General features: G+C 42.7%; 2 protein-coding genes and 1 pseudogene across 2 annotated transcripts; 2 read left to right on the top strand and 1 right to left on the bottom strand.

Annotated features, from left to right (window-relative positions):
• Positions 1-39,896: 39,896 nt before the first annotated feature.
• On the top strand, positions 39,897-40,604 carry LOC122125675 (vomeronasal type-1 receptor 51-like). The gene has a single exon (XM_042700214.1). The coding sequence runs from the start codon at positions 39,897-39,899 to the stop codon at positions 40,602-40,604; it is 708 nt and encodes a 235-aa protein (XP_042556148.1).
• Positions 40,605-44,413: 3,809 nt separating this feature from the next.
• On the bottom strand, positions 44,414-47,221 carry LOC122125674 (annotated as a pseudogene).
• A 9,042-nt stretch (positions 47,222-56,263) lies between these two features.
• LOC122125673 (vomeronasal type-1 receptor 90-like) lies at positions 56,264-57,199 on the top strand. The gene has a single exon (XM_042700212.1). The coding sequence runs from the start codon at positions 56,264-56,266 to the stop codon at positions 57,197-57,199; it is 936 nt and encodes a 311-aa protein (XP_042556146.1).
• The last annotated feature ends 14,890 nt before the right edge of the window (positions 57,200-72,089 follow it).

Raw genomic sequence — 72,089 nt, 5'->3', positions numbered from 1 at the left:
CTGGGAATGTCACTTAGTGGTGGAGTGCTTGCCTAGCATGCATAAAACCCTGGGTTCAATTCCTCAGCACCACATAAATAAAGAAAGTGGGAAGTGGTGCTGTGGCTCAAGTGGTAGAGTGCTAGCATTGAGCAAAAAAAGCTTAGGGACAGTGCTCAGGCCCTGAGTACAAGCCCCAGGACTGGCAAGTAAAGAACTCTTGCATAAAATCAACAAACTAAAAGGTGACATTTGAAAAAAATCAATGAACTTAACAGACCACTACCGAAATCAGTGAAGACGAGTTTCAAATTAACAAAATTAGAAATGCTAGTAGAAACATTGCAAAAAAAAAAACCCAAAATCCAAAAGATTATGAGGGAGTACTTTCAAAACTTATATTCAAATAAGATGCAAAATCAAGTAGAAATGTATACAAATTGCTAAAGCTGAATCAGAAAATTATAAACCAGTCAAACAGGCCCATAATATGCAATGAGACTGAAGAAATAATGGGCAGTTTTCCAAAGAGGAAAATCCCAGGAATGAGGGGATTCATGGGTGAAATCTGCAAGACTTTTCAAGATTAATACTGGTACTCATCAAACTTCTTAGTGAAATAGAGGGAGAAAATCAAGTCCATATTCATAGCATCAGAGAGTGGAGATCATTGAGTTCCCTCACCTTCCTTCCTTATGCAGACTTCTTTCAATTTTCCCCATTTAGATCAGTGTGAACTATATATTTATTATACTTAATCTTTGTGAAGTTTAGGCATGTCCCACTGTCTTCCTAATCCCTTCAGAGCTCTTTAAATGAAGTCTTGCTGGGCTGGGAAAGTGGCTAAGTGGTAGAGTGCTTGCCTCACATGCATGAGGCCCTGGTGTTTGATTCCTCAGCACTACATAAGGAGAAAAAAACTGGAAGTGACACAATGGCTCAAATCATAGGGCACTAAACTTGAGCTGAAGAGCTGAGGGACAGCGCCTCAGCCTAGGGTTCAGTCCCATGATGACAAAAGAAAAATGAAGTCTTGTTGAATTTTGCTAAAGGTTTTTTGTGCATTTATTGACATGAATTGATATGATCATGTTCCTTCTGTTCTTTTTCAAGTGTTTTTGAGGGGTGTAGTTAATGTTAAGTTTTGATTTCAGATCTTATCTCTTTATGTGAAGTATTGTTGATTTGTACATATTTGTTTTATTTATTTAGTTTTATTTTTTTAATCTTTAAGTAGATGTACAGAGGAGTTGCCTTTCCACTTAGCAGTATAAGAATACGGTGACACTTGATCAATGTCATCTTTCTTCCCCTTGTTTTGTAACATACTTGTGGAGGTTGTCCCCTTTGTAGTTTGAGAAGCATTGCTGTTTGTTCCTTCTGAAAGCTGGACAGTCTTCAGTTATGAATGTGTCTGACTTGTTTTTTGTTTTGGGAAAGACTATTTTATTATTTTTAAAATTTTGCCTGTCCTAGGGCTTGAACTGAGGGCTTGGGCACTGTCCCTGAGCCTCTGTATGCCTAAGGCTCAAGCTGTACTACTTAAGCCACAGTGCCACTTGCAGCTTTTTCTGTGTATGTGGTACTGAGGAATGGAACCCAGGGCTTCATGTATGCCAGGCAAGCACTCTACTACTAAGCAACATTCCCAGCATGTTTATTTAATTTTTTAAGTGACTGTAATTTAAAATAATTATTACAACAATGCTCAACAACAAATTTACATTACCTGACTCATGTAACTGTAACCCCTGAGTACAACAACTTTACAATAAAAAAAAATTAAAGAAATTATTATATAGGTCATGTGCAAAAGCTCAGGCACACAAACTTGGTCTTCCTTTCCAGTCCCAGGACCAACACCATGACAAAGAAAACTCAAACAAAAACCCTCAAAACCTTAATGAAGTGGCTCCTCCAACAATTTCATAACAGAGAGGAGACTCTTGAGAACTCAGGTGATGAAAACAGAATTTCCCTAATATCAAAACATGGTAAGAACATTGTCAGTGTCAAGTAATATAGAAAATAGTAAGGAAATGTAAAGATCACACATGATAATCAAATGGATTTCACTGCAAAGATGCAAATTGCCTAAACACACACAAACAGTAAATTTTAAGGACTAAACTATAATCAAGGATTAATACATACTATCAGGAGGGCCAACTGTGTATAGCGACCGTGAACAGGAAGGATAACAGGGGGAGTAGACTTCAAACTATATTGGGTGGCCGGGGGCAGGATAGGAGACTTGTGGAGCATCAGAGGATGACTGAAAGCATCAGATACTGAGTTCCAGTCCTGGTCTCTGACCAAAAAATAGAATAGAATAAAATACCCAATGTCCATTGGGCCCCAGCCTGATCAGCACCCCTTTTCCTCATAACACTTCTCCAGAAAATCCAGTGGTGATGGACGACGGGACCTGCAGGGACTCACTCTCTCACGGCCCTATCTTGGATGGTTTCCTTTGTTGTCTAAATCAGAACACTGATCTCCATTTTGCTTTTGCCACAGTGTTTGTCACAGAATAGAGTCATGGAGATCACAAGATGGAAGAATATGTGTCATCGTGTAAACGCATCTCTGCAATAACTGCATCCTGATTGTCATTGGTTGCCTCCTGCTTTGTTACTGGCTACAATTTTCTTTGTCATTGGCTGCAAGATCCACTTTTTTTTTGCTTGACCTGGGGCTTGAACTCAGGGCTAGGGCATTGTTCCTGGGATTCTTTTGCTCAAGGCTAGCACTCTACCACTTGAGCCATAGCACTATTTCTGGTTTTTCCTGTGATTAGTAGATGTAAGGGTCTCACTAAATTTTCTTCCCAGGGTGCTTAAGAACCGAGGTGGCTTCTGACTAGCTAGGATTATGGGCATGAGCCACCTGTGCCTGGCTTATGCTGTGTCCTTTGGCCACATGTTGTTTCCTCGGTGGCTAGATGCTGCTCTGTCATTGGAGAACCAGCATTCTTAGAGTGATTTAATAAAATTCCATATAACAAACAGCACTGTTATTAGGAAGGGAAAGCAAGGTAGAAATAGACTGTCTAGCTGCTGTCTTTATTAAAAACTGAAATTATTTTTAATTTTAATAGTGTACAGGAAATGTATTTCTTTTATCCCACCAATAATCTTTTTTTTGTGGGGGGCGGCAGTTCTGTGTATTGGACTCAGGGCCTGGACACTGTTCCTAAGCTCTTCAGCTCACAGCAAGCACTCTACCACTTGAGCCACAGTGCCACTGATGATTTTCTGAGTGTTTTATTGGAGGTGAGTCTCATGGAGTTTCCTGCCTGGGCTGGCTTTGAACTTTGATCCCTAGATCTCAGTCTCTACAATAGGAAGGATTACAGGCATGTGGCACCAACCCCTGGCTTGTTCCTGAGCTTCTTTGGCTTAAGGCTAGCACTGTACCACTTTAGCCACTACACCACTTCTGGCTTTTTCTATGTATGTGGTTCTGAGGAAATGAGCCTGGCTTACCTGATCAAGAAATGGAGCACCATGAATATTCCTGCCTGTGGGACTCACAGTGTTGTCTAGAGCTTTCTCACCTTCCTGACTGTGCAGCACTCTTGCTTTGATTCTCAGCAACACACACATACACACACACACACACACACATACTCTCTCTCTCTCTCTCACACACACACACACATACATGTGCACACACAATTACATGCTGAAACACATTAATACAGTCTTGTACACATTCTCACAATAAAACTCACACACTCTCACCCACTCACACACAGACACACACACACACACACACACACACACACACACAATGACAGCCACGGCAGGTGACACCGTGTTCAGGCTCCTCCTTGTGTCTAAGGTGTGTCTGGGCGTCCTGGGGAACTGTATCCTCTTCCTGCTCCATGTGCAAGCCCCGGCTCCGGAAGCCCATCGCCTTGGTTTTCATGCACCCGACCATTGATCAACGTCTTGACCATCACGCTCCAGTCCATGCCCTACATCATCACCAGCACCTGGCTTATTTTCTGTAGGTTTGACAGTTTTCCCCCTGTATCATTCTCACTCATTAGTATTCTTGTACTTTCTCTCACATCACATAGAATCCTTTGTTCCTTAATAAACTTGCACTGAATTAAATTAGTATCCCATTTTTCCTGACCAAGTCTGTAAGAACATTTTCAACCCATTCTCCTGAACAATCTATATGGGTAGCATGCTGATAGAATACAAACCTTCACCTCCATGGTAGGGATTTTCTTTGCTGTGTAAAAGTAATAGAAGTTGGTGATGTTGTTGAAGCAATAGAAACACATGAAACAGCTGATCAACAGCAAGATGGTGTGGGTGGCCTTGCTCTTGGGTGCTGGCTGGGTGGCAAGACTAAAACTATGTAGGTGCTGAGCTATCTGGTGGTGTTGGTAGAGAAACCTCACCTTTTAGAGGCTGGTGATGATCATGAGGATTACAAACACAAGATCTTGAAATAATAAGATAGAGATATAATACCCTGATCTATTGTCTTCAAGCTGTGGAGTATAACAATATACATTGGAAAACCCACAACCAACAAGAGTAAAATTGATTTTGGCTTTCATAACTTTAATTACTGGGACACAGATGAGCATATTGCCAACCCAAAAGAACAAGAAAGAAGGGAAAATCCACATTGAAGACTTAAATTTAAGCCACACGCACTGGGAAAAAATCTCCATGAGAAAGGGCAAAAGGTTACACAATCTTGCTGCAAGGCTTCGTTCTTGGGTGGTCACCAGCTGGTCTCCTGATCTTGTTTTTTGGATGACGAGTTATGATGATAGGCACTTGTTTTCGGCTTTACCTCTATTTTCAAGAAATACAATTGTTTTTGATATTTATCACCTATTAACCATTAACCAGGGCATATGGGCAAGGTGTTGAACAGAAAGGCATGAACTCTAGTACTTTATAGTTACTTTCATTTAGTTTTGTACTTTATACGTTTCAATCTTTTCTAAGCAATTGTGCTTCTTTGCCATTCTTTAGAGGGTCCCCAACTTGTGGCCCAAAATCATGATATTCAGTATACTTAGTTAAATCTGGCCATATATCAAATTTAAGCTCATAGTGTCTTTTTTGTAACCCTTTCCCATAATCGTTTACTCTTTTCCATAGAGGTCTTAACTGTCTCATAAGATCTTTTTTATTCTTTCTTTGATAGTAAGCACCAAGGAGGCCTAGATCTAGCAAGTCTCTCAGTAAGTGGAAGAGTGTAATTGGAAGTTCTTTTTCCTAAGTAGTTTACCCAACGGTTGCCATCCTTATTATACATGCCTGTAAAAGGCTATGGATCTGGGGGAAGTCTTTGGGGTCCTCTAGATAATGGAGGATCCCACCATTTTCCTCTGATAAGCCATTGCCACCTTCCATCTACCAACTTTTTTAGGAATCTTATTTAACTTTTGGTGTAAATTTCCCTCTACATCTTTCTTATCTACAGGATATGTATATGAGTCTATTGTATATGCTTTAGGATTAAAGGGAAGTCTCCAATAGCCATACACTCTTTCTGCTCTAGTCATGTCTACAGCTTCTTGTAAATCTCTTACAAACAATTCCTTCTGCTGAAGTGACGTCATGAACCCCCCAATACTTTTATATTTACTTATGACTTGTCTACTAGCGTCCATAAGAGGGGCTTTTAGGGTAGCTCTTAACTCTGGTGAGTTAGTCATATTGTCAGGACACTTTTCGGATGTTGGAGTCGTCAACACTTCCAAGAAAGAGCCCTGAATAAGGGAACGTTGAGCATGAGTAAGTAGAACAAGCAGCAGGAGCACTAAAAGATTAATAGGCACTCCTATACAGCGAAGAAAAGAAAAACAGGAACAGAAACACATCTTTCCCAGGGGCTTGCCAGCCTTTCCAGGAGGTAGGCCTCTTTGAAGCACCATTCTCTGAGGTAGACTTCGGTGAAGTCCCATTCTCAGAGATAGGCCTCTTTGAAGCCCCATTCTCTGAGGTAGACTTAGGTGAAGTCCCATTCTCAGAGATAGGCTTCTTTGAAGCCCCATTCTCAGGTCTGAAAACAGGTGTTCCATGCTAAGCATACTCCACCAGAGTAGGCGTGGCAGAGTTCCCTCTCTTTTGTGAAATTGTTAGAGGAGCATTTTCATTAAGGATTTGTTTTTAGTTGTTGTTGCTTTTGTTTCTTTGGTTTTGTGCTGGTTCTGGGGCTTGAACTCAGGACATGGACGCTTTTCCTGAACTGTTCTTGCCATGGCTGGAACCACAGCTCCTATCTGGGATTTTTGCTGGTTAATTGGAGATGAGAGTCTCACAGTCTTTCCTGCCCAGGCTGGCTTTCAACATCACAAAGGCTCTGTGTGATCATCTATAGTTCACCCTGTACTAAATGAGGAAAACTGAAAACATCTGTATAAGGGAGAATGGAGGCCATGTAGGCTCTCCATCTCTGATGCTATTTACTTAGTGCCTGGACCTTTAACCAAAGCAATGTCAAAGAAACCAAAAGGACCGAAATAGACTAAAAAGAGAAATTAATCCTATTTGCAGATGCTATGATCCTGTACATAAACCATGAAAAACTCCAGTTGAATGACGCTTTTGTGCTACATGAACTCTAATGGCAAAGCAGCAGGAAACAAGCTAAATATATATTATTGGAAGCTTTTCTATGCACAAAGAACAAACACTGAGTAGCAGTAATGATAACAATGTCACTGAAACTTCTTTCCAAGCTGATATCATAATCATCAGCCCCGTGCCAATGGCTCACACTAGACATCCTAGCTATTCAGGTTTCTGAGATCTAAGAATCAAGATTCAAAGGCAGCCTATGCAGGCTTATATCCAATAAGACACCAAAAAGCCAGAATTGGAACTGTTGCTCAAGGGGTAGGGGACCAGCTTTGAGCACAAATTCTCAGAGAGAGCACACACACACACACACACACACACACACACACACACACACACACACGGGTTTCATACAAATGCATGTTAATTACATCTCTCTCTCTAAGTCTCTCTCTCTCTCTCTCTCTCTTTTTCTCTCTGTCTCTCTCTCTCTTGTAAGTCATGGGTCTTGAACTCTGAGCCTGGGTACTCTCCCTCAGCTCTTCAGCTCAAGGCGAGCACTCTACCACTTGAGCCACAGCACCACTCCCAGTTTTCTCGTGTTTTATTGGAGATAAGAGTCTCAAGGATTTTCCTGCCTGGGCTGGCTTTGCATCACGATCCTCAGATCTCAGCCTCCTGAGTAGCTAGGATGACAGGCATGAGCCACTGGCTCCCTGCAATCTCATTTCTCCTTAAAGACAGCGTATTCCAGTGATAAGTTAACACTTAACACAGTTCTAGTTCATTTTCTATCTTTCTTTCTTTTTGGGAGGCAGCAGAGGGTTCAGGTCATGGGGTCTAAACTCTGGGCTGGGGAGCTGTCCCTCAGCTGTTCAGCTCAAGGCTAGTGCTCTACCAGTAGAGCCACAGCGCCACTTTTGGCTTTTATCTTTTTGCTTATGTGGTGCTCAGGAATTGAACCCAAACCCTCATGCACACAAGGCCAGCACTCTACCACTTAGCCACCTTCCCAGCCCCCATTTTATATCTTTTTGTGTTGGTCGCCATTTTATACAAAGAAGAACGCATTGTGATCACGACATCCCAACTTTGGATGATCAATCAGTGAGCCAAGACGGAGACAACATGGAGCTCAGTGCCAAGCCATGAATGCTGGGGGCTCAGTACTTCCCAGTGGAGGGCACAGTACTCTCTGAACTCTGCCCTCCAGTGCTCAGGTTATTTCCTACCAGTGGTGTGAGAAGTAACTTTGAATGAGCTCTTAGCATCTCCATTTGACTTTTTTGACTGTGCTGGGACTGGGAGCACAGACAGACCTGCATCAGGAGACATGCTGTGCATGTGGGACAGGGCACCTGACTGCTCTGTTCCATCACGATGACAAGAAATAAACAGGGTCAGAGTGACAGCAGCAGAGGACAAGGTGAGAAAACACTGTGGGGAACCCCCCATTTTCTTCTGGCTGATATGGGCACGCATGATCAAGCCAGGCTTCCAAAGATACTCTGTGTGTCTGCAGTCCAGACAGCCAGAGGAAGGATTCTTCAACTCTGAACCTTGGTTCAGAGCCAGGGGTGGGGTGAAGGCCCAACACTGCCCATCCCAGGATGAGCTGTGGTTTGCAGATTCACTTCTCTCCCTATTCCTTTTTGGTACCAGTCCTAGGGCTTGAAGACAAGCCTTTGGTGCTCAGATGTTTTTAGCTGATTTGCCCAAGATTAGTTCTCTACCACTTGAGCCACAGCTCCAATTGTGGTTTTTTTTTAAACTTATTTAGTTTTTGTAACGGTAAGCATCTCCTGGACTTTTCCTGCTCTCGCTAGCTTTGATCCCCAATCCTCCATCTCAGATTCCTGAGTACTAGGATTGCAGGTGTGCATCACTGGCCCGTCTTCATTTCTCTCACTTGTGCTTGTGGTTGAATACACATCTTTCTTGTTTCTCTCAATGTTACCCTTTTCCTTCAGGTATTTGCTTGCTTTTTATTCTTTCGGGTGTGCACACCTCAGCCGCTGTGGCACAATACTGCTCAGTTCCCTCCAGACGAGTCCTGCACAACTGCCAACTCACCCGTGGTAAGTTCCATCTTCTAGGCATATTAGGAGTACTTTCAAATGTATTTACAAGGGGAATAAAAAAAATCATGGTGTGTGTGAGTGTGTGTGTGTGTGTGTGTGTGTGTGTGTGTGTGTGTGTGTGTGTGTGTGTGATTATGTGCCAGTCCTGGGGCTAGGACACTGTCACTAAATACTTTTGGTCAAGCCTAACACTGTACCATGTGAGCTCTAGCTCTGCTTCCAGCTTTTGGTGATTCTGTGGAGACACAAATCTCACAAACTCTCCTTGCTTGAGCTGGCTTAGAACTGGGATCCTCAGATATCCTTAGATATCAGCCACCTGAATAACAGGTGAGCCACAAAAATCTTCTTTCCACAAAGGCTTGCATTTTCTCTATTGCTATCTCTAAAATTCCCATCTTAAATTAGCTTGCCAGCTACTACTTTAATGGTTAACATTTCCCCTTCTTATTGGACACTGAGTGGTGGGTGTGTGAAACGTGGGCTTGTTCACAAGGAGCTGACTTGTTCTGCTCTCCTTGTTTTCATCCAGGACCCATTCTGTAATGTTGGGGCTCCTTTCTGACATTGTTCTCTTGAAGTTTGTTTCTGAATCATCTCTTTGATTTCTGTGGCAGAAATTTCATAGTGCATCTTCATAGTAGCAAGTTTTCACAGCAGAATTTTATCTTTCGATGTGTGTAGATATCGTTTTTCTGGGGCAGTTTTAATTCCATTTGTAAAGCACAATAATTGTGTTGGGAAATGTTGTTCAGCTGAAACAATTCTGCACCCTTGCAGCTTCTCAGAGCAGTGGATTGGCTTCATCAGTGTCTGAGAGAGAATAAATGGAATTTTATTCTCTCTGGGTGAAAGATGGCATTTAAGAAAGACTAGGTGTCCAGTTTCTCAGGGCACATTGTTCAAGAGTATGAACTTCCTTGATCAGGTTTATTATATCATTAAAATCTTTCCTTTTCTTCCCCTGTTATTTCTGCTAATTACTAAAGTCTTTGTGTAAAATAATGCACTGCAATGGTTGATCCTAGTAAGGTGAGTCCTAAAATTGCCCAGTGGGTCATGGAATGAGAATCAGAGCAGAGAGCCTTATGGGAAATATGCAGCCCAAGTCAGTTCTTTGTGAGTGAGCTGCGTTTAATATTCTCACTTCACACTGCTCTTCTGTCCAATAAGAAGGGAAAATATAAAATAACAAACTTCACTAGAATGTTCTAGAGGTCATGCTAAATAACATGAAAAGTTTAAAGATAGCAGAAGAGAAAAGGCAAGCACTTGTTAAAAGATGATTTTGGTGTGTGTGGTTTACGCCTGTAGTCCTAACTACTCAGGAAACTGAGATCTGAGGATACCAGTTCAAAGCCACCATAGGCAAGAAAGTCCATAAGACACTGATCTCCAATTATGCACCAAAAAGCCAGACAGGGCGCTGTGGCTCAAATCATAGAGTACTGGTCTTGAGTAAAAATTTTCAGGGACCATGCTCAGACCAACAATCAAGCCCCACAAGCAACACACATAGAAAAAGACAATCTGGAAAGATCCTGTTTACATAGGAAAGATAACACATGTTACCAATATGATAAATATTTTTGAACCATAGCCAATATCACAATTCCTCAGAATTCTAATTCATAAAAGTTAAACTCTCTCTGGAAGGCACAATGGATGCTGAGGAGAGCAACACACAGAGTTGTTATGCTCAACAATTTGGCTGTTGCTTCTGGCCGGGAAACGGTGGGAATACTTTGGTGTAGCAGAAATGAGGGCCAGAGTGAAACTTTGTTCTGCAGGAGATTGTTCAGGAGAATGGGTTGAAAATGTTCTTACAAACTTGGTCAGGAAAAATGGGATACTAATTTAATTCAGTGCAAGGTTATTCAGGAACAAAGGATTCTATGTCATGTGAGAGAAAACACAAGAACAGTAATGAGTGAGAATGATACAGGGGGAAAACTCTCAAAGGTATAGAAAATAAGCCAGGCACTGGTGGCTCACACCTGTAATCCCAGCTACTCAGGAGGCTGAGATCTGAGGGTCATGGTTCAAGGCCAACGTAGACAGAAAATTCCAGGAGACTCTTATCTGCAAGAAACAACTACAAAACCGGAAGTGGTGCTATGGCTCAAGGGTAGATTGCTTGCCTTGAGCTGAAGAGCTCAGGGTCAGCACACAGACTCTGAGTTCAAGCCCCACGACTAACCAAAAAAAATGTACAGAAAATATTGGTTAGATATTTACCTTCTAGTATGTCTATACACCAAGAAAAATGTCGTATTGTGCTGGGTACCGGTGGCTCACGCTTGTAATATTAGCTATTCAGCAGGCTGAGATCTAAGGATTGAGGTTCAAAGCCAACCCGAGCAGGAAAGTCCATGAGACTTTCATCTCCAATGAACCACAGAAAACCAGAAGTGGTTCTGTGGCTCAAATGCTATAGTGTTGGCCTTGAGCTAATGAATGGAGACAGGGCCCAGGCCCAGAGTTCATCCCATGACCAACCAAAAAAACAAAAGTCATGTTGTAGCCATCCCCACAGGGATTTTACATGGACGTGCTATTTGTGCAACAGGTGTTCAAAAAATGAAGATTTTACAAATAGTGAAGCCAAACAGATACACAGGCTCCCGGTGCTCCTTGTACCATCCACTGCTGACCATGATGGAGCCCCAGGGACCTCGGGAAGAGACAGCCAGTGATCTTCCTTCCTAACACCCCAGCCCAGTGTGGTGCCCTTAAATTCCCTCCTGATTCTAACATCTGTCTCCCCAGGTCTTTCCAGGCCCTATACCCCAGATTCAAAGGTCACAGCACATTCATGTCTGAAATACTGAGGTCAGAACATTTCCAATCCCCCCAGAAGTGGCAAATGGAACATTTTTCCCAGACTCCACTTAAAACAATATTATGGGCCAGCCCCTGGTGGCTCACGCCTGTAATCCCAACTCCTCAGGAGGAAAAGAGCTGAGGATCCAGGTTCAAAGTCAGACCAGAAAGGGAAGTCCTTGATACTCTGATCTCCAGTGATCCACCAACAAGCCAGAAATGGAGCTGTGGTTCAACTGGGATAGCACCAGCTTTGAGTAAAAAAGCTCAGGGACAGTACCCGGGCCCTGAGTTCCAATTTCATAAGCAGTATGACCCACCCCCCCCAAAAGAATTTTTTTTTTAAATCCTTGCTTAACACCTGTGTTTTGGCTTTCATTCTAAGCCTGGCTTACCTGAAAAATAAATGGAGCACCATGAAGATTCCCGGGATTCACAGTATTTTCTAGAGCTTTCTCACCTTCCTGACTGGGCAGCACTCTTGCATGGATTCTCAGCAACACACACATACTCTCTCTGTCTCTCTCTCTGTCTCTCTCTCTCTCTCTCTCTCTCTCTCCCTCTCTCTCTCTCTCTCTCACACACACACACACACAAACAAACACACACACAATGACAGCCACCACAGGTGACATTGTGTTCAGGCTCCTCTTTATGTCTAAGTTGTGTCCAGGCTTCCTGGGGAACTGTGTCCTCTTCCTGCTGTACACATACAGCTCCATGTGCAAACCCTGGCTCCGGAAGCCCATTGCCATAGTTTTCATGCACCTGACCCTGGTCAATGGCTTGACCATCATTTTTGAGTCCATGCCCTTCCTCGTCTCCTCGTATGGAGTCCTGTGTTTCTGGGATGATGCCATGTGTAAGGCAGTGCTGTTCCTGTTCAGGGTCATGCGGGGACTGTCCACCGGCACTACTACCTTGCTGAGTGCCTTCTAGCCCCTCACCATCAGCCGCAGCCCTGGCCAGTGGGCTTGGCTGAAAAGCCGATCCTCCGCCTTCATCCTCCCCTTGCTGCTCTCCTTCTGGATCTTGAATCTCATCATGTATTTTAACATCATCACAAATGTGGAATCCAATTGCAATTCCACCATCATGAACCTCGGATTTTCTCATCCCTACTGTCAAATGAAGTTTGGAAAGAACAACCAAACACCCATTATCAGCTCCATTGTCCTGCGAGATGCTCCATGCCTGGTCCTCATGGTGACCCCCAGCCTCTACATGGTGATGCTCCTCTACCGACACTGCCGCAGAGCCCAGCACCTCTACAGTCCCAGCCTTGCCTCCTAGCGGGCACCCAAGAACACAGCCACTCACACTATCCTGCTGCTGGTCAGCTGCTTCGTGTTCTTCCATTGCTCCAACAACATTGTGATTGTGTATTCCTTGTACATGCTGGAGAAATTGAACAAATCCAAGGGTATGATTGTGATGTTGTCCTTCAGCTACTCCACCCTCTGCCCTTTCTTGCTCATGAAGAATAACAGACTGGTTTCACCATGGATCACTCACTCATGTTATACCAAGAATGATCCATTGTAAGAGGAAGTGAAGACCAGACAATGTTGGTTATCCAACTCTGCTTGCCTCATCCTTGCTGTTTGTAGGATGATAGAAACACTACAGAGGCCAGGAGCACTGTCTCCAGCTTGTCATTCTAATATTCAGGATGCTAACATCTGAGGATACAGGTTCAAAGCTAGCCCAGGTAGGAACGTCCATGAGACTAGAATATCTACTTGACCACCAAAGGACCTAGAGTGGAGCTGTAGGGATTGAGCACTTGACAAGTTACTCAAATTCAGATATGCTGCAATTTTAAAACATTGAGGTTTTGAAGTCTTATTGAATGTGCCTTTCTTTGTGTGTGTGTGTGTGTGTGTGTGTGTGTGTGTGTGTGTGTATTTCCATCAAAGTTTTTTTGGGGGTTTTGTTGCTTAAAATATAATTGTTGGGATAAAGAATGTATTTTCTGGTCTGGGAAGGTGGCTCAGTAGTACAGTGCTTGCCTTGTATGCATGAGGCCCTGAGTTCAATTCCTCAGTACCACATAAGCAGAAAAAGCCTGAAGTGGTTCTGTGGCTCAAGTGGTGCGGTGCTCACCTTGAGCAAAAGAGCTGAGGGACAATGCCCAGACCCAGATTTCAAGCCCCACGACCGAAAAAAAATTATTGTCTGTATATTATTAAAATCAACAACTGGTTCCTATTTTTATGAAGACAGTGGTTAGACATTTCCTTTTACCCTTACCTTCGATTTCTACTAACAGTGCTGTTTGTTAAAAGAAATTTTATTAAATCTTCCTATGAATACTTGTCAGCCAATGAAGAAGCAGGATCTAGTCAATGACAAGTCAGTAGACAGCCAATGAGGGAGCAGGATACAGCCAATTACAAAGCAGGATGCAGGCAATGAAAAAGGGTACAGCCAAGGACAAAGCAAAATAGAGGCCATGACACCCATGTTTAGATCCTACAGCCTCCATGACTCTGCACTGTGACACGCAGCATGGCACTGGGACACAATGGAGAACATCAGTGTTCAGGATTCAGGCAACAAATTGGATAGCACTGTGGAGAGACTATGGCTTTGGGTATACAGCTGTAACCATGGGACTTTCTGGAGAGTGTCCTAAGAGATGGGGCCTACTGCTCTACTTTAGAGGCCATTGCACATTGGTTAGTTCTTTTTCCCTTTTTTGCTCAGAGACCAGGACTCCAACTTGGTATGTGACACGCTTGCTCATTGGAAAGCCTAGAATCCCACCACTGGACATTGGGCCTAATTGGAAGTGTATTTCCATTGCTATTTCCTCTTTATAAGGCTCTATACTGGCTGAGAAATGGCTTAGTAGTAGAGTGCTTGCCTAGCATGCATGAAGCCCTGGGTTTGATTCCTCAATACCACATACACAGAAAAAGCCAGAAGTGGGACTGTGGCTCAAGTGGTAGAGCACTAGCCTTAAAAAGCCAGAAGTGGCACTGTGGCTCAAGTGGTAGAGCACTAGCCTTGAGCAAAAGAAGCTCAGGGACAGTACCCAGGCCCTGAGTTCAAGCCCCAGCTTAAGCTTGGTCTTTGTAAATCCTGTGCAGATCACAGTGTGGTGGTGGGATGTCCCATTCTGGTTTTGTCTGTTTGGGGATCTAAAGGCTTCTTTATCTGAGTGGACCTATCATTTGGATGTTCAGGAATTTCTCTGCTATGATTCTGCTATGAATCTGATATATTTCCTATTCTTTTAGCTTCCTTTTCTAGGCCCACCTCAGTACCAATTAGCCTTAAATTAGGCCTTTGGATTGTGTCTTGTATCCCTTGTAGGATTTATCTTGTTCCCTGGATTTGATTTGAATGTTTGGTGGTTCCTGCTCTCTTAATCTATACTATCTTCAAGTTCTGAGATTGTGCTTCTGCATCATCTAGTCTAAGGTCAAGACTTTCTGCTTTGTTTTTTTATTTCCCTTCCTTCTAATCAATCAGTTTTGATGGCTTCCATTTCTTTGATGAAGCTTTGTTTTAGATCTTGTTCAGACTTTGTTACCTCCTTGATATGGTTTTCAGTGTTCTCCTCAAATCCTTTAGCTGAATGGCTATACTTTCATTGGACTTCCATTCATTCGTTGGAAGTATGTTTTTTTGGGGGGGTTGTTTTTTCGCTGGTCTTGGGGTCTGAAGTCTAGGCTGTTTTTTTTTTAGGGGGGTTGTTTTTTTTCTGGTCTTGGGGTCTGAACTCTAGGCTGGACAAGGTCCCTAAGCTCTTCAGCTCAAGGCTAGCGCTCTACCACTTGAGCCACAGCACCACGTCCAGCTTTTTTCTTTTTGTTTATGTGGTGTTGAGGAATCGAACTCAGGGCTTCATGCATGCTATGCAAGTACCCTACCATTGAGCCACCCTCCCAGCCCCTTTAGTTGGAATTAATACAGCTTTTTGTTTGTGGATTCCATGAATACCTCTATTAAACTTTGATTAGCTTCATCATGCTCAAGTATAGCCTCATGCAGGCTTTCAGTCTTTTCATTCAGCATGTTTACAAGTAGTGTTTGTAGAGCTTGAGAACTATCCTCTAGGTTTTTCATTGATTGCTCTGTTGCCTATTTATTTTGAGTAGGAGTTGAGGTTTCTTGACTTGCCACTTTTCTTGTGTTTCTATGGCTAGCTCTGCCCATTTAAAATGAGAGCAAATCCAGTACCATACCAGGAAACATTTTTAAGACAACAACCAACCCAGAACCTATAGCTGCACAGACTTTAAGGGTTAACAATTTTAGGCAGGTATTTTAACTCTATATTTCCTTTTTGGGATATGACAGCAATTCCAGTACCACCACAGAACACACTTTTAAGACAAAAACCAGCCCCAATCCCTGTATTTGGACAGGTTTTAAAGGTTCAAATCAGGACATAGGTATTCTCCTATTGACCTCTCCTTTTCTTTGTTAAGGGAGGTGTATTGTTCTTCCAGAGTGGGGAATATAGATATAGATATAGATATAGATGTAGATATAAATATATAGATATATAGTTGAAATCAGTGAATAAATCTGTCATGAGCTTTAAAGCAGTCTGAACCAAAAGGATGACACAATAGTCCACTTTGACACTGTCAAACAACAATCAAGTAGGAATCAGTGGACTAAAGCAAAGGAATAAGTAGTGAAGGACCAGAAATAAAGGAAAATGAGTTGAGGTGAATTAGAAGATTGAGAGATATAATGAAAAATTTAGGAGGAGAAAATAAGAGTAGAAGGATTTAGTGAGGAAAGGAACAGACAGAAGAAAGCCAAGACCTAATTTCAAAGAAGCAAAACAATAAGGAAAAACAAAGGACAAAATAAAGATATTTTAAATTGTATATATATTTTCTTTCTCTGTCCTTTCCCAGCTCTCTGAGTTCTTTTTCCAGCTCTCTCTCTTTCCCTGATCTCTTTCCCAGCTCGCTCTCTTTCCCAGCTCTCTCTGTTTCCCACCTCTTTACAGCTCTTTCCCACCTCTTTTCCCAGCTCTCTCTCTTAGGTCTTTCCCAGGTGTTTCTCATCAGTGAGGAATGCCAACCTGGCCTGGGCCCAGCAGGTCTACTGAATATACCTACCACTTATGTGGAGCGCTGCGGGAGCCGCGACCAAAGACGGCGCGGCCGTAAGGTGCGGCCGCAAAAATGGCGCGGTCTCATGGCGCAGCTGCAACCAAAGATGGCGCTGGCTCCCACCTTCCGTCTTCCAGGTGACGAGTGCTCTCTGTAAGAAAAACAACTCCTTATATGGCTATGACTTGGCTCCTAGTTTGCTTCCGTGTTTGCAGCCCTATCGGTATATGCCACGTGGCGCTTCGGGATTGGCCATCCAGGAGGCTTATAACCGGAGCACGGGGGCGGGGAGGGAGGAAGCGGGGGAAGCGGAGAGAAGCGGGCAGAAGCAAGTGGGAGAGAAGCTTGTAGACAAGGTTCCTGAATAAACCGCATTGAGAAGAATCCCGGGTCGCGTCTTCCTTGCTGGTCGAGGTGGTCGTGACAGCTGGTGGCCCGTACGGGGATTTCAGAACTCTCTGCGGTCAGGGTGGTGCACCGGTAAGTTCCCAGGAAAAGGGGGAATCCGAGACAAGAGCGGGGGTAAGTTCCCAGGTGAAGTGGGAATCCGCGATTAAAGCGGGCATAATACGGGGCTCGTCTCGGTAGATAAAAGAGAGAGCGGAAACCCGGGAAGAAATAAAATACAGGCCTAAAATGAAAGTAACAAAAAATAACTAAGATGGGCGCCACGACGTCACATCCAATTTTTCTGGCCCTGGAAGAGCTACTACACTCGAAAGGACTAAAGTTAAGGAAGAGTACTTTACAGACGTTCCTTGATGAATGCAACATTGTAGCTCCTTGGTTCATAGTGTCCAGGAGCCTTACAATAGCCTAATGGGACAAATTAGGGAGGGATTTGGACTTTGCCTATGAACAGGGCACATTAAAGGCAGGAGTCCGCCCCATTTGGAGATTGATTAGTGGCTGCCTGGAGGATCAGAGCTGCTGTGAAGTTATAGGAAATGGACAGTCAGCACTGGAGCAGTTACAGGAGGAGAAGTCAGAGAAGGCGATCAGTGAAAAGGGAGACAGTGAACAGGGCAAAAGGGGGCGACTATACCCAGATCTGCCCGAGCTAAAATCAGAAAGAGGGAGTTCCAGTGAGTTAGAGGAGGAAGAAGTGAGAGCACTTGTTCAACAGATGAAAAGGAGCCGTATAAAAAGGGGAGAACATAAGCTAAGTCAACTTGCGCTTAATGAGGACGTAGAAAGAACTTCCGGTCAGGCCCCTTTAGCTCCTCCTCCATATCAACATGGAGCCAATGGACACACGTTTTGTCCGGATACTTGGCGAACTGCTCGAGCAGAACTCGCCTTCCCAGTTTTTCAAGACGGTAATCAACAGAGATTTCATGAGCCTCTAGAATTTAAAGTAGTTAAGTCCCTGGCTGAGTCTGTTCGGACGTATGGGATTACAGCCTCTTTTACTGTAGCTCAAGTGGAAGCTATAAAAAGATACTGCATGACCCCCTCTGATTGGGCAAGCCTGGCATGGGCATGTTTGAGTCCAGGCCAATACTTGGATTGGAGGGCATTTATGCTGGAATTTTGTAATGAACAGGCAGCCATTAATCAAGCAAACGGACACCAGGCTTGGGACAGAGACATGCTCTTAGGACAAGGCCGCTTTGCTAATGCTCAGACAGGATATCCCCCTGAAGTGTATCAACAGATAAATGATGTTTGCATTAAGGCGTGGAAATCACTACCAAATAAGGGGGAAGTTAGCGGCAATCTCACCAAGATCCTGCAGGGGGCTACCGAGCCTTTTTCAGATTTCGTGGCCAGAATGGTGGAAGCAGCAGGCAGAATTTTTGCGGACCCTGACATGGCCATGCCTCTTATAAAACAATTAGTCTATGAGCAATGCAACAAAGAATGTAAAGCCGCCATTACCCCGTATAAACATAGAGGGTTGGAGGCATGGATGAAAGTGTGCAGAGAGATGGGAGGACCTCTAACTAATGCAGGCCTTGCCGCCGCAGTACTCCAGTATTCAAATAGGTGGGGGGGGGGGAACTCTGGAGTGACATCTGGAGCATGCTTCAAGTGTGGCAAGGCTGGTCATTTTAAGAGAGATTGCCCAGACAGAAAAGGAACCGGAAGAGCTGGAGGAGTTACAATGGGTAAACAGCCAGGGCTGTGCCCCAGATGTAAGAAAGGAAAGCATTGGGCCAATGAATGTAGATCAGTCAAAGATGTTAACGGCCAACCCTTGGGCCCCATCATGCAGCCAAAAAACGGGCAGAGGGGCCCCCGTCCCCAGGGCCCGCAAATGTATGGGGCAATGGAGAGCCCAAATGAGGAAATTTCCCAAGAAGGATGGCCTACCCTGAGGCATCCCAAGAACCGCGGAGAGCCACTACAGGCTCGGCGGGACTGGACCTCCGCGCCACCACCAGACTCGTACTAACCCCGCAAATGGGCGTTCAGTTAGTAGAGTCAGATTTTCAAGGTCCTTTGGAACGGGGCACAGTGGGGTTACTAATTGGCCGGTCTTCCGTTACTCTTAGAGGGCTTAAAATTCACCCAGGAGTTATTGACCCAGATTATACAGGTATAGTTAAAATTATGGTAGAAGCTCCAAAAGGCATTGTAGCAATTTCCCCTGGAGACAGAATTGCCCAATTGTTACTCCTGCCTAGCCTACATGAAAAATTTCCTGCCATACAGTCTGAGAGAGGTGGAAAGGGTTTTGGCTCCTCCAGAACTGAGTCAGTGTACCTAGCCCTGGATTTAGACCAGAGACCCATGCTTGAACTGGAGATTGAAGGAAAAAGGATTATAGAACTGTTAGACACAGGGGCCGATCGTAGCATTATTGCAAAAAAGGATTGGCTGAGAGGGGGGCCATTACAGGCCTCAGAACAAACCCTGAGAGGGTTGGGCTATGCCAAAGCTCCTGACTTAAGTGCAAAATCTCTCAACTGGAAGGATGGAGAAGGACACTCTGGAAACATCCAGCCTTATATTTTAGAATTGCCTGTCTCCCTGTGGGGTAGAGATTTACTAAAAGAGATGGGGTTTTGCCTTAGTAATGAATATTCTCCTACCTCAAAGGAAATGATGCTACAAATGGGCTACTGCCCAGGGCAAGGACTGGGAAAAAACTTGCAAGGCCGTAAAGGGCCTATGGATGTCCAACAAAAACTTGATAGACATGGGCTGGGTTTTTCATAGGGGCCGCTGAGGATCAAGTTCCCATTACCTGGAAGAAGGAGGAACCGGTATGGGTAGCTCAGTGACCTCTATCCTCCGAAAAGCTTTTAGCCACTCATAAACTGGTAGAAGAACAAGTAGCCCTGGGCCATGTGAGACCCTCAGTTTCACCATGGAATACTCCAATATTTGTAATAAAAAGAAGTCGGGCAAATGGCGATTACTTCATGATTTGTGTGCCATAAACGCGCAGATGCAAATTATGGGCCCTGTACAAAGAGGGTTACCTTTGCTTTCCGCACTTCCTGCCCATTGGCCTATTATGGTAATAGACATAAAAGATTGTTTCTTTTCTATCCCCTTGCATTCCGCTGATTGTGAACGCTTTGCCTTTACTGTGCCCTCTTGTAACCATGAGGAGCCTGACCAAAGATATGAGTGGGTCGTGCTGCCTCAGGGTATGGCCAACAGCCCCACTATGTGTCAGCTGTTTGTCGGCAGGGCTATAGCTCCTGTTAAAAAAAGGCATCCAAAACTCAGGGTGGTCCATTATATGGATGACATTTTGATAGCTCATAAGGAAGAGGCTGGGTTACAAAAGGCCTATGCAGAATTGGTTTTTGCCTTAAGGGAACAGGGTCTTTATCCTGTGCCAGAAAAAATACAAACAGGCAGAGTGGTGGAGTATCTGGGAGCTAAGATACATCCCAGGTCGATCATGCCCCAGAAATTGACCCTGAGAAAAGATAACTTAAAGGCTTTAAATGATTTTCAAAAATTGTTGGGGGATATTAATTGGATAAGGGGGTATTTAAAATTGCCAAATTATGAATTGAAGCCCTTATTTGATATGCTAAAAGGAGATATAGATTTAAACTTCCCACGAGACCTGACTGAGAGCGCCCGATTTGCTCTCAAAAGGGTGGAGGAGGCTTTAAGTGCCGCCTGTTTAAACAGGCTACAAGATGGCCAGCCCTTTGATTTATGCATTCTTCCCACTGAGACCCAACCAACTGGGGTACTTTGGCAAAAGGGGCCGTTGATGTGGTTACACTCTCATGTTTCCCCCGGAAAGGCGCTGGAGTATTACCCTGAGGCGGTAGCCGGCTTAGCTCTGCAAGGAGTTCAACAGAGTTTACAATTTTTTGGAGTTTATCCGCACTCCATCATTGTTCCCTACAGTGCCTACCAAGTTCAGACTTTATGTGCCACTATTGATAATTGGTCCATTTTGAGATGCATGTTTCCAGGAGATATTGATAATCATTTGCCCAAAGACCCCCTACTGAGATTTGTAAAGGAACATCCAGTAATTTTTCCAAAGGTAACTGCCCGAAAGCCTATTAGAGGGGCTATAAATATTTTTACGGATGGTTCCAAAACAGGATGCGGGGTATACGTTGCAGGTAACCAAGACCCCGTACAGCATCAATTTGTCCCCGGTAACCCACAGATTGTTGAGTTGATGATTGTAATTGAAGTATTTAAAGCTTTCCCCTGTCCCTTTAATTTAATATCAGATTCAGCCTATGTAATAAATGCTTTAAAAATATTGGAAGCGGTTGGTACAATAAAGGCTACCAGTTCTGTTCTAGCTCCCTTTACCTTGCTACAATCCCTTATATGGCAACGCAAGGAACCCTTTTTTCCAATGCATATTCGAGCACATACGGGCCTCCGAGGGCCATTGACAAAGGGTAATGCCTTGGCTGATGCACACACTCTTGCTGAGTGGGCGCTCCATGCTTCTTCTGTTGACTTAGCAAAAGATTTTCATGCCAAATTTCATGTAAACGCCAGGACTTTACAAAGCCGCTTTTCCCTTTCTAGACCGGATGCACGTCAAGTGATAAAGGAGTGTCCCCGATGTATTATTTACCATAAGCCCCTTACGTTTGGAGTTAATCCACGTGGTTTAAGACCCTTACAAGTATGGCAAATGGATGTAACTCATGTACCTGAATTTGGCCGCTTAAAATATCTACATGTTTCTGTTGACACCTTTTTGGGTGTTGTACTTGCCACCCCCCTGCCAGGGGAAAAGGTTACTGATGTAATATCTCACTGCTTGGAAGCGTGGGCAGCCTGGAGAATGCCAAAACAGCTAAAAACTGATAATGGTCCGGCCTATACTGGGCAGCGCTTTGTTTCCTTTTGCACTCAAATGGGTGTTACCCTGGTGCATGGACTGCCCTATAACCCTCAAGGACAAGGAATTGTGGAAAGAGCTCATCGTACTATCAAGGAAATGCTAATAAAACAAAAAGGGGGAGCTGGACCCCTAATGGCTACAGCAAGACAAAGAATAGCCATGACACTTTTCACCCTAAATTTTTTGAATTTGGATAATGCTGGTGGCTCAGCGGCGGATAGGCATAACTGTTCCACTCCTTCGGCCTTAGGATCGGCTTTGTGGAAGGATGTGCTCACGGGCCTCTGGAACGGGCCTGACCCCGTGCTGGTATGGACACGAGGATCTGTTTGTGTTTTTCCTCAGAATCGCTCGGATCCAGTGTGGGTGCCCAAACGACTTGTGCGGCGAGTCCAAGATGAACAGAACACGGAAGAAACAAAAGATTGCGTTGCTGATCATACAGCTCCTGATGATCCAACAGGGACAGGCGGTACCGAGATGGGGAATACTGTCTGCATTCCCAAGGCCCATGCCTGTGAGACATGACGCCTCTCTTTTCCCTAGATTTTTCACCACAAATAAGACTCTTAACCTTCCCTTTTACCCAGAGGATAAACAAATAGCAGGGATAGGTGAAGCTAGAAATATTAGCTTGATGGGCACGCTATGCTTTTGCTTAAGTGATGTGACCCTTAATGGTAGTTGCATGGCCTTGACTCGTTCCCCGGCCGCTTATTTTAGATATTGGTATGGGAATCCGGGATCAACTGAGGTTTGGGCAAATGATACTGGATTTATTGGTACTGTTTTAGGCAAAAATATTGAAAGCTTAGAGTTAAGCACTGACCCGTGGCCTGTTAAACAACCTAAATGGGCCCCTTTTTGCTTGCCTGACCGTATGGGGGAGGCTTGGCCTTGGACAGGTTGCCAATCACCATGCGCTATTTGGGCTGATGAGTCTAAGCATTTTTCATTCTCCCCTAGTGTCTTGTCCAATGCTAGTGTACAATTTAGGGCTGGAATTAATCCCTTTAATAATTGGCTGTTATGTGGTCTTAATGGAAGTTGCTTGCAGGCCGAACCTATAGTTATGCTGCAAGGAGGTCACTTTTTTATAGCAAACATGACTTGCAATTTGACTACTACTGCCTGTACTGTGGGTGCCAATTGTCATTTTAGTAAAAATTATACAGTAATTAGCTATCAGCCTACCCCCGTGTGTGTGGTTTCCCCTTTTGTGTTTTTGGTAATTAACAACACCTCTGTATGTTCAGATGACGTGTGTGCTTGCACTAATGAAACCTGCTATTATGCTACCTGCTGGAGTTTTCAATATCCGTTAGCTAGAGTTGCATGCATTCCACGTTGGGTGCCTGTGCCAGTAGATGCTTCTCAAGCTGTAACCTTGTTTAGGCATAAGAGAGATTTTGGCATCACTGCGGCTATTGTAGCTGCTATAGCCGTGGCTGCTGCGGGTGCGACGGCTGCTGTGGGTGCGATGGCTGCCGCTGTCGCCATGTCACATACTGTGCAGACGGCTCAGACTTTAAATAACCTGTCGGCTACTACAGCCAGAGCTCTGGATTTACAACAAGCGGCCAATGCACAATTAAAAGGAGGACTGATGCTATTAAATCAAAGGGTTGACCTTGTGCAGGAGCAGGTTGATATCCTGTGGCAGTTGGCTCAGCTGGGATGTGTTCAAAAATATGAAGGGCTTTGTATTACTGCTATTCAGTATTATAACTATACCCAAGCAGCAAATTTGTCTAAACAACTGTCAAGTTATCTTTTAGGCAACTGGACGGGGGAATTCGACCAATTGATGTTGCAGCTACGATCGGCCATTGTCGCGATAAACTCTACCCGGATGGATGATGTCCTGTTACAAGATGTTTCCTCCTGGATTTTGACAGCTGTGGATCATTTGAAGGAGTGGGCAGGAATGGGCTCCCTTATTGGTATCCTGGCATTGGTGATCTTGCTGTGCCTGTGGTGCATATGCCGGATTAGGAGCTCGCAGCGCAGGAGTATGGCTATGGTGGTCCAGGCCTTCACTGCCATTGAGGCGGGACAGTCCCCCTACTTGTGGCTTGCCACGTTAAAGGAATAGCTCAGGGTGCGAGGCAAATGCACTGCACTTGGGAATCACTCCCTGGTGTGAGCCCAAGAAGAGCTTGTTGGGTTGTAAGTGGGTTGATGCCCAAGATCCCACCTCTGCAAAAAAGGCATTGGACGGGCCTGGTCATCACTGGGGAAGGCGCCCCTCAGGCGAAGACCAGTGCAAGGTCCTCTCATTAATGTTTTAGACAGAGGTCCAACCTCTACTCTTACCTGTTGCTTAATAAAACAAAAAAGGGGGAGCTGTGGAGAGCTGCGGGAGCCACGACCAAAGACGGCGCGGCCATAAGGTGCGGCCGCAAAAATGGCGCCTTCCGTCTTCCCGGTGACGAGTGCTCTCTGTAAGAAAAACAACTCCTTATATGGCTATGACTTGGCTCCTGGTTTGCTTCCATGTTTGCAGCCCTATCGATATATGCCACGTGGCGCTTCGGGATTGGCCATCCAGGAGGCTTATAACCGGAGCGCGGGGGCGGGGAGGAAGGAAGCAGAGGAAGCAGAGAGAAGCCGGCAGAAGCAAGTGGGAGAGAAGCTTGTAGACAAGGTTCCTGAATAAACCGCATTGAGAAGAATCCCGGGTCGCGTCTTCCTTGCTGGTCGAGGTGGTCGCGAAACACTTACCTGAAAAAAATGTATATATGTGTAAAGTAATAAATCTAAAATTAAAAATCATAAAAATTGAGCAATAAATATTTGCTCAAAATATAGCCTGAATTAAGTATACAAACAATTAAGGAGGAAGCCTAGTAATCACCATAGGCTGTGTAGGAATAAACAGCAATGAAGAAGAAAAATGGGGCAAAATATATAAACAAAATGAAAATAGAAAAAGTAAAAATTACATTTAGAAAACAATTCTTCACTTTATTTGTGTCTCCCCTATGTCTGCTACCCGGTCTCTTGATGGAGCCTTTGATTTCCATGCACTGATTGGTTTTCCTTATGGCTTAGTTATTACCTCAAATCAGTTTGAGCAGACAGAAAAATGTTCTGCCTTGCAACCTTGCAAGCCCTATGTCCCTCCTCTCAGACTAACTCAGAAGGAGAGGGGATCAGCTTTGTGTAGAATGCAGGAAGGAGGTGGCTGGTTTCTGCAGGTTGGAATCTCTGCAAGTGAGCTTGTGTGTGGGTGGGGTTGTGGCATGTCTGGAATCAGTGGCTTTTCCCAGTTTGTCTAGCTCTTGAGACCCTTTTTTGGCCCAGCTTGGAGCCACTCTCACTTTTGCCGTCTATGCAGTGAGATTTTACAGCCTTTTGGATTTTTAATTCCTACAGGGGCTAAGCTCTAAGGGTAGATGCTATATGACTGGAATGTCTTTGTTCACTGCCAAGGGGTGGGGCTGACCCTCTCTGACAACCCTGGCAAAGTTGTCCCTTTCTGGGAAGAGCTACCTCCTCCTGGGCGGGGCAACCTTCCCCTAGGTGGAGTTTACTATCACTGATCAGATTCCTTTGTCTTGTTGAAAAATGATACCACAGTTGCAGCTTCTCTGGCCCAAGTTATCTACTAGCTGCTCTGGCAGGCTCTATTGCAGTATCAAAGATGGTGTTCTTTTGGAGTGTTGGGGGAGAGCTACTTTCAAGACGCTGTTCTGTGAGATGGTGTGACGATGTTTTTTAGGTGTATACATGCTTACCCGGTTTTCTGTACCGTCTGCGATCAATGGCATCAGGGTGTGGCTTTTCACTCCTAGTAATCCAGTTTGCACTGGAGATGAGTGAAAAGCCACACCCACTCTGTCTCTGGTGTCAACAACCTGTGCTCAAATGGGCTTTCTTAAGCAGGCTGCCTGAATTTTTCCTCTCTGGCCAAAATCTCTGCATAGGTTTTGAAAGTAGTCCTTTTGGATTTCTTGGCTGTTCAGGATATAACCAATAGAAAAGCAGATAAAAATCAATGAGGCAGTAGGATATAGACAATGCGAAAGGACACAAACAGTGACAAATCAGGATACAGTCCATGAGGAAGCTGGATGCAGCCACTGACAGGTTAGGATGTAGCCAATGATGAAGGATGAAGCCAATGACATAGCAGGATGCAGTGGACAAAAGATACAGCCAATCATAAATCAGGATGAAGCCAATGACCAAGCAGCATATAGGCAATGGCACATATTCTTAGGTCCTTCAAATTCCATGACTCTTTCTGAGAACAAGCAGTATGGCAAAGGCACTCAAGGGAGAAGATCAGTGTTCCTACTTCAAAAAACAATGTGAACCTCTAGGACAGGGCTGTGTAGAGAGTATCCACATGCATGTCCAGATCTCACCACTGCCCTTTCTGGAAAGATGTCCTGAGCAAAAGTGTCTTATCTGTCTACTCTGTTGGCCATTGCATATTGGTTAGTTCTTTTATTATTTTCTTTATCTTTGATTGGAGACCTGCACTGGAACAGAGCATGTCACATTCTGCTCATTGGCTGATGATCCATAGCCTCCATTCCTACCACTAGACATTGGATGTGCTTTGAGGTCTATTTCCTATTATCTTACCTCTTTGTAATTCTGTATGTCCCAGTAGTTCCTCTGTTCATAAGTTTGAATCCTCAAGTCTATTTGTGGACTTTCACATCTACTCTTGGTATGTGCTGAGCCAATTTGCATCAACTTGACCATTTTGTATGATTGGTTTCTAGCAAACTTGTTTGTGAGAAAAGTGGCCCTTGTCCTTGACCCCTGGCCTGCCACATGCTGGGCTCTGCAAACCCAGGGTACTTGGTCACCCTTGTTGCCAGGCTCCCAGTGGGGAAGGCAAAGAATCTCTGCATCTCAGGATGTGCCCAGGGCTAAGAGAACCAACCTTTAATAACCAGCTGGGTCTTGAAGTTTACTTTCTGATGACTTTGAAAAAACACACATCTTGAAATAGTAATTCTGTTCATTTAATTAATAAACATAGCATATTCTCTAAGAGGTTCCATTGGCACCTGGGAGAGTGGTTTGTGTCTCCTGTGGAGGCATCACCCTAATGCCCAGTAAACAAGGCCATCCAGGCAGCAGGTGAAAGTGACTGATGTCCACTGGGAGAAGCCTTGTCACCCCAAGCATGCTATACATTGGTTGCTGGGCATCAGCAGCCTATCCAAGATGCCAGACTGCCTCTGGGAAGCTGTTCCCTGTGAGCAGGATTATGAAGGTCTCAACCTTGACAAGAAAGTGAGGTAAGAAGAGGTCAGAAGTCTTCCTTATCCTCTTTACCCCAGCTTTACAGTATTTCCTGCTACACATGTTGTGATTTGAAATGGAGTTGCAATAATGCTTTCATCAGGGACCATAGAAACCTAAATGTTTCCTAGAAAGACTTTATCTACTGTACCCTGGTTGGTCATGAGGCTTGAACTCTGGGCCTGGGCACTGTCCCTTAGCTCTTAAGCTCAAGCTAGCGCTCTACCTATTGAGCCACAGAACCACTTCTGGTTTTCTAGTGGTTCATTGGAGATGAGAATCTCATAGATTTGCGGCCTAGGCTGGTTTTGAACCATGACCCTCACATCTCAGCCTCCTCTGTAGCTAGGATTACAGGCGTGAGCCACCAGCACCCAGCTACCCTAACATTCTTTGCTGATAACTTAGAGAGAGATCTACAGATATCTTTTATTTATCTATGTACTTTAGTCTGTCTTGTGGCTTGAGTCAAGGCCAGGCCATTTTCCCTGATCATTTGTGCCCAAGGCTAAGACTCTATGTCATGAGACAATCTCTACTTCCACCTTTTCCGGTAGTTTATGAGATAAAAGTCTCATATACTTTCCTACTCATGTTGCATACAGACCCTAATCATGCTTGGGAGTAGCTTCCTGAGTAGCTAGAATTGTAGATGAGAACCACTGGCACAACCTACAGATGTCTTTTTTTTTTGACAGACAATAGAGAGGTTTTTATTTAGATTTGTTTTAATTGTGAAAATACCATATAGAGCGGTTACAATTAAATGGGAAAGATAAAAATGAGTACATTTCTTATCAAGCATTGTTGCCTCTTCCATTGTTTCCCCTTCCCATCCCTTCCCATCTCCCAACCTCCCACCTCACCCCCCCCCCCCCCCCCGCCAAAGTTGTAAAGTTCGTTTTTCGACATAACAACTTGTACATCTCATTGGTGCAATGGGTCCACCTGTATCCCTATTTAAATGATTTGTTTTTTCCCTTCCCCTCCACAAAGTATACCAACATCAAATACAGTGAAAGCAGGGGTTTATACCGTGGGGGAGGGACATACAAAGCAACAAACAAATCATCTTATAAATATGTTAGAAACAATCGCATGAAAGAAAAAACATTTGCATACTTATCTTGGGGTTCACTTCACCTAACATCAACTTATCTGACATTTTCTGCTCGTCTCAGACATATACTAGTTACTGCAACTAAGAGAAACCATGGGCCGGCCCTATGTTTCTTTGGGCCTGGCTTACTTCACTTCATATAATTTTTCCCAAGTCTCTCCATTTCCTAACAAATAGGGCAATGTCATTCTTTCTGACGGAGGCACAGAATTCCATTGTGTATATATACCACATTTTCTTGATCCATTCATCTACTGAGGGACGTCTGGGTTGGTTCCATATCTTATATCCTATCAGTTTTTTGATATGACAGGAGTTAGTGTTGCAGTGTTCCCTGTCATCATTTTAATTGTCATTATATTCTTTACTGTTGTGATAGAGGTAATGAAGAGGGGATTACCATTGCATAAGTTACACCGTGTGTACAGTTTTGCTTTTTCACTTGTGAGGTTTCAGGGCCTAGGTTCTGTCCCTGAGATGTGGGGCTCAAGGGTGGCACTCTACCAGTTTTTGCACAGTGCCACTTCCTTCAATATATTTCTTTGAGTACAATGTCACCCCTTGTCTTTCCCACTTTTCTCATCCTGTCACCACACATAAGTTGTATAGTTGCTATCCACATAGCGTCTACTTCGTACCACTGCTGCATTGGTTCATCCCATAATTGTCTGGACAGACAGCAGATGATTTTGCTCATTCAACCTCAATGGAAAAGTTTCAGTACTGCCAGATATGATGCTCTGGACATCATAGATATATTTTGAACATGATAATGTTTACTTTAAAATTTCTCCATGATAAAAACACTCATCATTTTCTTATACTGAATCTGTTTCATAGTGGAGTTCCTGGGTCTATTGAATTGCCCCTGTATTTTCCTGACTTCTACCCCTGTGATCTCTGCATAGGAGAAATGGGTGACATGTAGCCTCTTTTGAATCTTAGTCTCCTGTTCCATTGCCCCAGTGTTTTATCCTAGTGCAAGATTCATTTCTGCAGTTATTTGGTGTTGCTTTTTTATTTGCCCCCCAAAATACACATGTATTCCATTCTTTTGATCACACTATATTGATCCCATTTGATTTCAAAGCCATGCTAAGATAATAACAGGCTATATACAATGCTTAATCAAGTTTGTAGGATGTGTGTGAAAACATTTTCACATCTTATATATTTGCCACACTCCTCCTTTGGTGCTTATTTTGATTCCTTACCCAGTAATTTCCCCCTCTTTGGAATTTCTTTCCCAGAAAAGTTGCAATTAAAAACTTAATAAGGTGCTAAGGAAATTTTTTCTGGTACTGGAGTTTGAACTACCTTACCTTTCTAGTGAACTATGGATAAAATGTGTTTTGAAATAGGGTATTTGTTCTGAGAACTGTTGGCTCATGTCTGCAGTCCTACCTACTCAGGAAGTTTAGATCTGAGGATGGCAATTAAAAGCAAGCCATGGCTGGAAAGTCTGCAAGACTTAATTCTCAAATAATCCAGCATAAAGATGGAAGTATAGCAGTTAGCCTTGAACAACAATGAAAAGGAAACCTCAGGGATAGCTTTTAGGATGCGAGATGAAGCCCCAGGGCTTCATGCACACACACACACAGACACACACAGACACACACAGACACACACACACACACACACACACACTCACACACACTACAATCTGATGACCTAGAAAACTCTTTATACCATACAAATTTCTGTGTCCCACAGGCCCACATTTCTCCTAGTGAAGGCACTAGGACCCATGGTGTGAGCCAGGATTTCCCTTCTATAATCTCATTCGTTTCTGTTCTCTAAGATCCCCAGGAGCCCTTGAGATTACATTCCACAAGAGCCAACCCTGTGACTGAAACTGATTTTCATCTTCCTCATATTCTTCCTGAAGAACCATTTAGAACGGATCAATAATCTAATGCATTGATTTTTCATTCTGGTATCAACTGTCTGGGTGCTCTAGGAATCAGACATCGCAGTGCCATTCACAATGTTCTCCGGTGAATCAATATGGGGGCTTTTCCTCCTAGCCCAGCTGTGCATAGGTGTCATGAGAATTCCCTGCTCTCCATGCTCTATCTGTACATGTTTTGATTCCAACGTCATCTGAAGAAGCCCATCGATGCTATCTTCATGCACCTGTGGTCAACATCCTGAACCTCACCTTCACAATGTTGTGAGACATCATGGTATCTTTTGGAGTCCAACTTTTTCTGGACGGTGTGGGCTGCAAGGCGGTGGTGTTCCTCTTCAGAGTCACCCAGGCACTTTCCATCAGCACAACTTTGCTCCAGTGCGTGTGGCTTAAATCTAAGTCTTCAGTGTGGATTTTCCCTTCTTTCCTCTTCTTCTTGGCTGTCAATAACACTTATCTATGTCCTGGTCTTTAAGGTTATGAAAGCCAAAAGCAATTTTACTTTGCAGGTCCTGGATTTTCCAATGTATATTGTCATACTCAGCAGATAGATGACAATAAACCATGGTATCGCATCTCTATCTTCTTATATTGAGATCTTGTGTTTGTAATCCTCATGATCATCACCAGCCTCTATATAGTGACCCTCCTGTACCGACACCACAAGACGGCCCGGCACTTCCATAGTCCCAGGCTTGCCTTGCAGCCAGCACCTGAGAACAAAGCCACCCACATCATCCTGCGGTTGGTCAGCTGTTTCATGTTCTTCTATTGCTCCAACAACATCATGGACTTTTATTACTTTTACACAGCTGTGAAAATTCCAACACTGGAAGTGATGGTTTGTATTTTATCATCAGGCTACCTAGCCAGGTCTCTTTTCTTCCCTACGAAGAATAATAAAATTCTTTCCAAATGTACACTCTCCCTTTCACTGATTGGAAGTACCTGTTGTTATAAAGCATTCAATGGCTAATTAGACAGCCAGAACATTTGCTCAAAAGCAGTGAAGTTCTTACTATTGTACATGGGGAATCAAACTGTGTGTATAAACTGTGTGTATTGAGCACTTTAGACATGTTGTAATTCTTAAACATTTGGTGCCATAGTATTGCATATACATTAATTTGAATTAGGGAAGGGAAGGGGAACAACAGAATGGTGAGATAAAGAAAAGGGCTGAGCCAATGCAACAGCAATATACAGAAGACAATATGTTGGGGGAGCTGGGAAGGTGGCTCAGTGGTAGAGTGCTTGCCTTCCATGCATTAAGCCTCGGTTCGATTCCTCAGCACCACATAAGCAGAAAAAGCTGGATGTGGGTGCTGTGAATCAATGGTAGTGTGCTAGCCTTGAGGTGGAGAGCTGAGGGACAGTGCCCAGGCCCGGAGTTCAGGCCCCACAACCAACCAAAAAAAAAAAACTCTAAGCAGAAGACAATATGTTGGAAATGACCTGTACAAATTTTGGGGGGGGGTGAGTAGGTAGGAGGGAGGGAAGTAGAAGTAGGAGGAAAAAGGCAGGAAAGTGTAACAAGTTTGTCAAAAAATGCATTTATTACCTTACTGATGTAACTGTAACCCCTCTGTTACATATTACCTTGAAAAAATATATATGTTGTTTGATTTATTGTTTTTTTGTTGGTCGTGGGGCCTGAACAGTGTCCAGGCCCTGAGTTCAAGACCCAGAACTGCCCCTCCCCAAAATATTATTGGTGGGTTAAAAGAAATAAATTTCCTGTAAACTATTAAAATTAAAAATAATTTTTGTGTTTTAATAAAGACACAGACAGTCTATTGCTATCTTGTTTCCCTTACTAATAACAGTGCTGTTTGTTATATGGAATTTTATTAAATCACTCTAAGAATGCTGGTTCTCCAATGACAGAGCAGCATCTAGTCACCGAGGAATCAGCATGTGGCCAAAAGACACAGCCAGAGCCAGGCACAGGTGGCTCATGCCCATAATCCTAGCTAGTCAGAAGGCACCTCAGTTCTCAGGCACCCTGGGAAGAAAAGTTAGTGAGAACCTTACTTCAACTAATCACAGGAAAAGCCAGAAATAGTGCTATGGCATAAGTGGTAGAGTGCTAGCCTTGAGCAAAATAAGCCCAGAAACAGTGCCCAGGCCCTGAGTTCAAGCCCCAGGTCCGGCAAAAAAAAGTGGATCTTGCAGCCATGATAAAGAAAATTATAGCCAGTGAATGAAGCAGGATTCAACAAATAACAATCAGGATGCAGTCATCGCAGAGATGTGTATACACTATGACACATATTCTTCAATCCTGTGATCTCCGTGATCAGTGTTCTGATTTATTCAACAAAGGAAACCTTCCAAGATAGGGCCGTGGAGAGAGTAAGTCCCTGCAGGTCCCGTCGTCCATCACCACTGGACTTTCTGGAGAAGTGTCATGAGGAAAAGGGTGCTGTTCAGTCTGGAGCCCACTGGACATTGGTATTTTATTCTATTCTATTTTTTGGTCAGAGACTAGGACTGGAACTCAGAATCTGATGCTTTCCCTCATCATCGGATGCTCCACAAGTCCACTATCGTGCCCTTGGACACTCAACGTAGTTTGAAGTCTACTCCCCCTGTTATCCTTCCTGTTCATGGTCGCTATACACAGTTGGCTCTCCTGATAGTATGTATTAATCCTGGATTATAGTTTAGACCCTAGTATTTACTGTTTTTGTGTGTTTAGCCAATTTGCATCTTTAGAGTGAAATCCATTTGATTATCATGTGTGATCTTTACATTTCCTTACTGTTTTCTATTTTACTTGACACTGACAGTATTCTTACCATGATTTGATAGCAGGGAAATTCTGTTTTCATCACCTGAGTTCTCAAGAGTTTCCTCTCTGTTATGAAATTGTTGGAGGAGCCCCTTCATTAAGGGTTTGAGGATTTTGGTTTGAGTTTTCTTTGTCGTTGTGGTGGACCTGGGGCTGGAAGGGAAGACCAAGTTTGTGTGCCTGAGCTTTTCACATGACCTATTTTATTCTAAAGATGTTGTACACAGGGGTTACGATTACATGAGTAAGGTAATGAGTACATTTCTTGTTGAACATTGTTGTAATAATTATTTTAAATTATAGTCACTTAAAAAATAAAATAAAGAGGCTGGGAATGTGGCTTAGTGATAGAGTGCTTGCCTGGCATGCATGAAGCCCTGGGTTCCATTCCTCAGTACCACATACACAGAAAAACCTGTAAGTGGCACTGTGACTCAAGTAGTACAGCTCTAGCCTTAGGTATACATAGGCTCAGGTACAGTGCCCAAGCCCTCAGTTCAAGACCGAGGACAGGCAAAAAAATTTAAATAATAAAATAGTCTTTTCCATAACAAAAACCAAAGCCAGACACATTCATAACTGAAGAATGTCCAAGCTTTCTGAAGGAACAAACACCAATGCTTCTCAAAATACAAAGGGGACCACCTCCACAAGTATGTTACAAAGTAAGGGGAAGAAAGATTACATTAATCAAGCGTCAACGTATTCCTATACTGCTTTGTGGAAAGGCAACTCCTCTCTACAACTACTTAAAGATTAAAAAATAAAACTAAATAAATAAAATAAATATGCAGAAATCAGCAATACTTAGCATAAAGAGATAAGATCTGAAATCAAAACTTAACATTAACTGCATCCCTCAAAAACACTTTTGAAAAAGAACAGAAGGAACATGATCATATCAATAAATGCACAAAAACCTTTAACAAAATTCAACAAGACTTCATTTTTCGTTTGTCATTGTGGGGCTGAACCCTAGGCTGAGGCGCTGTCCCTCAGCTCTTCAGCTCAAGCTTAGTGCCCTACTATTTGAGCCATTGTGCCACTTCCTTATGTAGTGCTTAAGAATCAAACACCAGGGCCTCATGCATGTGAGGCAAGCACCCTACCGCTGAGCCACCTTCCCAGCCCAGCAAGACTTCATTTCAAGAGCTCTGAAGGGATTAGGAAGAGAGTTGGACATGCCTCAACTTCACAAAGCTTATGTATGATAAATCTATAGTTCACACTGTCCTAAATGAGAAAAATTGAAAGAAGTCTGCATAAGGAAGGAAGGTGAGGGAACTCAACGATCTCCACTCTCTGATGCTATGAATATGGACTTGACCTTTCTCCCTCTATTTCACTGAGAAGTTTGATGAGTACCAGTATTAAACTTCAAAACTCTTGCAGAATTCAGCCATGAATCCTCTCGTTCCTGGGCTTTTCCTTTTTGGAAAACTGTAGATTATTTCTTCAGTCTCATTGCATATTATGGGCCTGTTTGACTAATTTATAATTTCCTGGTTCAGTTTTAGCAATTTGTGTACATTTCTACATGGTTTTCCGTCTTATTTGAATATAGGTTTTGAAAGTATTCCCTTATAATCTTTTGGATTTCTTGGGTGTTTTTTGCAATGTTTCTATTAGCATTTCTAATTTTGTTAATTTGAGACTAGTCTTCATTGATTTAGGTAGTGGTCTGTTAAGTGTATTGATTTTTTTTCAAATGTCACCTTTTGGTTTGTTGATTTTATGCAAGAGTTCTTTTTTTGCCAGTCCTGGGGCTTGTACTCAGGGCCTGAGCACTGTTCCTAAGCTTCTTTTGCTCAATGCTAGCACTCTATTACTTGAGCCACAACACCACTTCCTACTTTGTTTGCTTATGTGGTACTGAGGAATTGAGGGTTTTACACATGCTAGGCAAGCAATCCACCACTAAGTGACATTCTCAGCCCCTACATACAGTCCTTTCAGTCTCTAGTTTATTTTGTTCTTCCCTATTCTTTTTTTTTTTTTATCATGGGGTCTGAACTCTGGGCCTGGGTGCTGTCTTTCAGCTCTTCAGCTCAAGGTTGGGCTCTATCACTTCAGCCACAGCACCACTTTTGGCTTTCTCTGCTTATATGGTGCTGAGAATCAAACCCAGGGCTTCATGCAAGCAAGGCAAGCACTCTACTACTGAGCCCCTTCCCAGAACTCCTATTCTTTACTGTCTCTCTCCATCTGGTAGTTTGGTGTTTGGTTTTTTCCTGTTTTTTTTAAGCACCATTAGTTGCATCATGAGGTCATTCATTTCTACTGTTTCTCTGTTCTTTACTTGCACAATTTGTGCTATGACGTTTCCTCTCAATACTGCTTTTGTAGTATCCTTAAGGCCCTCGTATGATATGTTTTCATGTTCATTGAATCGTAAGACCTTTCTGATTTCCTCTTTTATTTCTTCAGTGACCCACCTGTTGTTCATATGTGTGAAGTTTTCTGCAGTGTTTCGTTATTGATGAACAGTTTCATTCCACTGTGATCAGATAGGACACCAAGAGGTCTCCATCCTTTTGGTTTTGCTCAGGCTTGCTGTGTGTCCTAAGATATGGTCAGTTTTGGAGATTGTTCCATGCACCACTCGAACGTGAGTTGTGTGATTGTTGGGTGAAATGCTCTGTAGATGTCTACTTGTATACTTTGGACATTTAATTCAGAAGCTTCTTTGCTGATCTTTTGTTTGGTTGACATATCCTTTGGTGAGAATGGGATGTTAAAGTTTCCCACTATTGTTGTGTTGGGGTCTATCATGTTCTGTAAGTGTAAGAGTATTTCTCCAATGTATTTATGTCCTCCATTGTTATTGCATGTAAATATTAACCAATATAATTACTTCTTTGTTTATTATGTTGTTTGTTAATATGTAATGGCTTTCCTTGACTCTTCATACTGATGTTAATGGGAAGTCTATTTTGTCAGAAAAATATATGGCTACATGGCCTTTCTTACAAGAAGCATTTTCATGAAATATCTTTGCCCAAGCTTTTACTCGGAATTTGTGTTTTTCTTTTGACTGTGAAATGACTTTGTGGGAAACAACAAAATTTAGATTAACTGGGTGCTGGTGACTCACACCTGTAATCCTAGCTACTCAGGAGGCTGAGCTCTGAGGATCCTGGTTCAAAGCCAGCCCGGGCAGCAAAGTCCATGAGACTCTTATCTCCAATTAACCACCACAAAACGAAGTGGCATTATGGCTCATCTTGAGTTGAAGAGCTAAGGGATAGTGTCCAGGCACTAGTCTGACATAAACAATAAAACAAAAAGCCATGTGAATTCTTGGGTTTTGTATTTTGGTCCAATCTACTACTCTACCTCTTTTGGTTGGGGAGTTGAGCCCATTGGTATCTATAAAGAAATGTGTCTCATGCCGGGTGCTAATGGTTCATGCCTGTAATCCTAACTACTCAGGAGGCTGAGATCTGAGGAATGAGATTCAAAGCCAGCCCGGGCAGGAAAGTCCCTGAAACTCTTATCTGCAGTGAACACCAGAAAATGAGAAGTGGTGCTGTGGCTCAAGTGGTAGAGGGCTAGCCTTGAGCTGAAGAGCTGAGGGGCAGCGCTGAGGCCCAGAGTTCAAGCCCCACGACCGACAAAAAAAAATCTCATTTCCTGAGATTTTGTTGTTTTCCTGCAGTATGCTTCCTTCCTCTTCTTGTATTTATTATTCTCCAAGAGCTTTTGACTCAGTGCTTTGTTTCCTTGACTTTGACTATTCTTTTCAGATTGTCAGCTTCTCTTTATTATGATTTGTAGTGCTGGTTTGGCATTCACGGATTCTTGTTCTATGTTTTTCATGGAAAAGTTTCCTTACACCATCCATTGTGACTATTACATTCCTTGGTTGCCCCTGTTTGGGTTTCCATTACTGTCCTTCAAAACAGCTAAGGGCTCTCCTTGCATTCACAGTTGGTGTGGAGAAATCTACAGTAACACTGTCTTCTTTCCATTGTAATAAAGTTCTTCCTTCGGTTTTTGCTTCATTTAAAAAGAGTTTGTTGGTGCTGGGAAGGTGGCTCAGTGGTAGAGCGCATGCCTTGCATGCCAGAGGCCCTGGGTTCGATTTCTCAGCAGCACATGAGCAAAAAAAAAAAAAAAAGCCAGAAGTGGTGCTGTGGCTCAAGTGCTAGAGTGCTAGCCTTGAGCTGAAGAGCTGAGGGACAGCGTCTAAGCCCAGAGTTCAGGCCCCATGACCGGACCCAAAAAAAATAAAAATAAAAATAGTTTCTTGTTCTTGAAGTACAATGGTTTCACTCTGATGTGTCTAGAGACATGCTTCTGGGATCCTGACTGCTACAAGTTCTACAAGTCTCTGTGGGTGAGATTCTGTCTGTTGAGACAGGAGATAGTTTCTGTTCTTATTTTGTTACCTAGTTTTTCAATGTGTATCCAGAGACTTTGAGAAAAGAAAACTTTCTAGCATATCTTATGTGGAACTTCATGAACCCTGTGCTGTGGGGTCCTGTAGTACCTGAACTCTGGTGCACCAGATGCTGTACTCTGCAGAGCCAGGGCACAGGGTCACCCATGGTGGCGAAGCCCAGTGGGAAAGGCAGAGAGCATTCTGGGTTCTGCTCCAAGCTCAGGATGCATCCAGGGCTGTAGGAACCACCTTTAAATAACCAGCTATGTCCTGAAGTTTACTTTCTGATGAGTTTGACTTGTATTATTCTAATCCATAAGCATAATATGTTCTCTAAGCAATTCCTTCAGCACCTGGGAGACTGATTGTCTCTCCTGTGGGGACATCAGATTGACCCCCTGTAAATAGGCCGTCCAGACAGCAGGTGACACTGATTGATGTCCACTGGGAGAAGCCTAATCACCCAGGTATGGTTCATAGTCAAGGCTGGGTACAGGCAGCCTATCCAGCCTATCCAGCCTATTCTTTTCTTCCTTTTTTTTTTTTTGTCAGTCATGAAGCTTGAACTCTGAGCCTGGGCTCTGTCTCTAAGCTCCTCCGCTCAAAGCAAGCACTCTACCACTTGAGCCACAGCACCACTTCCAGTGTCCTGGTAGTTAATTGGAGATAGGAGTCTCACAGACTTTCCTGCCCAGACTGGCTTTAAACTGTGATCCTCAGATATGAAGCTCCTGAGTAGCTAGGATTACAGGTGTAAGCCACTGGCGGCCTGCTCAGATTTTTTTCTTATAGCTTATCATTTCTGTGAAATGACGGATTTTAGAATTGCACTCTTCTCGGTTTTTATAATTTTAATTGTCATTATTATTTTGTATTTTTATTATAAAGCTAATATACAGGGTTACTATTTCATAACTCAAAAAATGAGGATAAATATCTGTCTGTTGTAAGGCTTCCACTCAGGGTGCACATGCTGTCCCTGAGATTTTAAGCTCCAGGCTGCGCTCTGCTACTTTGAGCCACAGTGCATCTTCAACAGTACATTTCTTTATGGGTAATGTCACCCTTACCTCTGCTTTCCCAGTTTTCCCATCCTGTCCTAACCACAACTTATGCAGTTCCTTTTCCATATAGTGTCTAAATGAGTTCGAATGATGCATTTTCTCAGCCTTTAACTGACATAATGACCACCAAACTCTCCAAACAGCAAGTAACTTTATTCCTCCAACCTCAATGGAAAAATTTCAGTACCCACAGATACAATGCTAGGGAAATCATAGATTTTTTTAACATGATAATGATAACAAGATCTCTGCATGATCAAAACATTCATCGTTTACATATACTGAATCTACTGCATGGTAGATTTCCTAGGTCTCTTGCTATATATTGCTCACTTCCAGTGATCACCATGTAGAGGAAATAGGAGAGCTGAAGCCTACTTTGAACCTTAGCCTCCTGTTCCATTGTCCCAGTGTTTTATCATAGTGCAAGAGTGGTTTGTGTAGATATTTGTGTCATTTCCCTCCAGAAATACACTGGCATTTCATCTCTGGAGTCACATGATAATGACTGCATTTCATATCAAGGCATGCTAAAATAGAACCATGGTCAGTACAATGCTTCATTGAGTTTTCAGGGAGTGTGTGAAACCATGTTCACATCTGGTATATTTTGCCTACTCCTCTTTTGAAGCTTATTTTATAAACATTTACCCAGAAATTTTCCCCAGTTTGTAATTTCTCCACAGGAAAAATTCCACCTGGTAGTCTTCCTGGGATGGTAAACATTTCTTTGGGGATGCTGGAGCTTGAACTAATAGTCTGTCCCTTACCTTTCTCATGCACTACTGATTAGATGTGTTTTCAAATGAGACATTGTAGCTGGACACTGGTAGCTTTGTGCCTGTAATCCTAGCTACTCAGGGAGTTGAGTTGTGAGGATCATGATATGAAGCCAACCCTGGCAGGTATGTCTCTGTGACTTATCTCTAATTAATCAGCATAAAGATGGAGGTGAAGTTCTTAGCTTTGAAGAAGAATAAAACACCAAAAGGATATCATTCAAACACTGATATCATGCTGCAACATTTCAAATAAGGGCGCATACACACACAAACAAGCAAAGAAAATTTCTTATACTATGCAAATTTCTGTGTACCACAGGCCCACAGTTCTCCTAGCAAAGGCACTAGGACCCATGGTGTCAGCCAGGGTTTCCCTCCTATAATCTCATCAGTTTCTGGACTCAAAGATCCTCTGGAACCTTTGAGATACCCTTCCAGAAGTGTCACTCCTGGGCTTGAAACTGATTTTCATCGTCCTCATATTCTTCCTGAAGAACCATTTAGCAAGGATCAATAATCTAATGCACTGATTTTTCAATCTGGTATCAACTGTCCTGCTGCTCTATACATCAGACCTTACAATGTCATTCACAATGTTCTTGGGCGAATCAATATGGGGGCTTTTCCTCATAGCCCAGCTGTGCATCTGTATCATGGGGAACTCTGTGCTCTCCATGCTCTATCTATACTTGTTTTCATTCCTGCGTCATCTGAGGAAGCCCATCAATGCCATTTTCATACACATGACTGTGGTCAACATCCTGAACCTCACCTTCACACTTGTGCCAAATATAGTGGCATCATTTGGAGTCCAATCTTTTCTGGACGATGTGGGCTGCAAGGTGGTGGTATACTTCTTCAGAGTTACCCTGGGTCTATCCATCTGTTCCACCTCAATCCTCAGTCCGTTTCAGGCCATCACCATCAGCTCCAGCCATGCCCAGTGTGTGTGGCATAAATCTAAGTCTTCAGTGTGGATTTTCCCTTCTTTCTTGTTCTTCTGGGTTGTCAATATGCTCATCTATGTCCCAGTCATTAAGGTTATGAAAGCCAAAATCAATTTCACTCTTGTTGGTTCTGCGTTTTCCAATGTATATTGGCGTACTCCGCAGTTTGAAGACAATAGATCAGGGTATTATATCTCTATCTTATTATTTCAAGATCTTGTGTTTGTAATCCTCATGATCATCACCAGCCTCTACATGGTGAGGCTTCTCTGCCAACACCACCAGATAGCTCATTACCTACATAGTTTTAGTCTTGCCACCCAGCCAGCATCCAAGAGCAAGGCCACCCACACCATCCTGCTGTTGGTCAGCTGTTTCCTGTGTTTCTATTGCTTCAACAACATTACCAACTTCTATTACTTTTACACAGAAGTGAAAATCCCTATCCTGGAGGTGATGGTTTGTATTCTATCAGCATGTTTTTTTCCTCCTGAAGAACAGTAAAATGCTTTCCCCATGTGCCCTGTTTCTTTCATGGAGAGCTATCAGTTGTCACCAAGCATTCAGGGGCTGATTGGACAGCTGAAATTTTTGTTCAAAAGCTGAGGAAATTCTAGTAATGTACATGGAAGCAACTATGTGAGTATTGAGCACTTGAAGTGCTGTTCAAATTTAGATATACTGTAACTTTCAAAGACTGAGGTACCATTCAAACCACTGAGATACTATGGTGTGTGTATTGGTGAGGGATGTTACAAAAAGTTTTGTCTGATTTAGTTGCTTAAAATACTATTGGTGGGATAAAATGAATACATTTTCTGTACACTCTTAAAAGTAAAAAGGTATTTCTGCCTGCATAAAAACAACTGCTACACTATTCATTTCTTCCTTACATTCTAATTCTACCAACAGTTCTGTTTGTTACAAGGAAGTTTATTAGATCATCCTATGAATGTTGGTCATACAATGACAAAGCAGCATCTAGCCAATGAGGAAGAGGGATACAGCCAATGACAAACCAGGATGTAGTCCACGATAATGCACAGCCAGGCATGGGTGGCTCATGCCTAATATCCCAGCTGCTTGGGAATCTGAGTTCTGAGCTCTGAGCTCTGAGGACCAGTGTTCTAAACCACTCTGGGCAGGAAAGTCAATGAGACTCTTAGCTCAATTACTCACACAAAAAACTCTAAGTGGTTCTGTGGTAGAATGTTAGTGTTGAAGAAAATTCAGTTTCATGAAGGATCTTTTTCTGTCCTTGCACACCGAAGTTGTATTTTTCTTTGCCTGCAAAATGAGTTTCTGGGAGACAACTAATGGTTGAGTTTGGTTCCTCACTCTGCACCTTTTTTTTTCTGCTTATGTGATGCTGAGGAATCAAACCCAGGGCCTCAATCATGTAAGGCAAGCACTGTACCACTGAGCCACCTTCCCAGACCTTGAGTCTTGTTTTTTGGTCCATCTGCGGCTCTATATCCTTTGGTTGAGCAATTGAGCCCATCAATACTTGATATTCTGGGTCCAGGGCTCTGAGAATCAAAGTTTAATAACCAACTGCACCCTGAAGTTTACTTTCCGATGAGTTTGACTTGGAAAAAAATACATGAATTCAAATGGCAATGTGTTCTTCTAATTAATAAACTTAATGTTTGCTCCTTGACCCCTGGGAGAGTGGTTTGCAGCTCCTGTGGGAAGATTTGATGGATGTCCAGTAAACAATGCCAGCCAGGCAGCAGGTGACACTGATTGACGTCCAGACATCAATAACGAGAAGCCTCCTTATCCCAAGCCTTCTCTAAAGTCTAACCTGGCCAGACTCAGCCTTTCCAGGATGTCAGAGTGCCTCAAGAAAGCCTTGTGAGCCAGCTCTCAGCCCTGAGGAGACCACTAGGGAGGAAGAGGTCAGAAAACTTTTCATTATCCCATTTCCTCTGGCTATTGTCTGCTATACATGTTGTGATTTGAAATGAAGTTACACAAATGATTTCATCCAGGAACACAGAAACCTAATTGGGACTGACTCTCTGCAGTGACCCTGGAAAGCCCCAAAAATGTCATTTGTTCATTTGTTTGTTTGTTTATTCTGGTCCTGGGGCTTGAAGTCAGGGCCTGGGCGCTGTCTCCGTGCTGTCATGCTCAAAGCTTGGACTCTACAACATGAGCCCCAGTTCTGCTTCCAGCTTGTGTTATAGTTTATTGGAGATAAGAGTCTCACAGTCTTTACTACCAAGTTTGGCTTCCAACCATGGTCCCTAGGTCTCATCCTCCTGAATAACTAGGATCACACGTGTGAGTCACCCACACCCAGCTCCCTATCAGATGTCTTTCTTATATCTTATAGATTGTGTGAATGATAGAAATAAGTATTGCATTCTTCCCAATTTTTATCATTTTAATTGTCATTAGATAAATATATATATATAGTCGGTTGAGTGGCTTGAACTCTGGCCCAGGGTGCTGTCCCTCAGCTCTTCAGCTCAAGGCAAGCACTCTACTCCTTGAGCCACAGGTCACTTCTGGTTTTCTGAGTCGTTTATTAGAGATAAGGGTCTTACAGATTTTCATGCCCAGCCTGGCTTTGAAACTTGTTCCTCAGATCTCAGCCTCCTGAGTAGGAATACAGGCATGAGCTACTGGTGCCAGGCTTCATTATTATTTTTTATTGTCATTATAAATGTAATGTACAGACAGGTTACCATTTCACGACTCAGGTAATCAGTATATTTATTTTTTGACAATGTTATTGCTTCCCTCCAAGTTTTTGCATCCCATTACCACCCACAAATTGCATAGTGCATTATCCACAGAGTCTACTGAGTACCACTGTTACATTTGTTCACATTTTAATTTTCATAATGGACAATCAAACTGTCCAAACAGAACGTCATTGGACTCATCCAACAACAATGGAAAATTTTCAGTACTTACCTTACGTTCTTACCCAGAGGCCTGATACGTCTGGACATCACATAGATTTTTTTTTTTTATCATGGCAACGATAACCTTACCATTTCTGCATGATAAAAATGTTCATCACTTACGCCTACTGAACCTATTGCATGGTTGATTTTCTGGATCTTTTGAGGGGCTCTGGCATTTTCCTCACTTTTATTCTTGTCATCATTGAATAGGGGAAATGGGTAATGTTATCCCTAGTTTGAACCTTCTCTTTTAAGTCGTCACAGTAGTGATTTTATTAAATTAGTTGCTTTATAAAACATTGCAGATGTCATAATTGTTAAATAACAATTTACCAAACATGCAGCTTGCTGAGCATGTTTTATATAGAAAAGGAAATGCCAAAACCCTGTTAAAACTTATTTTAAGCTGCGTGGGGGTGGCTCACACCTGTAATCCTAGCTATTGATGAGGCTGAGATCTGAGGATCACGGTTCAAAGACAGCCCAGGCAGAAAAGTCCGTGAGACACTTATCTCCAAATAATCACCAGAAAAGCAGAAGTGGTGCTGTGGCTAAAGCGGTAGAGCAATCATCTTGAGCTGAAGAGCCCAGGGACAGCACCCAAGAATCTAGCCCCACAACCGACTAAAAAAAAGTTATTTCATTGCAGCTTAGGAGACAAGAGATTGTTTCTCAGACACTTGAATCAAGTAAATAAAAACAGGTAGTTTCCCTCCCTCAGTAGCTATATTATGATACATAAAACTTAGACAGTCTGTACACTGAGATTCCATAACTTGTCCTGTGATAACAGAGAGGTTTACCTTCTTCAGCTTCAGAGGGGGTTTTGGTCATTAAAATTTTAAGTGTCAAACCAGTACTTTTCAGTCACAGTATCTTCACTCTGAGATAATCTTCTTCACAATATATGTAATATCCTCATGCTCAATTCTTAGACTACGCAATTTGAATACTAGATGCACACCACATTCCCTGGCTGCAAACTGCTTTTCTTGACAAGTATGTAGTCCTTTCAAGGAGGTATGATTAAAGCTGTATTACTGAACAGTGCTGGTAAATATCACAAAAATTTTTTTTATCACGTTGTAACCTTTGTTTCCAATTTAGTGACAGTTGCTATGGGATTAGACAGCAACAATGGCATTATTAGGTTGTTTTGTTTTTAAACTATGATTTAGTAGCAACTTCAGTTCCCAATTTTAATGCCTGGGCAGCAAGATCCAAGTTCCCTCATTAGGCATTAGCACCTAAGTATCAAGGTGTTAAATAACCAGCAGGAAAGATACGGCACTTCTGATTGTCGCATTTGGCAGAAGTGAAAGGAAAAGAAGTTGTGCTACATGTTGAATGGATTGTGGGCAACAGAAACAAGTCACAAGGAGAGAGAAACTGTCACATGGAGTCTTCATAGTCTTGTACATATCCTCCATCACAACCACCATCATCTGCCAGATCATCTTCCAAGGTGGCCTTTAATCCCCCTCCAGGAACCACGCCTTTCTTCTTCTTTTTGGCTTTGCTTTGCTTTTCTTGCCTATGTATTCTCACCGAAAAGCACAGTCAATGAATTGGTCATCTTTGCCAAGTCATCAATTTCCAACAAAATTCACACATCTCGAACTAAGGCTTTCAAAAACGTGGCATAATAGAATGACTTTTCATCCTGTGTAATTTTATCTTTTAGTAACTTCCCAAATTCTGTGAGATCAGCTCTTGAAGATGGGTTCATTACATCTATCCCACAAACTGTATCATTCACACCAAACGTTTCTTTTGCTAGTACAAGGTCTGACTCTTCCTGTAGTTTCTGTAGCTGCAGTTTATCTGCTAATTGTTCTTCTGGTGTTACTATTTGAGGTACCTCAGGTTCTTCTCATCTCTTTTTAATTTCTTCTTGCCTTTTCTTCTGGTGTCGTTCTTTTTTCTTTTATTTTCTCCACTATTTTTCTTTCTTTTCTGAAATTTTTATTTCTGGTTTTACTTCTGCTGCTTCTTTTGTTTCCTCTTCATCATCATCATCATCATCATCATCATCATCATCATCATCATCCCAGTTACCCTTGACATCCTTGTCCTCGCCTTCCCTGTGGTCCCGGCCAGCTAGGTGTCCAGCGTGTGGAAGAAGGAGCACGGGTGCCTCCCAGAGGTGGGGTGGCGAGGTGAATCACCTGGCTGGCTCTCCTTGGCCCGCAAGGGCATGCTGGCACTATCCCAAGTTTGAATCTTAATCTACTGTTCTGTTGCCTTAGTGTTTTATCATAGTGGGAGATTCATTTGTACATTGACTTAGTGTTGATTTTGGTTTTGTCTTTTACCTCTAGAAAAACATTTGTCTCCCGTCATTTTGGCTGTGTTATTCTGATTGCATTTTCTATCAAGGCAAGGCTAAAATAAAAGCAGAGCTAATGCAAGGCTCTCTGGAATTTTTCAGAAAAGCAGGAAGGCATTTCCACCTCTGGTGTGTTTGGCACACTCCTCCTTTGAAGCAGATTTTGATTCCTTACCCAGCAATTTCCCCCACTGTAGAATTTCACCATAGGAAGTATTGCACTTCGAAACATTGCTAGGGTGCTATAAATTTTGTTTCTAGTGCTGGAGCTTGGAGTGGGGACTTGTTCTTTTGCTTTATCCTGTATTCGGGATAAGATGTGTTTTAAAAATGCGAGTCTCTATCTAGACACTAGAGGCTCACGACTCTCATCCTAGATACTCAGGCTGACATGTGAGGATCATTGTTCAAAGCCAGCCCAAGCAGGAAAGTCCATGAGACTCTTATTTCCAATTAACCACCACAAAAACCAGAAGTGCTGCTGTGGCTCTAGTGGTAGAGTGCTCCCCTTGAGCTGAGGAGCTGAGGGACAGCACCCAGTCCCAGACTTCAAGACCCATGACTAATAAAAAAAAATAGTTGAGATTTGAAGATCAGGGTAAGAAGCAGGCACATTTAGAAGAGTCTGTGAGACTTTCTCCAAAGAAACAGCATAAAGATGGAAATGTAGCTAATAGTACTGAACAACACAAAAAAACCTTCAGGGATAACACTAAGGTCCTGAGAACAAGTCCCAGGATTTCACACAGACACAGACACACACACACACAGGCACACACACACACCCACAGGCACACAAACCAATATGAAGAACAAAGAAACCTCCTTTTAACATGCAAATTTGTCACACAAACCCACAGTTCTTCCTCGCTGAGGAACTAGGAAGTATATCATGAACAATACGTTGCCATAATCGTTGCCAGTATTGTCTCATAAGATCCTGAGGAATTCTTGGGATCCTGTTCCAGTAGGGCCATCCCTAGGCCTGAAAGAGAATTTCATCTTCTGCATATTCTCCCTGAAGCTCAATTTGGATTGGATCCATAACTATTGCATTGATTTTCTCTCCTGTATCAACTGTCTGGCTGCTCTATATATCAAAACATCACAAAAACTATCAGTGATGTTCTCAGGTGAATCAATATGGGGGGTTTTCCTCATAGCCCAGTTTTACATCGGTGTCATGGGGAATTCCCTGCCCTCCATGCTCTCTCTGTACATGTTTGTATTCCAACATCATCTAAAGAGGCCCAGTGATGCCATCTTCATGCATGAGAGTAAGATCAACTTGGCTAACACCATGTTCTCAATGGTGTCCTTAGAGTCTAGCACTTTCTGGTTGATGTGGGCTGCAAGGCAGTAGTGTTCCTTTTCAGAGTCACCCAGGTGTTTTCCATCTGTACCACCTTGCTCCTCAGTGCCTTTCAGGCCATCACCATCAGCCCCAGCCCTGTCCAGTGCCTGTGGCTTAAATCTAAATCTTCAGTGTGGATTTTCCCTTCTTTTCTCTTCTTCTGGGTTGCCAATATGCTCATGTAGGTCCAGGTCATTAAGGCTCTGAAAGCTCAAAGTCATTTTGCTGTTGTTGGTTCTGGGTTTTTCAATGCATATTGTCATACTGGACAGAGAGAAGAAAATAGATCATAGCATCTTCTTATTCTGAGACCCTATGTTTGTAATCTTCATGCTCACCACTCACCTCCACATGTTGATACCCCTCTCCCGGCTCCCCAAGAGAGCCATGTACCTTTACAGTCCCAGGATCGCTACCTAGCCATCGCCTAGCCATCGCTACCTAACCTAGCCAAAGCCACCCACATCACCCTGCTGCTCGTCAGCTGCTTCACGTGTTTCTGTTGCTCCAACAACATCGTGAATTATTTTCCTTTTACACAGTAGAGAAAATGCCAATGTTGGACATGATCATTTGTATTTTATCATGCTGCCCAATTGTGTCCCCTTGTTTCCTCATGAAGTATAATAAAATTCTTTCCAATGTAGCACCTCCCTCTCATTGATGACAATTACCAATTGTCAGGAAGCATTCAGTGGCTGATTGGACAGCCAAAATCTTTGTTCAAAAGCAGAGACAATTCTAGTAATGTACATGGAAAAAAAACTGTGTGAATATTGAGCACTTGAAGTGTAGTTTGAATGCAGATATACCAGATTTTTTGTTTTTGTTTTTGTTTGTGTTTTTGTGAATCCTGGGGCTTGAACTCAGGGCCTGGGAACTGTCCCTTTTGCTCAAGGCTACCACTCTACCACTTGAGCCATAGCACCACTTCTAGCTTTTACTCTTTATGTGATAGTGAGGAATCAAACCCAAGGCTTCATGCATGCTAAGCAAGCACTCTACCACTAAGCCACATTCCCAGTGATATGCCAGAATTTTAATGCATTGAAGCTTTGAAATCTTACTTGATGTACCTTTCCGTGTGTGTGTGTGTGTGTGTGTGTGTGTGTGTGTGTGTGTGTGTGTGTGTGTGTGCACAATAGTTTTATATTTTTTGTTCAAAATGTTATTGGTGGGTGAAATACATTTTTTGTAAGTTGCTGAAATTAATGCGTTGTTTTAGTTTTTATAAAGACAGCTGCTGAACAATCCATTTCTTCCTTGCATTCTATTTCTACTAACAGTGCTTTTGTTATAAGAAATTTCAGTAGATCACCCTATGAATGCTAGTCATCCAATGACAAACCAGGATAAAGCCAATAAGGAAGCAGGATGTGGCCTATGACAAACCAGAAGGTATCCAGTGACAAAGGATACAGCCAGAGCTAGGCACTGGTGGCTCATATCTGTAACCCTACTCAGGAGGGTGAGCTCTGAGAATTGCAATTCAAAGCCAGCATGGGCAGGAAAGCTTGTGAGAGTCTTATCTCCAATTAGTCACAGAAAATACCAGGAGTGGTGCTGGTGATCAAGTGGTAGAATAATAGTCTTGAGCAAAAGATGCTCAGGGACACTGCGCAGGCCCAGAGTTAAAGCCCCAGGACTGACCAAAAAAAAAAAAAGTCAACGGATACAGCCAATGACAAAGCAAGATTTAGTGAATGAAGAAGGATACAGCCAAGGGCAAAGCAAGATATAATCAATGGAAAAGGATTCCACCAAGGGCAAAGCAGGATATTATAGCCAATGACAGAGCAGGATCTAAGCAATGACATATACTCCTGGGCCCTCCCACTTCCGGGGAAGGCTACTCGGTGACAGGCAGCATAACACTGGGACACAATTGGGAAGATCGGTGCTCCTGATTCCGAGAACAAACTGGACCTTCCAGGGTTGTGCTGTAGAGAGAGTAAGCCCCTGAGTGTCCAGTTGTACCCCCTTTCTATAGAAATATCCTAAGGAACAGGGGCCCTGTCTAGTCTGGAGACCACTAGGGACTGGTTTTTTTATTCTGTATTTTGGTCAGAAAATATAACTCTAACTCAGTACCAGACCCTTTTGCTCACTGACTGATGCTCCACAAGCCTTCTGTCCTACCACTGGACATTGGACCTGATTTGAAGTCTATTTCCCCTATTATTTTCCTGTTTATAAGTCTGTATATTTCCTTGGCTCCCCTGGGAGTAATTTTCAATCCTTGGTTGTCATCATGAACTTTTATATTTACTTTTTCTGTGTGTTGAGCCAATTTGCACCCTTGGAGTAAAATCAACTAGCTCATCATGTGTGAACTTTCTAATATGTTATCACGTGCATTTCTGAGCCTTTTGTATCTGTGTTATCTCAAGTCCATTCATTAATCATTTTCTGAGTTCCTTGATACTCATAGTCGCCTTACCACGTTTTGGTAGCCTGTTTTGCTTCTATAGGCTGATTTTTCAAGAGTTCCCTCTCTTTTATGAAATTGTTGGAGGAGCATTTTCACTAAGGATTTGTTTTTAGTTGTTGTTGCTTTTGTTTCTTTGGTTTTGTGCTGGTTCTGGGGCTTGAACTGAGGACATGGACGCTTTTCCTGAACTGTTTTTGCCATTGATGGAGCCACAGCTCCTTATCTGGGATTGTTGCTGGTTAATTGGAGATGAGAGTCTCACAGTTTTTCCTGCCCAGGCTGGCTTTGAACAGTGATCCATTTCATCCTTCAAAGTCTCTGTGACTGCAGGCATGAGTCACTAGTGTCTAGCTCCACTAAATTTTGTAGACATACTAGAATCTACCAAAAATGAGCAAGGAGTATACAAGTGACTTATGCAGAAGTGTAATGTGTGAGAAGACAGAGGTAGGGATAGTCTCCCCAAAATGCAGAATGAATTGTGAACAAAAGCAGCAGTGATATTCATTCCTATGTGGAAAATGAACTGTACAACTAGTGGGGAAACTTCAAGACTCATTGTCACCAGGTACAGTTTTAGTTTGGTGGGTCATGGGTCTTGAACTCTGGGCCTGGGTGCTGTCCCTCAGCTTTTCAGCTCAACGGCAGCACTCTACCACTTAAGCCACAGCGCCACTTCAGATTTTCTGATGGTTAACTGGAAATAAGAGTCTCATGACTTTCCTTCCCTGGCTGACTTTGCACCACGATCCTCAGATCTCAGCCTCCTGAGGAGCTGGGATTACAGGCCTGAGCCACTGGCGCTCGACCATGTACAACATTTTTGAACAACAACTCCTCTACACAAACAATTAAGGGTTAAATAGTAAATAAGATAAAACAAAATAAATATACACAAATCAATATTATAGCTCTTAAATAGCCAGGGTCTGAAATCAAATTCTAACATCAACTGCACCCTTCAAGAGCATTTATATAAGAGAAGAGAAATAACATGATCATATCAATGCATGCACAAAAGCCCTGGGACAAAAGTCAACATCACTTCATAATAAAAACACCAAAGAAACTAGGAAGAGAAGGGCGGGTGTGCTTCAACATCACAAAGGCTCTGTGTGATCATCTATAGTTCACCCTGTACTAAATGAGGAAACTGAATACGTCTGCATAAAGGAGAAAAGAGGCCATGTAGGCTCTCCATCTCTGATGCTATTTACTTAGTGTCTGGTCTTTCAACCAAAGCAATGTTAAAGAAACCAAAAGGACCTAAATAGACTCAAAAGAAATTAATCCTATTTGCAGATGTTATCATCCTGTACATAAAACATGAAAAACTCCAGTTGAATGACGTTGTGCTACATGAACTCTAATGGCAAAGCAGCAAGAAATAAGCTCAATATATACTTATTAGAAGCTTTTCTTTGCACAAAGAAAAACACTCTGTGTAGCAGTGATTATAACAATCTCACTGAAACTGCTCTCCAAGCTGATATCATAATCATCAGCCCCGTGCCAGTGGCTCACACTAGACATCCTAGCTATTCAGGTTTCTGAGATCTAAGAATCAGGTTCGAAGGCAGCCTATGCAGGCTTATAGCCAATAAACCACCAAAAAGCCAGAATTGGAACTGTTGCTCAAGTGGTAGGGGACCAGTTTTGAGCACAAATACTCAGAGACAGCACCCAGGCCCACAGTTGAAGCCTTAACAAACACACACACACACACACACACACACACACACACACACACACACACACACATACACACGGGTTTCCTACAAATGCATATTAATTTCATTTTTTTCTCTCTGTCTTTATTTTTTGTGAGTCATAGGGCTTGAACTGTGAGCCTGGGCGCTGTCCCTCAGCTCTTCAGCTAAAGGCAAACACTCTACCATTTGAGCCACAGCACCGCTTCCGGTTTTCTGGTGTTTTATTGGAGATAAGACTCTCATGGATTTTCCTGCCCAGGCTGGCTTTGCACCACGATCCTCAGATCTCAGCAAACTGAGTAGCAATGATGAAAGGCGAGAGACCAGCAATCTCATTTCTCCTTAAAGACAGTATATTCCAGTGATAAGTTAACACTTAACGCAGTTCTAGTTCATTTTCTATCTTTCTTCCTTTTTTGGGGGGTGGGCTGGTACAGGTCATGGGGCCTGAACTCTGGGCCTGCGCGCTGTCCCTCAGCTCTTTAGCTCAAGTTTAGCCCTCTACCATTGAGCCACAGTGCCACTTCTGCTTTTTTTTCTTTTTCTTTATGTGGTGCTGAGGAAACAAACCCAGGGCCTCCTGCACACAAAGCAAGCACTCTACGACTAAGTCACCTTCCCAACCCCTATTTTTTATCTTTCTGAGTTGGTCTCCATTTTCTACAATGAAGGACACATTGTGATCACGACATCCCAACTTTGGGTGATCAATCAGTGAGCCAAGACGGAGACCCCATGGAGCTCAGTGCCAAGCGATGAATGCAGAGGTCTCATTGTTCCCACTGGATGGCACAGTGCTCTCTGAACTCTGCCCTGTGGTGCTGAGTTTATTTCTTAACAGTGGTGTGAGAAGTAACTTTGAATGAGCACTTAGCATCTCCATTTGACTTTCTTGACACCGCTGGGACTGGGAGAACAGACAGACCTGCATCAGGAGACATGCTGTGCACGTGGGACAGGGCACCTGACTGCTCTGGCCCATCATGATGACAAGAAATAAACAGGGTTTGAGTGAGAACAGCAGGGGACGAGGTGAGCAAACGCCCTGGGGAACTCCCCCCTCCACCCGTCCTCCTCTGGCTGATATGGGCACGCATGATCAAGCCAGGCTTCCAAAGACACTCTGTGTGTCTGCAGTCCAGACAGCCAGAGGAAGGATTCTGCAACTCTGAACCTTGGTTCAGAGCCAGGGGTGGGGTGAAGACCCAACACTGCCCATCCCAGGATGAGCTGTGGATTGCCGATTCACTTCTCTCCCTATTCCTTTTTGGTGCCAGTCCTAGGGCTTGAAGACAAGCCCTTGGTGCTCAGATTTTTTTTTAGCTGTTTTGCCCAAGATAAGTTCTCTACCACTTGAGCCACAGCTCCAATTGTGGGGTTTTTATTTTTACTTATTTAGTTTTTGTAAAGATAAGCATCTCCTGGACTTTTCCTGCTCTCATGAGCTTTGATCCCCAATCCTCACATCTCAGATTCCTGAGTAGCTAGGATTGCAGGTGTGCATCACTGGCCCGTCTTCATTTCGCTGACTTGTGCCTGTGGTTGAATACACACCTTTCTTGTTTCTCTCAATGCTACCATTTTTGTTCATGTATTTGCTTGCTTTTTATTCTTTCGGATGTGCACACCTCAGCCGCTGTGGCACAACACTGCTTGGTTTCTTCCAGACGAGTCCTGCACAACTGCCAACTCACCCATGGTATGTTCCATCTTCTAGGCATATTAGGAGTACTTTCAAATGTATTTACAAGGGTAATCACAAAACCATGCAGTGTGTGTGTATGTGTGTGCGTGTGTGTGTGTGTGTGTGTGTGTGTGTGTGTGTGTGTGATTATGTGCCAGTCCTGGGGCTAGGACACTGTCACTAAATACTTTTGCTCAAAGCTAACACTGTGCTATGTGAGCTCTGGCTCCACTTCCAGATTTGGTGACTCTGTGGAGACACAAGTCTCACAAACTTTTCTTGCTTGAGCTGGCTTAGAACTGGGATCCTCAGATATCAGCCACCTGAGTAGCAGGTGAGCCACAAAATCTTCTTTCCACAAGGGCTTGCATTTTCTCTATTGCTATCTCTAAAATTCCCATCTTAAATTAGCTTTCCAGCTACTACTTTAATGGTGAACTTTTCCCCATCTTATTGGACACTGAGAGGTGGGTGTGTGAAACGTGGGCTTGTTAACAAGGAGCTGACTTGTTCTGTGTTTTCTCCCATAAGGGCTGTCTGCTCTCCTTGTCCTCATCCCAGAACCCAGTCTGTAATGTTAGGGCTCCTTTCAGACATTGTTCTCTTGATCTTTGTGTCTGAATCATCTCTTTGACTTCTGTGGCAGAAATTTCACAATGCATATTCATAGTAGCAAGTTTTCACAGCAGATTTTTATCTTTCAATGTGTGGAGATATCATTTGTCTGGGGCAGTTTTCATTCCATTTGTAAAGCACAATAATTGTGTTGGGAAATGTTGTTCAGCTGAAAAAAACTCTGCACCCTTATGGCTTCTCAGGGCAGTGGATTGGCTTCATCAGTGTCTGAGAGAGAATAAATGGAATTTTATTCTGACTGGGTGAAACATGGCATTTGAGAAAGACTGGGTGTGTGGTTTCTCACGGCACATTGCTCAAGAGTATGAACTGCCTTGATCAGGTTTATTTATATCATTTCCATCTTTCCCTTTTTCCCCCTGTTATTTCTGCTAATTACTAACATCTTTGTGTAAAATAATGCATTGCAATGGTTGATCCTAGTAATGTGAGTCCTATAATTGCCCAGTGGGTCATGGAATGAGAATCAGAGCAGAGAGCTTTATGGAAAATACACAGCCCAAGTCAGTTCTTTGTGAGTGAGCTGCATTTAATACTTTCACTTCACACTGCACTTCTGTCCAATAATAAGGGAAAACATAAAATAACAAGCTTCACTAGAAAGTTCTACAGGTGGGGCTGGGAACGTGGCTCAGTAGTAGGTGTTTGCCTTGCATGCCTGAGGCCCTGGGTTCGGTTCCTCAACACCACATAAGCAAAAAGAAAAAAGCCAGAAGTGGCACTGTGGGTCAACTGGTAGAGCACTCGCCTTGAGCTGAAGAGCTGAGGGACAGAGCCCAGGCCCAGAGTTGAAGCCCCACGACGGGATCTAAAAAAAGAAAGAAAGAAAGAAAGAAAGTTGTAAAGAAAGAAAGAAAGAAAGTTGTAGAGGTCATGCTGATTAAATTGAAAAGTTTAGAAATAGCAGAAGAAAAAAGGCAAGCACTTGTTAAAAGATGATTTGAGTGTGTGTGGTTTACGCCTGTAATCCTAGCTACTCAGGAAACTGAGATCTGAAGATAACAGTTCAAAGCCAGCCTACGCAAGATAGTCCATGACACACTGATCTCCAATTATGCACCAAAAAACCAGACACAAAGCTGTGGCTCAAGTCATAGAGTATCGGTCTTGAGGAAAAATTTTCAGAGACTATGCTCAGACCCACAATCAAGACCCACGACCAATACACGTAGAAAAAGAAAATCTGGAAAGATCCTGATTACATAGGAAAGATAACACATATTGCAATATGAGAATATGATGAACATTTGTGAACCATAGCCAATATCACAATTCCTAAGAATTCTAATTCATAAAAGGTAAACTGTCTCTGGAAGACACAATGGATGCTGAGGAGGGCAACACACAGAGTTGTCATGCTCAACAATTTGGCTCTTGTTTCTGGCCAGGAAACAGTGAGAATACTTCCATGCAGCAGCAAAGAGGGCCAGAGTGAAACTTTGTTGTGCAGGAGATTGTTCAGGAGAATGGGTAGAAAATGTTCTTACAGACTTAGTCAGGAAAAATAGGATACTAATTTAATTCAGTGCAAGTTTATTAAGGAACAAAAGATTCTCTGTGATGTGAGAGAAAACACAAGAACAGTAGTGAGTGAGAATGATACAGGGGGAAAACTCTCAAACGTACAGAAAATAAGCCAGGCGCTGGTGGCTCACACCTGTAATTCCAGCTACTCAGGAGGCTGAGATCTGAGGGTCACGGTTCAAAGCCAACCTAGGCAGAAAAGTCCCAGAGACTCTTATCTCCAAGAAACCACTACAAAACTAGAAGTTGTGCTGTGGCTCAAGCGGTAGAGTGCTTGCCTTGAGCTGAAAAGCTTAGGAACAGCACCCAGGCCCTGAGTTCAAGCCCCACGATGTACAGAAAAAATGTACAGAAAATATTGGTTAGATATTTACCTTCTAGTATTTCTATACACCATGAAAAACGTCATATTGTGCTGTGTACTGGTGGCTCACGCCTGTAATCCTAGCTATTCAGGAGGCTGAGATCTAAGGATTGAGGTTCAAAGCCAACCCAGGCAGGAAAGTCCGTGAGACTTTCATCTCCAATGAACCACAGAAAACAAGAAGTGGCTCTGTGGCTCATGCGGTAGAGTGCCTTGAGCTGATGAGTGGAGACAGTGCCCAGGCCCAGAGTTCATTCCATGACCAACCAGAAAACAAAAGTCATGTTGTAGCCATCACCACAGGGATTTTACTGGATGTGCTATTTGTGCAACAGGTGTTCAAAAATGAAGATTTTACAAAAAGTGAAGCCAATCAGATGCATGGGCTCCCAGTGCTCCTTGTACAGTCCACTGCCGACCATGATGGAGCCCCTGGGACCACAGGAAGAGACAGCCAGTGATCTTCCTTCCTAACACCCCAGCCCAGTGTGATGCCTTTGAATTCCCTCCTGATTTTAACATGTGTCTCCCCAGGTCCTTCCAGGCCCTACAGATTCAAAGGTCACAGCACATTCATGTCTGAAATACCGAGGTCAGAACACTTCCAACCCTCCAGAACTGGCAAATGGAACATTTTCCCCAGACTCCACTTAAAACAATTGTATGGGCCAGACCCTGGTGGCTCACGCCTGTAAGCCCAACTGTTCAGGAGGCAAAGATCTGAGGATCCAGGTTCAAAGTCAGTCCAAAAAGGGAAGTCCTTGAGACCCTGATCTCCAGTGATCCACCAACAAGCCAGAAATGGAGCTGTGGTTCAACTGGGATAGCAGCAGTTTTGAGTAAAAAAGCTCAGGGAAAGTACCCAGGCACTGAGTTCCAATATCATAAGCGGTATGAAACCCCCCCCAAAAAAAGAAACTATTTTAAAATCATTGTTTAACACTCTATCTTTCGGCATTCATTCTAAGCCTGGCTTACCTGATAAAGAAATGGAGCACCATGAAGATTCCCACCTGGGGGAATCACAGTGTTGTCTAGAGCTTTCTCACCTTCTTGGCTGGGCAGCACTCTTGCTTTGATTCTCAACAAAACACACATACACACAATCTACAATCTCTCTCTCTCTCTCTTTCTCTCTCTCTCTCTCTCTCTCTCTCTCTCACACACACACACACACACACACACACACACACACACACTCACACACAATGACAGCTACCCCAGGCGACACTGTGTTCAGGCTCCTCTTTGTGTCTAAGGTGTGTCTGGGCGTCCTGGGGAACTGTGTACTCTTCCTGCTGTACGCGTACACGTCTGTGTGCAAACCCCGGCTCCGGAAACCCATTGCCATAGTTTTCATGCACCTGACTCTGGTCAACGCCTTGACCATCATTTTTGAGTCCATGCCCTTCATCATCTCCTCATATGGAGTCCTGTGTTTCTGGGATGATGCCACGTGTAAAGCAATGCTGTTCCTGTTCAGGGTCATGCGGGGACTGTCCACCTGCACTACCACCTTCATGAGTGCCTTTCAGGCCCTCACCATCAGCCGCACCCCTGCCCAGAGGGCTTGGCTGAAAAGTCGACCCTCCACCTGCATCATTCTTTCTCTGCTCTCCTTATGGATCTTGAATTCCATCATGTATTTCGACATCATCACAAATGTGGAATCCAATTGCAATTCCACCATCATGAGCCTGGGATTTTCTCATCCCTACTGTCAAACGAACTTCATAAGGGCCACCCCAATGCCCATTATCAGCTCTTTTCTGCTGCGAGATGCTCTGTTCCTGGTCCTTATGGTGGCCCCCAGCCTCTACATGGTGAGGGTACTCCACCGACACCGCCGCAGAGCCCGGCACCTCCAGAGTCCCATCCTTGCCTCCCAGACAGCGCCCGAGAACACAGCCACCCACACCATCCTGCTGCTGGTCAGCTGCTTCGTGTTCTTCTATTGCTCCAACAACATCGTGATTGTGTATTCCTTGTGGACGCTGGAGAAACTGAACAAATCCAAGGGTGTGCTTCTGATGTTGTCCTTCAGCTACCCCACTCTATGCCCATTCTTGCTCATGAAGAATAACAGAATGGTTTCACGATGGTTCACTCACTTATGTTATAACAAGAATTTTAAGAAGAAGTGAAGACAAGACCATGGTGGCAATCCAACTCTGCTCACCTTATCCTTGCTGTTTGTAGGACGATAGAAACACCACAGAGGCCAGGAGCCAGTGCCTCAGGCCTGTCATTCTACTATTCAGGATGCTAACATCTGAGGATACAGGTTCAAAGCTAGCGCAGGCAGGAACGTCAATGAGACTAGAATATCTAATTGACCACCAAAGGACCTAGAGTGGAGCTGTGGGGATTGAGCACTAGACAAGTTACTCAAATTCAGATATGCTGTAATTTTAAAATATTGAGGTTTTGAAGTCTTACTGAATATGCCTTTCTCTGTGTGTGTGTGTGTGTGTGTGTGTGTGTAAAAGTGTGTTTCCATCAAAGTTTTTTCGGGGTTTTGTTGCTTAAAATATAATTGCTGGGATAAAGAATGTATTTTCTGGCTTGTCAGCCAATGAAGAAGCAGGATCTAGTCAATGACAAGTCAGTAGACAGCCAATGAGGGAGCAGGATACAGCCCATTACAAACAGGATGCAGCCAATGAGAAAGGGTACAGCCAAGGACAAAGCAAGATATAGGCCATGACACCTGTATTTACATCCTACAGCCTCAATGATTCTACACTGTGACAAGCAGCATGGCACTGGGACACAATGGAGAACATCAGTGTTCAGGATTCAAGCAACAAGTTGGATAGCACTGGGGAGAGAATATGGCTCTGGGTATACAGCGTTAACAATCAGACTTTCTGGAGAGTGTTCTAAGAGACGGGGCCTACTTCTCTACTTTAGAGGCCATTGCACATTCATTAGTTCTTTTTCTTTTCTTTTTTTGCTCAGAAACCAGGACTCCAACTTGGTATGTGACACGCTTGTTCATTGGCTGATGCACTGCAAGCCTAGAATCCACTGGACATTGGGCCTAATTGGAAGTGTATTTCCATTGCTATTTCCTGTTTATAAGGCTCTATACTGGCTGGGAAAGGGGCTTTGTAGTAGAGTGCTTGCCTTGCATGCATGAAGCCCTGGGTTTGATTCCTCAGTACCACATACACAGAAAAAGCCAGAAGTGGCACTGTGGCTCAAGTGGTAGAGCACTAGCCTTGAGCAAAAGAAGCTTAGAGACAGTACCCAGGCCCTGAGTTCAAGCCCCAGCTTAAGCTTGGTCTTTATAAATCCTGTGTAGATCACAGTGTGGTGGTGGGATGTCCAATTCTGGTTTTGTCTGTTTGGGGTTCTAAAGGCTTCTTGTACCTGAGTGGACCTATCATTTGGATATTGAGGAATTTCTCTGCTATGATTCTGAAATGAATCTGATGTATTTTTCATTGCACTTCCTTTCCTTTGGTTGGAATTATGTTTTGTCTTTTGGTTTTTTGTTTTGTTTTGTTTTGTTTTTTTGCTGGTCATGGGGCCTGAACTCTGGGCTGGACACTGTCCTCAGCTCTTCATCTCAAGGTTAGCACTCTACCACTTGAGCCACAGCACCACTTCCAACTTTTTTCTTTTTGCTTATGCGGTGCTGAGTAATTGAACTCAGGGCCTCATGCATGCCACACAAGTACCCTATCACTGAGCCACCTTCCCAGCCCCTTTGGTTGGAATTAATACTGCTTTTTGTTTGTGGATTCCATGAATTCCTCTATTAATCTTTGGTTAGCCTCATCATGCTCAAGTATAGCCTCATGCAGGCTTTCAGTCTTTTCTTTCAGCATGTTTACAAGTAGTGTTTGTAGAGCTTGAGAACTGTCCTCTAGGTTTTTCATTGATTGCTCTGTTGCCTATTTATTTTGAGTAGGAGTTGAGGTTCCTGGACTTGCCATTTTTTTGTGTTTCTATGGCTAGTTCTGTCCATTTAGAAATGAGAGCAAATCCAGGACCATACCAGGAAACATTTTTAAGACAACCACCAACCCGGAACCTATAGCTGCACAGACTTTAAGGGTTAACAATCATAGGCAGGTATTTTAACTCTATCATTCCTTTTAGGATATGAAAGCAATTTCAGTACCACCACAAAACACACTGTTTTTTGGGAAAATGGATTTCTTTATAGCAGTAATGTCAGTCTAATGTGAGTCACTTGTGCATACATACACACAGCAACTCAAAATACATAAATTCTTTCATACATACACAGACCAGCTTTGACTGTTTCCTTCCATGAAATTATCATCACAGATCATTAGAAAAAAGAAAAAATGGAAAACAAAGCATAATATCAAGGTAGATGAAGTCAAATAAGTCGAGTCTGTTAGTTTCAAAAACTTTTCCCTTAAAGGAGGAGGCAAAAATGCTTGATAAGAAATGTACTCATTACCTTGCTCATGTAACTGTAACCCCTCTGTACAGTATTTTCACAATAAAACCTTATTTAATTTAAAAATCTTTCACAAAACACACTTTTAAGACAAAAAAAAAAAAACCAGTCCCTCTATTTGCACAAATTTTAGAGGTTCAAAATAGGAGTTAGGTATTCTCCTATTGACCTTTCCTTTTCTTTGCTAGGGGACGGGTATTGTTCTTCCATATATGTGTGTGTGTGTACCATATATATATATATATATATATATATATATATATATATATATATATAGTTCCATATATATAGTTAAAATCAGTGAACATATCCTGCCCATGTAACTGTAACTCCTCTGTACAGTATGTTCACAAATAAAATTAAATTAAATTAAAAAAAAATAAAATCAGTGAACAAATCTGTCATGAGCTTTAAAGCAGTCTGAACCAAAAAGATGACACAATAATCCACTATGACACTGTCAAAATTGATACAGATAGAGTCAGCAATCAAATAGGGATCATTGGACTAAAGCAAAGGAATAAGTAGTAAAGGACCAGAAATAAAAGAAAGTGACTTGAGGTGAATTAGAACATTGAAACTTATAATGAAAAATGGAGGAGGAGAAAACAAGGGTAGAGGGATGTAGTGAAGGAAAGGAACAGACAGAAGAAAGCTAAGATCTAAATTCAGAGAAAGAAAAAAAATAAGAAAAAACAAAGGAAGAAATAAAGATATTTTAACATGTATTTATGTTTTCCTTCTCAGCCCTTTCCCAGCACTCTGAGCTCTTTTTCCCAGCTCTCTCTCTTTCCCTGCTCTCTCTCTTTTCCACCTCTTTCCCAGCTCTTTCCCACTTCTTTTCCCAGCTCTCTCTCTCAGGTCTTTCCCAAGCCTTTCTCATCCATGAGGATTGCCAACCTGGCCTGGTCCCAGCAGGTCTACTAAAGAAACCTACCCTTTAACTTAAAAAAAAAAAAACATGTATATATGTATAAAGTAAAAAGTCTACAATTAAAAAATCATACAATTGGGCTGGGAATGTGGCTCAGTGGTAGAGCGCTTGCCTTGCAAGCCTGAGGCCCTGCGTTCGATTCCTCAGCACCATATAAGCAAAAAGAAAAAAGCTGGAAGTGGTGCTCTGGCTCAAGTGGTAGAGCGCTAGCCTTGAGCTGAAGAGCTGGGAGACAGCGCCTAGGCCCAGAGTTCAGGCCCCATGACCGGACCCAAAAAAAAATAAAATAAAAATAAAAATCATACAACTGAGCAATAGATATTTGCTCAAAATATAGCCTGAATTAAGTATACACACAATTAAGGAGGAAGACTAGTAATCACCATAGACTCTGTAGGAATAAACAGCAATGAAGAAGAAAAACTGGGCAAAATATATGAATAATATAAAAATAGAAAAAATTAAAATTACATTTAGAAAACAATACTTCAATTTATTTGTCTCTCACCTATTTCTGCTACCCTTTCTCTTGATGGAGCCTTTGATTTCCTTGCAGTGACTGGTTTTCCTTATGGCTTAGTTGTTTTCTCAAATCAGTTTAAGCAGACAGAAAAAAGTTCTGCCTTGCAATCTTGGGAGTCCTTGTGTCCCTCCTCTCAGACTAACTCAGTGGGAGAGGGGATCAGCTTTGCACAGATTGCAGGAAGGAGGTGGCTGCTTTCTGCAGGTTGGAATCTCTGCAATTGAGCTTGTGTGTGTGTGGGGTTGTGGCATGTCTGGAATCAGTGGCTTTTCCCAGTTTGTCTAGCTCTTGAGACCCTTTTTTGGCCCAGCTTGGAGCCACTCTCAGTTTTTCAGTCTATCCAGTGAGATTATACAGATTTTTAATTCCTACAGACACTAAGCTCCGAGGGTAGCTGCTATATGACTGGAATGTCTTTGTTCGCTGCCGAGGGGTGGGACCGACCCTCTCTGCCAACCCTGGCAAAGTTGTCCCTTCCTGGGAAGAGCTACCTCCTCCTGGGCAGGGCAACCTTCCTCTAGGTGGAGGTTACTATCACTGATCAGATTCCTTTGTCCTGTTGAAAAATGATACCACAGTTGCAGCTTCTCTGGCCCAAGATATCTACTAGCTGCTATGGCAGGCTCTATTGAAGTACCAAAGATGGTGTTCTTTTGGAGTGTTGGGGGAGAGCTACTTTCCAGATGCTGTTCTGTGAGGTGGCATGAAGATGTTTTTTGGATGTATACATGCTTTCCCGGTTTTTTTGTACGGTCTGCGATCAGTGGCAGCAGGATGTGGATTTTCACTCCTAGTAGTCTAGTTTGCACTGGAGGTGAGTGAAAAGCCACACCCACTCTGTCTCTGGTGTCTCCAACCTGTGCTCAAATGGGCTTTCTTAAGCAGGCTGCCTAATTATTTCCTCTATGGCCAAAATCTCAGTATAGGTTTTGAAAGTAGTCCTTTTGGATTTCTTGGATGTTCAGGATATAGCTAATAGAAAACAGATAAAAATCAATAAGGCAGTAGGATGCAGGCAATGAGAAAGGACACAGACAATGACAAATCAGGATACAGTTCATGAGGAAGCTGGATGTAGCCACTGACAGGTTAGGATGTAGCCAATGATGAAGGATGAAGCCAATGACATAGCAGGATGCAGTGGACAAAAGATACAGCCAATCATAAAGCAGGATGAAGCCAATGACCAAGCAGCATATGGACAATGGCATGTATTCTTAGGTCCTCCAAATTCCATGACTCTTCTCTGTGAAGAAGCAGCATGGCAAAGGCACTCAAGGGAGAAGATCAGTGTTCCTACTTCAAAAAACAATGTGAAACTCTAGGACAGCGCTGTGTAGAGAGTATGCCCATGCATGTCCAGATGTCACCACTGCACTTTCTGGAAAGATGTCCTGAGCAAAAGGGTCTTATCTGTCTACTCTGGAGGCCACTGCGTTGGTTAGTTCTTTTAATATTTTCTTTATCATTGATTGGAGACCTGCACTGGAACAGGGCATGTCACATTCTGCTCATTGGCTGATGTTCCATAAGCCCCCATTCCTACCACTGCATATCGGATGTGCTTTGAGGTCTATTTACTATTATCTTTCCTTTTTGTAATTCTCTATGCCCCATTAGTTCCTTTGTTCATAAGTTTTAATCCTCAACTCTATTTGTGGACTTTCACATCTAATCTTGGTCTGTGCTGAGCCAATTTGCTTACTTCACTTCATGTAATTTTTTCCAAGCCTTTCCATTTCCTAACAAATGGGGCAATGCCATTCTTTCTGATGGAGGCATAGAATTCCATTGTGTATAGATACCACATTTTCTTGATCCATTCATCTACTGAGGGGCATCTGGGTTGGTTCTATATCTTATATCTTATCAGTTTTTGAAATGACAGGAGTTAGTGTTGCAGTCTTCCCTGTCATCATTTTAATTACCAATATAATCTTCATTGATGTGATAGAGGTGTTGTAGAGGGGATTAACATTGCATAAGTTAGGCCATGTGTATATTTTGCTTTGTCACTTGTGAGGCCTCAAGGCCTAGGTTCTGTCCCTGAGATGTGGGGCTCAAGAGTGGCACTCTACCAGTTTTTCTACATCACTACTTCCTTCAATGTATTTCTTTGAATACAATGTCACCCCTTGTCTTTCCCAGTTTTCTCATTCTGTCACCACACATAAGTTGTATACTTCCTATCCACATAGTGTCTACTGCGTACCACTGCTGCATTGGTTCATCCCATAATTGTCATAATTGACAAACTGTCCAGACAGCAGATAATTTTGCTCATCCAACCTCAATGGAAAAGTTTCAGTACTGCCAGATATGATGCTCTGGACATCAGAGATACATTCATTTCTGCAGTTATTTTCTGTGACTTTTTTATTTGCCCACCAAATACACTTGTATTCCATTCTTTTGATCACACTATATTGATCCCATTTGATTTCAAAGCCATGCTAAGAAAATAGCAGACTAAATACAATGCTTAATCAAGTTTGTAGGATGTGTGTGAAAACATTTTCATATCTTATATATTTGCTACACTCCTCCTTTGTAGCTTATTTTGATTCCTTACCCAGTAATTTCCCCCTCTTTGGAATTTCTTTCCCAGAAGAGTTGAAATTGAAAACTTAATACGGTACTAAGGAAATTTTTCTGGTTCTGGAGTTTGAACTACCTTTACTTTCTACCAAATTATGGATAACATGTGTTTTGAAATAGGATTTTTGTACTGAGAACTGTTGGCTCATGTCTGCAGTCCTACCTACTCAGGAATTTGAAATCTGAAGATGGCAATTAAAAGTAAGCCATGGCAGGAAAGTCTGCAAGACTTAATTCTCAAATAAACCAGCATGAAGATGGAAGTATAGCTGTTAGCTTTGAACAACAACGAAAAGGAAACCTCAGGGATAGCTTTTTGGATGTGAGATGAAGCCCCAGGGATTCATGAACACACACACACACACACACACACACACACACACACACACACACACACACACACACAATCTGATGATCTAGAAACCTCCTTATACTGTGAAAATTTCTGTGTACCACAGGCCCACAGTTCTCCTAGCAAAGGCATTAGGACCCATGGTGTGAGCCAGGATTTCCCTTCTATAATCTCATCCGTTTCTGTCCTCTAAGATCCTCAGGAGCCCTTGAGATTCCATTCCACAAGAACCAACCCTGGGCCTGAAACTGATTTTAATCTTCCTCATATTAGAACGGATCAATAATGCACTGATTTTTCATTCTGGTATCAACTGTCTGGCTGCTCCATACATCAGACATTACAATGCCATTCACAGTGTTCTCTGGTGAATCAATATGGGGGCTTTTCCTCATAGCCCAGCTGTGCATTGGTGTCATGGGAACTACCTGCTCTCCATGCTCTATCTGTACATGTTTTGATTCCAACCTCATCTGAAGAAGCCCATCGATGCTATCTTCATGCACCTGTGACCAACATCTTGAACCTCACCTTCACAATATTGCCAGACATCATGGCAACTTTTGGAGTCCAATGTTTTCTGGATGGTGTGGGCTGCATGGCAGTGATGTACCTGTTCAGAGTCGCCCAGGCACTTTCCATCAGCACAACCTTGCTCCAGTGCGTGTGGCTTAAATCTAAGTCTTCAGTGTGGTTTTTCCCTTCTTTCCTCTTCTTCTGGGTTGTCAATAACACTCATCTATGTTCTGGTCATTAAGGTTATGAAAGCCAAAAGCAATTTTACTCTTGCAGGTTCTGGATTTTCCAATGTATATTGTCATACTCAGCAGATAGAAGACAATCGATTATGGTATTGCATCTCTATCTTCTTATTTTGAGATCTTGTGTTTGTAATTCTCATGACCATCACTAGACTTTATATGGTGACCTCCTTACCAACACCACAAGACATCCCAGTAGCTGCAGTTCCAGGCTTGCCTCCCAGTCAGCACCCGAGAACAAAGCCACCCACATTATCCTGCTGTTGGTCAGCTGTTTCAAATTCTTCTATTGCTCCAACAACATCATGGACTTTTATTACTTTTACACAGCAGTAAAATTTCCAAAACTGGAAGTGATCGTTTGTATTTTATCATCAGGCTACGTAGCCACGTTTCTTTTCTTCCCTATGGAGAGTAATAAAATTCTTTCCAAATGTACACTCTCCCTTTCACTGATGGGAAGTACCAGTTGTCATAAAGCATTCAATGGCTAATTATACAGCCAAAACTTTTGTTCAAAAGCAGTATGTTCTTAGTAATGTACATAGGAAATAAAACTGTGTGTATAAACTATGTGTATTGAGCACTTGAAGTCTTATTCAACTTCAGACATGCTGTAATTCTTAAACATTGAGGAGTATGTTTTCTCAAACATTTTATATTTATATCCAGTGTTGTTGCTGTATTTGAGTTTGGTGCCATAGTATTGCATATACATTTATTTGAATTAGGGAAGGGAAGGGGAACAACAGAATGGTGAGCTAAAGGACAAGGGCTGAGCCAATGCAACATCAATATACAGAAGACAATGTGTTGGAAATGATCTGTACAAATTTTGGGGGGTGAGGAGGTAGGAGGGAGGGGGATAGAAAGTAGGAGAAAAAGGAGGGAAAGTGTAACAAGTTTGTCAAAACATGTATTTGTTACCTTACTCATGTAATTGTAACCACTCTGTATATTACCTCGAAAGAATATATACATTTTTTGGCAGTCATGGGGCCTGAAATCTGGGCCTGGGCGCTGTCTCTTAGCTCTTCAGCTAAAGGCTAGTGCTCTACTACTTGAGCCACAGCACTACTTCCTGCTTTTTCTGCTTATGTGGTGCTGAGGAATCAAACTCTGGACCTTATGCATGCAAGGCAAGCACTCTACCACTAAGCCAACTTCCCAGTCCTTGACAATAATAAGGTTTTTTTTTTTCATTTTTGTCATTTCATGAGGCTTGAACTCTGACCCTGGGTGCTGTCCCTCAGGTCTTCAGCTCAAGGCAAGCCCAACACTAGATCCACAGCACTACTTCTGGTTTTCTGGTGGTTAATTGAAGATTAGAGTCTCACAGCCTTTCCTTCCTAGGCTGGCTTTGAACCTTGATCCTCAGATCTCAGCCTCCTGAGTAGCTAGAGTTACAGTCGTGAGCCACCAGTGCCCAACTCAAAAAAAGAAAGATTCATATTGCTTAGTTGCTTAAACTATTATGTGGGGGTTGGACATGTGGCTTAGTGATAGATTGCTTGCCTAGCATGCATGAAGCCCTGAGTTCAATTCCTCAGAACCACATACACAGAAAAAGCCAGAAGTGGTGTAGTGGCTCAAGTGGTAGAGTGCTAGCCAAAGAAGCTCAGGAACAAGCCAGGCGTCAGTGGCTCACGCCATAACCCTTCATACTCAGGAGGCTGAGATTTAAGGATCAAAGTTCAAAGTCAGCCCAGGCAGGAAACTCCGTGAGACTCATCTCCAACAAACCACTAAGAAAATCGTAAGTGGTGCTGTGGCTCAAGTGGTAGAGTGCTTGCTGTGAGCTGAAGAGCTGAGAACAGTGTCCAGGCCCTGAGTTCAAGACCCAGAACTGCCGCCCCCCAAAAAAATTATTGGTGGGATAAAAGAAATACATTTCCGGTACACTATTAAAATTAAAATAATTTCTCTTCTTTGATAAAGACATCAGCTAGACAGTCTATTTCTACCTAGCTTTCCCTTCCTAATGACAGTGCTGTTTGTTATATGGAATTTAATTAGATCACTCTAAGAATGCTGGTTCTCCAATGACAGAGAAGCATCTTGCCACCGAGGAAACAGCATGTGGCCAAAGGACACAGCCAGAGCATAGGTGTCTCATGCCCATAATCCTACCTAGTCAGAAGACACATCGGCTCTCAGGCACCCTGGGAAGAAAACTTAGTGAGACCCTTACTTCAACTAATCACAGGAAAAGCCAGAAATAATGCTATGGCTCAAGTGGTAGAGTGCTAGACTTGAGCAAAAGAATCCCAGGAACAGTGCCCAGGCCCTGAATTCAAGCCCCAGGTCAGGCAAAAAAAAAAGTGGATCTTGCAGCCAATGACAAAGAAAATTATAGCCAGTGACAAAGCAGGAGACAACCAATGACAATCAGGATGCAGTCAACGCAGAGATATGTATACACCATGACACATATTCTTCCATCTTGTGATCTCCTGGACTCTACTCTGTGACAAGCAGTGTGGCAATGGTACAATGGAGAACAGTGTTCTGATTTAGACAACACAGGAAACCTTCCAAGATAGGGCTGTGGAGAGAGTAAGTCCCTGCAGGTCCCGTCGTCCATCACCATGGACTTTCTGGAGAAATGTCATGAGGAAGAGGGGTGCTGTTCAGTGTTGAGCTCACAGGACATTGGGTATTTTATTCTATTCTATTTTTGGTCAGAGACCAGGACTGGAACTCAGTATCTGATGCTTTCAGTCATCATCTGATGCTCCACAAGTCCCCTATCCTACCTCTGGACACTCAACCTAGTTTGAAGTCTACTCCCCCTTTTATCCTTGCTGTTCACGGTTGCTATACACAGTAGGCTCCCCTGATAGTATGTATTAATCCTTGATTACAGTTTAGACCTTAATATTTACTGTTTGTGTGTGTTTAGCCAATTTGCATCTTTGGAGTGAAATACAGTTGATTATCATGTGTGAGCTTTACATTTCCTTACTGTTTTCTATTTTACTTGACACTGACAGTGTTCTTACCATGCTTTGATAGCAAGGAAATTCTGTTTTCATCACCTGAGTTCTCAAGAGTCCCCTCTCTGTTATGAAATCATTGGAGGAGCCTCTTCATTAAGGGTTTGAGGGTTTTTGTTTGAGTTTTCTTTGTCGTTGTGCTGGACCTGGGGCTGGAAGGGAAGACCAAGTTTGTGTGCCTGAGCTTCTGCACGTGACCTATATAATGATTTTTTAATTTTATTTTATTATAAAGATGTTGTACACAGTGGTTACAGTTACATGAGTAAGGTAATGAGTAAATTTCTTGTTGAGCATTGTTGTAATAATTACTTTAAATTATAGTCACTTAAAAAATAAAATAAACAGGCTGGGAATGTGGCTTAGTGTTAGAGTGCTTGCATGGCATGCATAAACCCCTGGGTTCCATTCCTCAGTACCACATACACAGAAAAAGCTGCAAGTGGCACTGTGGCTCAAGTACTACAGCTCTAGCCTTGGGCATACAGAGACTCTGGGACAGTGCCCAGGCCTTGAGTTCAAGACCTAGGACAGGCAAAAATTTTAAAAATAATATAATAGTCTTTCCCACAACAAAAACCAAAGCCAGACACATTCATACCTGAAGACCATCCAAGCTTTCAGAAGGAACAAATACCAATGCTTCTCAAACTACAAAGGGTACCACCTCCACAATTATGTTACATAACAAGGGGAAGAGAGATGACATTGATCAAGAGTCACCGTATTCTTATACTGCTAAGTGGAAAGGCAACTCCTCTGTACATCTACTTAAAGATTAAAAAAATAAAACTAAACAAATAAAACAAATATGATCAAATCAACAATACTTCACATAAAGAAATAAGATCTGAAATCAAACCTTAACATTAACTGCACCCCTCAAAAACACTTTTGAAAAAGAACAGAAGGAACATGATCATATCAATACATGCACAAAAAACCTTTAAGAAAATTCAACAAGAATTCATTTTTTTTGTCATCATGGGTCTGAACTCTAGGCTGGGGCACTGTCCCTCAGCACTTCAGCTCAAGGCTAGTGCCCTACTACTTGAGCCATAGTGCCACTTCCAGTATTTTCTCCTTATGTAGTGCTGAGGAATCAAACACCAGGGCCTCATGCATGTGAGGCAAGCACCCTACCACTGAGCCACCTTCCCAGTCTAGCAAGACTTCATTTAAAAACCTCTGAAGGGATTAGGAAGACAGTGGGACATGCCTCAACTTCACAAAGCTTATGTATGATAAATCTATAGTTCACACTGTCCTAAATGGGGAAAATTGAAAGAAGTCTGCATAAGGAAGGAAGGTGAGGGAACTCAGCGATCTCTACTCTCTGATGCTATGAATATGGACTTGATCTTTCTCCCTCTATTTCACTGAGAAGGTTGATGAGTACCAGCATTAAACTTGAAAAGTATTGCAGAATTCAGCCATGAATCCCCTCGTTTCTGGGCTTTTCCTTTTTGGAAAACTGCTGATTATATCTTCAGTTTCATTGCATATTTTGGGACTGGTTTATAATTTCCTGGTTCAGCTTTAGCAATTTGTATACATTTCTACTTGATTTTCCATCTTATTTGAATATAGGTTTTGAAAGTATTCCCTCATAATGTTTTGGATTTCTTGGGAGCTTTTTGCAATTTTTCTATTAGCATTTCTAATTTGGTTAATTTGAGACTCGTCTTCATTGATATAAGTAGTGGTCTGTTAAGTGTATTGATTTTTTTTCAAATGTCACCTTTTGGTTTGTTGATTTTATGCAAGAGTTCTTTTTTTGCCAGTCCTCTGGCTTGTACTCAGGGCCTGAGCACTGTCCCTGAGCTTATTTTGCTCAAGGTGAGCACTCTATCATTTGAGCCACAGCACCACTTCCCACATTGTTTATTTTTGTGGTACTGAGGAATTAAGCCCAGGGTTACCCCAGTTTGGGTTTCCATTACTGTCCTTCAAAACTGCTAGGGGCTCTCCTTGCATTGAGAGTTGGTGTGGAGAAATCAACATTAATACTATATTCTTTCCATTGTAATAAAGTGCTTCCTTTGGCTTTTGCTTCATTTGAAAACAGTTCCTTGTTCTTGAAGGAAGGTTTCACTTTGATGTGTCTAGAGATATTCTTCTCGGATCCTGACTGCTACAAGTTCTACAAGTCTCTGTTCATCATCCTCTTACCCCAACCTTACCACATTGCCTGCTATTCATGTTGAGATTTGAAACTGGGTTGCAATAATGTTTCCTGAATGGAACCTATAAATTTCAATGTTTTCTAGATTGACTTCATCTGCAGTAACCCAGAAAAGGGGTAAACTTTTTTTTTATTTATAAGTATTGATAGAGGTACAGATGTGATTTATGTATGTATGTATGCATGTATGTTTATTTGTTTATCAATTGCTTGTCTTGTGGCGTGAATCAGGCCCTGGGCACTGTCCCTGAGTTTTTGTGCTCAAGGCTAAGACTCTATCACATAAGCCACAGCTCCACTTCCAGCTTCTTTGGTAATTTATGAGAGATAAGAGTGTCAGAGACATTTGAAGGCTGTTGGCTTCAAATCATGATCCTCTTGTCTCAGCTTCCTGAGTACCTAGGATATAGGAGAGGGCCACTGTTGCCAATTTACAGATTTTTTTTCTTTTTTACTATTTTTTTTGTCAGTCATGGAGCTTGAACTCTGGGTTTGGGCACTGTCTCTAAGCTCCTCCACTCAAAGCAAGCACTCTACCACTTGAACCACAGCGCCACTTTAGGTGTCCTGGTAGTTAATTGGAGATAGGAGTCTCACAGACTTTCCTGCCCAGACTGGCTTTAAACCATGATCCTCAGATCTCAACCTCATAAGCAGCTAGGATTACGGGTGTAAGCCACTGGTGACCTGCTCAGATGTTTTTCTTATAGCTTATCAATTCTGTGAATGACGGTTGTTAGAATTGCACTCTTCCCAGTTTTTGTCATTTTAATTGTCAGTATTATTTTGTATTTGTATTATAAAGCTAGTATACATGGTTGCTATTTCATAAGTCAGGAAATGAGGATAAATATCTGTCTGTTGTAAGGCTTCCACTCAGGGTGCACATGCTGTCCCTGAGATTTTAAGCTCCAGGCTGCGCTCTGCTACTTTGAGCCACAGTGCATCTTCTACAGTATATTTCTTTTTGGGTAATGTCACCCCTACCTCTGCCTTTCCTAGATTTTCCATCCTGTCCTAACCACAATTTATGTAGTTCCTTTTCCATTTAGTGTCTACTGAGTACCACTGATGCATTCGTTCACCCTTTAACTGTCATAATGACCACCAGACTATCCAAACAGCAAGTGACTTTATTCCTCCAATCTCAATGGAAAAATTTCAGTACCCACAGATACAATGCTAGGGAAATCATAGATTTTTAACATGATAATGATAACAAGATCTCTGCATGATCAAAACATTCATTGTTTACATATACTGAATCTACTGCATGGTAGATTTCCTATGTGTCTTGCTATATATTGCTCACTTCCAGTGATCACTGCGTAGAGGAAATAGGTAAACTGAAGCCTACTTTGAATCTTAGTCTCCTGTTCCATTGCCCTGGTGTTTTATCATAGTGCAACTATGGTTTGCGTAGATTTTTGTGTCACTTCTCTCCAGAAATACACTGGAATTTCATCTCTGGAGTCACATGATAATGACTGCATTTCATATCAAGGCAAGCTAGAATAGAACCATGGTCAACACAATGCTTCATTGACTTCATGAGTTGTGTGAAACCATGTTCACATCTGGTACCACAGGCCCACAGTTCTCCTAGCAAAGGCACTAGGACCTGTGGTATGAGCCAGGGTTTCCCTTCTATAATCTCATCCATTTCTGTACTCAAAGATCCTCTGGAACCTTTGAGATTCCATTCCACAAGAGCCACTCCTGGGCCTGAAACTGATTTTCATCGTCCTCATATTCTTCCTGAAGAGCCATCTAGAATGGATCGATAATCTAGTGCACTGATTATTCATTCTGGTATGAAATGTCTTTCTGCTCTATATATCAGACCTTACAATGCCGTTCACAATGTGCTTGGGCGAATCAATATGGGGGTTTTTCCTCATAGCCCAGCTGTGCATCGATGTCATGGGGAACTCCCTACTCTTCATGCTCTAAGTTTACCTGTTCTAATTCCAACGTCATCTGAAGAAGCCCATCAATGCCATCTTCATACATCTGACTGTGGTCAACATCCTGAAACTCACCTTCACACTTGTGCCTAATATGATGGCATTCCTTGGAATCCAACGTTTTCTGGACAATGTGGGCTGCAAGGCAGTGGTGTACCTCTTCAGAGTCACCCCGGGACTGTCCATCTGTATCACCTCACTCCTCAGTGTGTTTCAGGCCATCACCATCAGCTCCAACCATGTCTAGTGCATGTGGCTTAAATCTAAGTCTTCAGTG

This window comes from Dipodomys spectabilis, unplaced genomic scaffold (assembly GCF_019054845.1).
Source record: "Dipodomys spectabilis isolate Male_0828 unplaced genomic scaffold, ASM1905484v1 ptg000266l, whole genome shotgun sequence".
In the NCBI taxonomy this organism is placed as follows: Eukaryota; Metazoa; Chordata; class Mammalia; order Rodentia; family Heteromyidae; genus Dipodomys; species Dipodomys spectabilis.
Note: the sequence above shows the minus strand (reverse complement) of the source record. Positions and strands in the feature narration are given on the sequence as shown.

Bases quoted from the DNA above. Each gene is read 5' to 3' on its own strand.
- LOC122125673 (XM_042700212.1), top strand. From the start codon at position 56,264: ATGACAGCTACCCCAGGCGACACTGTGTTCAGGCTCCTCTTTGTGTCT.
- LOC122125675 (XM_042700214.1), top strand. From the start codon at position 39,897: ATGACTGTGGTCAACATCCTGAACCTCACCTTCACACTTGTGCCAAAT.